The 70,827-nt window shown below is 51.9% G+C and overlaps 2 protein-coding genes, 2 long non-coding RNA genes and 1 pseudogene across 7 annotated transcripts; 1 reads left to right on the plus strand and 4 right to left on the minus strand.

The window, feature by feature from the left end:
* Positions 1 to 19,730: 19,730 nt before the first annotated feature.
* Positions 19,731 to 21,703, minus strand: LOC106866169 (replication protein A 32 kDa subunit B-like). 4 transcript variants are annotated; one of them, XM_024459802.1, is made up of 8 exons: positions 21,521 to 21,703; positions 21,105 to 21,395; positions 20,942 to 21,007; positions 20,687 to 20,764; positions 20,525 to 20,597; positions 20,321 to 20,391; positions 20,142 to 20,204; positions 19,731 to 20,031 (listed from the first exon to the last, which is right to left on the minus strand). In XM_024459802.1, exons 2-8 carry the CDS (start codon positions 21,170 to 21,172, stop codon positions 19,950 to 19,952), a joined length of 501 nt encoding a protein of 166 aa, XP_024315570.1. In that variant the 5' UTR covers positions 21,173 to 21,395; positions 21,521 to 21,703; the 3' UTR covers positions 19,731 to 19,949. The 4 variants fall into 4 exon arrangements, with proteins under 4 accessions (XP_024315570.1, XP_024315567.1, XP_024315568.1 ...); XM_024459799.1 differs by having other exon boundaries at positions 20,942 to 20,983; positions 21,055 to 21,395; XM_024459800.1 differs by lacking the exon at positions 21,521 to 21,703 and having other exon boundaries at positions 20,942 to 20,983; positions 21,055 to 21,505.
* A 1,095-nt stretch (positions 21,704 to 22,798) lies between these two features.
* On the minus strand, positions 22,799 to 23,441 carry LOC106866166. The gene is made up of 2 exons (XR_001406084.2): positions 23,216 to 23,441; positions 22,799 to 23,140 (listed from the first exon to the last, which is right to left on the minus strand). It is a non-coding gene; the product is annotated as an uncharacterized LOC106866166 (long non-coding RNA).
* An 864-nt stretch (positions 23,442 to 24,305) lies between these two features.
* Positions 24,306 to 25,814, plus strand: LOC112271054. The gene is made up of 3 exons (XM_024459962.1): positions 24,306 to 24,387; positions 24,544 to 24,749; positions 24,859 to 25,814. Exons 2-3 carry the CDS (start codon positions 24,717 to 24,719, stop codon positions 25,366 to 25,368), a joined length of 543 nt encoding a protein of 180 aa, XP_024315730.1. The 5' UTR covers positions 24,306 to 24,387; positions 24,544 to 24,716; the 3' UTR covers positions 25,369 to 25,814.
* A 4,654-nt stretch (positions 25,815 to 30,468) lies between these two features.
* Positions 30,469 to 35,351, minus strand: LOC106866125 (annotated as a pseudogene).
* Positions 35,352 to 36,286: 935 nt separating this feature from the next.
* On the minus strand, positions 36,287 to 38,750 carry LOC106866144. Its single transcript, XR_001406072.2, has 3 exons — positions 37,901 to 38,750; positions 37,000 to 37,135; positions 36,287 to 36,909 (listed from the first exon to the last, which is right to left on the minus strand). It is a non-coding gene; the product is annotated as an uncharacterized LOC106866144 (long non-coding RNA).
* Between the last annotated feature and the right edge of the window lie 32,077 nt (positions 38,751 to 70,827).

The following is a 70,827-nucleotide window of genomic DNA, read 5'->3' on the forward strand; positions in this document are numbered from 1 at the left end:
AAATACTGCAGCGGAAAAGGATAGAACATAAGGGCCACACTACTCCAAGGTGAGAGCATGTTGGAATGTAAGCACATGACCCATGACAAAACGACGAACCTCACTCATCGTCGGATCCACCTGCATTGTTAATTGCAGCCACTACGTGGTCAATACATTTGAATGTATTGGCAAGCTCACTAGAGTTATAAAGGACCTACCAAGTACATGCATAGTTTGGCTAAGTGGGGTTTGGCTATTTTGCATAAAAGCATCATTATTCAAATCCTATCATTTTTAGACAAATAGTTTTGAATTCTATTGGACACGGGGTAGAAACACCCATGCTCCTATTAACCTAGGCACATTGAGTAGAAACATCAATGCTTCTTACCCGGTTCAATCCATTCGTTTTATTATGAAATTGGAATGAGTGAGACCTTCCTTACAGCTCCAATATCTAGTTGCTCATAATTGTCCGTAACCGGGGACACGGCTAAGTACTTAGTTTGACACTCTCGAGAGGTGGTACACTTTACCCACAAGAAATCGACGTGTTAATCCCTTGCTGTCCTCAGGGTAGAGTAGCAACGGCATCGATTACAGGAATTTTCAGAACATATTCCCCCAAACCACCTGAGGGACGCGTTCCAACCTACACTGCTACATACCGATGTCACCTCGGATTCAGGTTCATATTTCTTACATCCAACCTGGCAGAGCCCATAATACCATGTGGTTGTACTGGAAGCTACTAAACAGGAAACTAGTCCAGTCTCTGGTTATCCCGGGTGGCATCCCACATTGTGACGCAGGCGCTCCCCGAATCGCACGGGGAGACAACCATGGACGCTCCCGAATCACACGGAGAGACGACTCAGCGGGCCCCATAGGAATGGACCTAACGTCACGACATCCGAAAACTCAAAGCAGCCCACCCAGGACGATTCATTGAATTACTTGTTTTGCCATAAACTAGAAAAATCATATTGTAATTCAATAGTATCACATTATAATAATACTACCCTCGTATATTATCATAGCATAGCGTTTTACTACTACGATGGCAATTGGTGTTAAGGTCATGACAAAGGGTATCCTATACTATTAGGACAGATCATAGCTAGGATAGATACAGTAATAATCCTGACAATGCAACTAATAAAATCTATTGCATAATAAAATAATGGGTAAATTATCAAAGTGAACTTGCCTTGATAATAGTTGGAGTTCAAACACTCGTCACAATCGTAAGGTTCGCTCTCCGAGAAAACTATACAATCAACAAACATACACATACATAAACACACCATACAAGCAAAAGAATATGTATGTCATGATGCAATGCAAAACATGTGACATGAGTTTGGTTTATTTTATTTGGGTGATCTACTGATCCAAGGCATTGATAATTAAGCACATGCAATTAAGGTTTTAAAAAAATTGCAATGGCTAGGGTTTAAACCCTAAAATGAGATTTTATTGGCATCAGCCAAATATATTAATTCAAAATATTTATTTCTCTGTCCCATTGGACAGACAATAAAACAAAATTTTGGGCACTGGTTTCATTCAAAAAGGACTTCTAGATAATTAGTTATGATTTAAATGGCATAAAACCCTAATCTGGAATTTGAATGTGATTCAAATATTCAAATTTGAATTTGGACAGTGCCAAAATATTCTACACTTCCTAAGGTTTCCAAAAAGGTGTGGATCACTAAATTTGGCCAAACAGATTTAAAGTTGTGATCATTTGAATTAACAGGGGCCTATCTGCAAAAAGACCATTTAATTATTCCGGGGAATTAAAAATTAGATTTTCATTTTATAAAATAGGTGCCACGTGGCGGTTCCTGATTGGTGCGTACCGGTTCATTTAATCTACACCGTTGGAGATTGATGGACGGACGAGATCGATCGGGGGAAACTCACCGGCGAGGTTAGGGTTCCGGTGACGGAAACCGGCGGCGGCGCGGCTCGGGCGTGGAGGCGGGCGGCGTTCGGGGGGACCTCGGGCGTCAGGGAGGACATGGGGAGGCGCGGCGCGGCACGGCGAAGACGGGGGCGTGGTCGGCGGCGCTCGGGGACGGCACGGTCGGCGCCTAGGACGAAGACGGGCGGGCGGCGCGGTCGCGGCTCCGGCGAAGCTTCGGGCGGCGATGCGGGCGGCGCTGCAGGGCACAAGGATGGCGAAGGAGCGCGTCAAACGAACCGCGCGGAGGAGAGAAAGAAGATGGGGGAGGTCCGGTCGTCCTGGGCGTACCGTGCAGGTGTCGGCGAGCTCGGGACGGCGGCGGGCGCAGAGCTTCTCCGGCGAGCGATTCCGGCGGCCTGGCGGCGTGCGAGCGGGGGCGAGCAGAGGGGAAAGAAGCGCGGAGGCGAGAGCTTTAAAGGGACGCGAGCGGCTCGGTTCGGGAAGGTCGGGAGGGGCGGATCCCGGTGATGGCGCGCGGCGGTCACGCGCGGGGCGCGCCGCGCGGGATTTTCGGCCGCCTTCCTTGCGGGGAAGAAGACCCCGACAGGTGGGGCCCACCTGTCGGTGGCTCATGCGGCGTGGGCGAGCGGCTGGGCCGGCGGGGCGGCGGCGCGTGCGAGGGAGTTGGGCCGGTTCGGCCCAATTCGGCCGGGCTGGTCCGTTTGCTCCCCTTTTTGTTCTTTTACCTTTTTCTTTTTCTGTTTTTCTTATTCCTTTGATATCTTTTGATTTTGAACTCCAAATTGGTCCAAACAAGTCCCAGAAAATTTGTAAAATCATGTTCTACCATGATACAACTTTTGGAACGCGCTCATGTCTGCTCATTAAATGCGCCGTGTGGATCACTCCTTACCCTGGCGAAACTGCACACTGGGCGCCTGGCACGCACCCACGTGGCGCCGCTGCTCTGCCCGCTCGGCCCCGTCCTCACGGCGGGAACCTGCACCCGAGAACCCCTTCTCCCGGCAAGTGACTTCCTGGGAGGTGCCCAGGCGGGAGAATTCCTCGAAGCCCCGCTAGCCCTTCCGAGCTGGTAGCTTGCCGGGCAGCCTGTAGTTCCCGCCCGGGGTGAGATCCTCCCGGGAACTCGCCGATGCGACCCACGCGTCGTGCAACGGTGGTACCCTGGGTGCCATTGGTGCGACAGTAGCCCCCGGGCATGGGCCGGCACCACCTATTCCCGGACGAACTTTTCCCAGGTCGGTTGCCGGGCTACGCCCCAACCGACGCGTGGGTCCCGACTTTCCTCGGGCCCGTGTCTCTTCGCCGTCTCACATACCCCGCCGTTACGGATGGAGTAGTGGGTGCGTGATTTCCGCCGTAACCTCCCCCTTAAATAGGGAAGTTAAGGCCACTCTTCGCATTATCCCCTTGATTAGCAATTATCCCAGCGCGCCCGGAGGGTGTGGAACCGGCCGTTACCAAACGGCCGGGTGCTATAAAGTTTTTACTGCCGTACCGAGGGGAAAACACTTTGCTCACCAGCCTTCGTCTTCCAACTCCTTCGCATCCTGTGCCCAAGAGTTCTTGCTAACTTCTGCCTCCGTTCCCCATGGCGCCCCCCACCACCAGGAAGGGAAAAGAGAGGAAGGCCCTGAAGAAAGCGGCGGCCAGCAAAAGCAAGGCGGCCGTCAAGGCCGCCGCCGAAAACGATCAGAAGAAGCGAGCGATGAGGGCCACGCTCACCTTCTACCGGCCCGGTTACAACGGCCAGGCGCTGGCCAAGATCCGCCACGCCGTTGCCTCCGGGTTCAACGAGCACGGGGAGACCCTGATCCTCCTAGCGGGCGCCTACCACCAGGAAAACGACTTCCGGGTGTTTGTGCGCTTCCTCCTCTCCGGACTGGTGCCGCCGTTCTCCCTGTTCCTCCACGCGCTGATGGAGTCGTACCAGCTAGGGGTGGCGCAGCTTCACCCCACATCGCTCTTCCTCCTCGCCACCTTCCAATTCCTCTGCGAAGCATTCGTCGGGGTGATGCCGTCGGTGGCATTATTCCGGCATTACTTCTACCCCCGGATCGATAATGCGAATGCGATGTCGTTGGGGGTGGTGTTCCGCGCCCGCGACCGGGTGAAGTCCGAGTTCATCGTCCGGTCAGGGAAGAAGATCGAGAACGAGTGGCGGGGCGACTGGTGCTGGGTCCGGGTAGAAGACCCCGAGGAGTTCATCCTCTCGCCCACCGAGCTGCCGCAACCCCACAGCGGCTAGCGGGACCGGTACCACCGCAATGCCGATCTCCTCCCCATCGTGGAGAAGATCAAGGCTTTGCGGCTGGCGGGGTTCACCGATGTTGACATGGCCCGCACCTTCCTCACCCGGCGCGTGGCGCCGCTCCAACTGCGCTCCCGGTCCGCGTGGATGTACACGGGTTCCGGGGACAGGACACGCCTCCATCGCGAGGGCGTGAACCGAGAGTCTCTCCAGGTGTGGGTGAAAGGGATCACCGGCGAGGACCTCCCGGCTATGGGGTTTCCGCCGGGGGTTACCTCCCTCCACGCCAACATTGCGGGCCTCAACGACATCGTCGCCTCCTTCCCGCCCGGCAACGAGTGGGGATTGATGGATGACACGCCCACCCGGACCCCGTGAGCTCTCCTACCGGCACCTCGCGGGAAGCAGGTGCTTGAGGAGAGCGGGGGCGAGTCGGAGGTCAGCTGGCCCTCCCTGCGGTCATCGGACGACGAGGCGGGCCAGCCCGCCGTGCCCCACGTGGTCGTCCCTGTGGACGATGATGAGGAGGACAGTGACGACGCGCGCCTGATCGCGCGAAGATCAAGGGTGCACGCAGCGGCCGCGGCTACTTCCACGGCGGTCGCGGCGGCATCCGCCCCAGCGGCGGCTACCAGCTCTGTGGCGGCAGCCGCACTAGGGGCGTCCGCCGGCACTTTGGCAGCGACCCCACCCGTGGCAGTTGCCGGAGCCCCGACGGTGACCACCCCGCCCGTGAACGCCAGCGCCCCGGCGGCGGCTCCCTCAGCAGCAGCTGCCGGGGCTGCTGTGGCAGCCCCACCGGGGGCAGCCCGCAACGTCGTGGCGGCCTCGTCGTCGGATCCCGCGGCGCCCCGGGCCGCGGCTACCCCACGGGCACCCACGGCCCCGCCCGCTCGAGGGGTCTTCCGGGGCTTTGCATTCCGGCGCAACCCACAGAGGGCCGACTCGCCGGCGAGCGCCAGCACGAGGGGGAGGGACGACTCCCCGCCCACCGCGCCGAGCAAGAAGGCGCGCGCGGATGCCGGCAGTGCTGCCGATCCTGCCGTCACTGGGGCCAGTGGCACCGCCATCGCACCTGCCGGTGGCGCAACTCCAACAGAGGTGGCACTGGCAACACGTACGGCTCCTTCCTGTCTCCGTTGCTGCATTTTTGATTGTCAGTTAATCACACGACCGTACCTTCTCTTTTCATAGGTGATACTTCGCCTGCGGCAAGCCTCTTGGAGGCCCCTGCTGGAATGGAGGAGGAGGAGGTGGAGGCTCCCCCCGCAAGCCTAACGGCGCTGCAAGGTAACCATTCTAATTCCCCTTGTCCGCCTTTGGGCAACTTTTTAGCTTCCCGCTTCTCACACTTCTCGCTGCTGCAGGCCCGAGCGCACCTGCACCGGGAGCGGGTGCTACTATGGTTGACCTTGACTCCGACGTCGAGGTCACGGGAATGGCGGAGGAGCCGGAAGCGGCTCCCGCGCCAAGTCCTACCGCGCCGGCCACGGCGGCAGCGGTGGTCACCACCGGCCCCGGGACGGCATCCAACGACGCGCCAGCTGCCGAGGATGCTACTGGCCGGATCCTTCTTCCGCCCAACAGGGGGGGGGCCCTGCCGGCGGCGCGGCAACCTCACCAACCCCGCAGTCCCCGGACATGGGTGAGGGGGAGGTTGCCGGGGAGGAGCGACCGGACGCTCCGCCGCAAGCGGACGACCCCCCGCCTAGCCACACGGTAGCGGCAGGTGCTTCGTCGTCGTCCGCTGCCTCCTTCAACACCGACCTCGGCACCCTTGCCGGGGTTGCTTGGAATCCCATCACCTGGGATCCGAGCGTCTTCGAGCGAGGGCACCGGTTCCTGGACGCCGTCAAGGACCAGCAACTATCCTTCGTCACCTCCTTCAACGAGGTGAGGGAGCATCACGCAATCGCCAAGACCCAACTTGGCGAGCTGCGGGAAGCCGTGGAGAAGGAGCGGCAGGAACTCTCCCGGCTATGGGAGGAGACGCGCCTCGCCAGGGAGGAGGCGCGCCTTGCCCAGGAAGCCCTTCAGAACGCCGACACACCGGTCGTGCCCGAGGAGGAGCTTTACCGGCGGTTGGAGGCTCAGCGTGCCGAGCTCCAAGGAGCTCTGGACTCAATGGTGGCGGCTCAAGCGGCAACCAAGAAGGAGCACGCCGAGGTGATCATTGCAGCCCAGGCTCGGATCGACGAGAAGAGCAATCTGATCGCCAACTAGATCCAGCTCGGCACCACCAAGGACAGAGCGGCTCGGCTCGAGACCGAGCGGGCCACTGTCCGGGAGGAGCTCGCCAAGGCCGGCAAGGACAACGCGGCCAAGGCCGCGGAGCTCGCGACGCTGGAGAGCCACCTCCGCAAGGCAAAGAAGGCTGTGCACGACGCCCGGCTCCACCACGGCACGCTGATCGGGCAGCGGCATCTGGAGACGGAGAAGCTGCTCAAGATCGCTCAGGCGCTGCGCGACGTGCTGCCCAGGTTCGAGCTGCAGGGCGCGGCGGTGGACGGCACAGACGTCTCGATGCTAATCCCATTCTTCTCCGACCTAGTGGGGAAGCTCGAGGCGCTCAACGTCTGGATCGCCCAGTTCGGCGCCAACGAGGTTGTCAACTGCGCTCGGGAGGTTGCCGGGACGATCCTTCCGAGGATACACCTCCGGGACCCAGAATTTCCCTTTGAGACGTTGTGGGACGCCTGGTCGGACAGCGAGGAAGAGCCCACCCACACTCAGGCGGTGCGTGGGTTCGTCGACGAGGTGGTCGAGCGAATGCAGCGGAAGCCGGACCCTGAACCGTCCCCGGAGCCCCCTGCGGAAGACGCCGGCAACTAGTTGCCGCGGCCTCCAGTCGGTCCCTGCTGCTTTCCTGTTTATCTTCTTTTGTTTTCGTCCTGCAAGTGTGGCACTTGGCGCCGTTTGAACAATTACATTTTCATTAGTTCTGCTTAATGCTTGCTCCTTGTTCCCGGGGCCGCCTCGTGGGGTGGATCCCTTAGCCTTTGTGTGTTGTGTTTTGTGTTGCCGGGGACTCGCGCGCCTCACTCTTGACCAGACCAGGGACCTGGGACGGACCCGCACTGCCGACCTGGGGTCAAGCAGTAGCGGCGAGCCACTCCACTTGCGGGGTAACTACTCCAAGCCATGCCCTCCCGGGACAGACCCGGAAGCTGCACGGGGAGCACACTCCCGCCGCAAGCGTCCTTCTAACACCCCGGCCACACGCAGGTTCCGGGAGCACCCTTGGCGAGGCAGTGTTCAGTTACGTTCAGTTCTTAAATATTTTCTCGTTCAGGTTCAAGCACTTAGCGTCCTCGCGACGGCCCTCGCCTCTAGAGGCGCCCTCTAGAGGGGTGTGGCGGGGACACTATGGCCGTGCACCCGTCGGGGCTGGGCGCGGATGGCATGCACCGCCATAGTGTCTCCGCGGCAACCCTCGCTCCTTGTGGAGATACCCTCTGGAGCGATGCGGCAAGGGCAGTGCAGTAGTGCACCCGTCGGTGTCGGGCGCCAATGGAATGCACCACCACAGTGCCTCCGCGGTAGCCCTCGCCCCGTAGCCGCTCGCTAGAGGAGACGTGGCAAGGATACGGCGGCAGTGCACCCGCCGGCGCGAGGCGCTGGTGGAATGCACCACCACCGTGTCTCTGCGACGCCCCTCGAAGTGGGCTCGGTGGGGTGATGCAGCAAGGGCGCGATGGCAGTGCACCCGTCGGCGCTGGGCGCCGATGGCATGCACTCCCATCGCGCCTCCGCGGAACCGCCCGCCTTAACAGCCTCTTCCTTGGCTTCGCTCTGACTTTTTATAGGCGCGGGGAAAGGGCTTGCCACCGCGCGCGACGGATCAGCGCAACACTCGTGGCACCCCGCCCCTTGAAGTGCAGTACAGTTTTCGCCACTCCGCATGCCAAGCTGCTGTGGCACACGTGGCGGCTCCCTCCTGGGTCAAGAGCCTCGGAGTGCGTCGAGTTCCTCGTGGTGCGGTCGCTCCGCACCACCAAGCACTGCTACAAGCCGCGACCCGTGGGCGGTCCACGGGCACCTTTATCCTGCAGATTAGATTCTTACCAAGGCCGAGATGCTGCAAAAAAATTCGAAATTCATGAAAACGAAAACACATAGCAGCATGGACAATCTCCTGCCTCCCAGCCCCCGGGCACGGAAGGGTCGATGCCAAACTTGGATGTGAGCAGTTTATTTCCCAGACGCAGCGACTGCGTGGTGCACGTTGCGGGGAGCCCGGCAACTGCATGTCTCGTGCTCACGTTGCGGGAAGCTCAGCAACTGCATGCCCCGTGCCGGAGTGATCCGGCAACGGGTTTGTGTTTTCGAGGCTCCAGCAGCCCCCTGCTCACAACCAAGTATGGAAAGACACTTCTGTGCACTCAAAGCAGGAGACAGAAGGAGGAGGAACACGCAAATAAACGAGGCAATCTTAAAAGTCAGGGAAAAAACACTTATCTTTATTCACAATAACCAGTGGTTTACGCACGGGGCTTGCCCAGCCACACTAGTTCGAGAGGTATCCATCGGCGGCATCAGCTAAGGGTCGGGCTCCGCCGCTTCACGGGTAGAACTTGCGCAAGTGCTCAATATTCTAGCTATTTTGCACCGGCAAGCCATCTTCGGTTTCCGGCCGGACAGCCCCCGGTCTGGTCACCTGTACTACCCGGAAGGGGCCTCCCATTTCGGAGTCAACTTGTTCCCGGCCTTCGTTCCTTGTATCCGGCGCAGGACAAGGTCTCCGTTCTCGAGCCCGCGGGGACGGACTCGTCTGTCGTGATAACGATGGAGTCTCTGCTGGTAGCGCGCGGCTCGCACAGCAGCCCGGCATCGAAGCTCTTCGATGAAGTTCAGATCATCGACCCTTTGCTCGTGTTGGCTAGAGTTGCCGTACGCGCGTACTCAGGGAGATCCGTGCTTGAGCTCGAGGGGCAGCACCGCTTCTGCCCTGTAGACAAGGACGAAAGGTGTTTCGCCCGTTGCCCGACTAGGTGTGGTCCTGATTGACCACATCACGGGCTGGAGTTCTTCGACCCAGTTTTTCCCGTGGCCTTTGAGCTTGTCAAAGGTTCTCGTCTTGAACCCCCACAACACTTCTGCGTTGGCTCGCTCCGCCTGCCCGTTACTCCTTGGATGAGCAATGGACGCGAAGTGCAGCTTGGTGCCCATGCCCACACAGTAGGCCTGGAACACCGCGCTCGTGAATTGCGTGCCGTTGTCGGTGATGATGCCGTTAGGCACACCAAACCAGCACACAATGTTCTTGAAGAACTTGATGGCCGCCTGGGCGGTCACCTTCCGCACTGGTTCTACTTCCACCCACTTGGAGAACTTGTCGATGGCCACGAACAAATACTTGTAACCGCCGACTGCTCTCGGTAACTTGCCGATGATGTCCAGCCCCCAGACCGCGAACGGCCACGAGGAAGGGATGACATGCAGGGCCTGCGCCGGCTCGTTGCTCTTCTTCGAGTGGAACTGGCACGCTTCGCATGTCTTCACCAGCTGCTCCGCGTCGGCCAGGGCCATGGGCCGATAAAAACCGTGCCAGAACGCCTTGCCGGCCAGCGCCCGGGAGGCCACATGGTGGGAGCATGTGTCTCGATGTATCTCTTCCAGCAGTGCGTGCCCTTCGTCTTGTGGCACGCAGAGGAGCATGACTCCGCTTGCACGCCTACGGTAGAGGTTCCCGTTCACCACGGCGTACATTTTGGCTTGCCGGGCCACTCGCTCTGCGGCGACGTCGTCTTCCGGGAGGGCCTCCCCCTTCAGGTAGCGGGCGATTTCCACCGCCCAGGGAGGGGTCTCCCTGCCAACGCATGCCGCTATGTCAGTGGCATGGACCCCTGCTGTTGCGGGGTTTCCTTCGGTTGCCGGAGGGGCTTCGCGAGCAACCGGCTTGGAGGCGACTGAAGGAGCCGCTTGCTTGTGGCAGCACACCCCCGTCGGAGGCTTCCGGTGCTCTGCTGCCATCTGTAACATCCCAAATTTTCAAACCTTTACATGTGCATTGCATCCATGAGCATCATGCCACAATTGCATGTTTGAATTCAAATTTGAATCACAAAAGGCTTTAAAAGATTTTGTTTACGCCTAATTGAGCCTTGGATTTTCAAACCATTAAAGTTATATATATAAGGGGTTTATTGCACATATGAGCTATCCCATAATTTTGGGATAATTATTTGGAGTTGAAAAAGTATTTTATTTAAATGGATATATAGCCCTAAGGGCATTTATAGGGCAAATGTATTTTTATATATTTTATTTTGAAGAGAAACTACTTCCAAAAGTTGTATCATGGTAGAACAAGATTTTACAAATTTTCTAGAATTCATTTGGACCAATTTGGAGTTCAAACTCAAAAGATATCAAAGAAATGGGAAAACCAGAAAAAGAAAAGGTCTAAAAGAAAAAAAAGAAAGAGGTAAACGGACCGGCCCGGCCGAATTGGGCCGAACCGGCCCAACTCCCCCGCGCGCGCCACAGCCCAGCCGGCCCAGCCGCCCGCTCGCGCGCGCCCGAGCCACCGACAGGTGGGGCCCACCTGTCGGGGTCGTCCCCTACCTCGGGCAGGCGCCCGAAATCGCGCCGCCGTCCCCGCACGTGACCGCCGCGCGCCATCACCGGGATCCGCCCCTCCCGACCTTCCCGAACCGAGCCGCTCGCGTCCCTTTAAAGCCCCGGCTTCCCCCTTCTTTTCCCCTCTGTTTGCCCGCACCCGCACGCGCCCACGCCGCCGGTTTTCGTCGCCGGAGTTTGCCCGCGCCGCCGCCGTTCTCGCGCCGCGCCGACCACGCCGGTGAGCCCTCGCGCGCGAGTCTTCAAATTTCCGGAGCCCCTCGCGCTTGCGCACGTTTTGACACGCTCGATTTGTTGTTTGATGCACCGTAGCGCCACCCCCATCACCGCCCGAAGCTTCGCCGGAGCCCGCGCTCGCCGCCCGCTCGTCTCCGACCTCGGCGAGGCCCCCGACCTCCCGACGCCGCACCGACCCCGTCCCCGTCTCCGCCGTGCCGCGCCGTGCCGACCCCGGCCATCCCCGCGTCGCCGGAGCACCCCGCGCCGCCACCGCCCGTGCCGCGCCGTCGCCAGAGAAGGTCGCCGGAACCCTAGGTAAGCCCGAGAGTCCCCGTCCGTCCGATCGTGATCAACGGTCCAGATTAGATCCTGATTTTTTTTCATTTAACCGAACCGGTACCAACGAATAGGAATGCGCCATGTGGCACCCGAGTTATAAAATAAAAATGTAATTTTATTTCCCCGGATTAATAAAAGGCATTTTTGCAGATAGGCCCCTGTAACTTCAAATGATCACAACTTTAAATCTGTTTGGCCAAATTTAGTGATCTACACCTTTTTGGAATCCTTAGGAAATGTAGAATCTTTTGGCACTGTCCAAATTCAAATTTGAATATTTGAATCACATTCAAATTACAGATTAGGGTTTTATGCCATTTAAATCATAGCTAATTATTTAGAAGTCCTTTTTGAATGAAACCAGTGCCCAAAATTTTATTTTAATGTCCTCTGTCCAATGGGGCAGAGAAATAAATATTATGAATTAAATTGTTTTGCAGATGCAAATAAAAGCTCATTTTAGGTTTTAAACCCTAGCTTTTGCTATTTCTTAAAAACCCTAATTACATGAGTTTAATTCTCAAGGCATTGGATCAGCAGATCACCCAAATAAAATAAACCAAACTCATGTCACATGTTTTGCATCGCATCATGGCATACATATTCTTTTGTCATGTTTGTATTGTGTGTATATGTTTGTTGATGGTATAGTATTCTCGGAGAACGAACCTTGCGATTGTGACGAGTGTTTGAACTCCAACTACTATCAAGGCAAGTTCACTTTGATCATTTACCCATTATTTTATTATGCACTAGATTTTATTAGTTGCATTGTCAGGATTATTATTGTATCTATGCTAGCTATGATCTGTCCTATTAGTATAAGATACCTTTGCCATGACTTCACCACCAATTGCCATCGTAGTAGTAAGAGGCTATGCTATGATATTATACGAGGGTGGTATTGTTACAATGTGATATTGTTGAAATTACAATATGATTTTTCTTAGTGTATGGCAAAACAAGTTATTCAATTAACCGTCCTGGGTGGGCTGCTTTGAGTTTTCGGATGTCGTGACGCTAGGTCCATTTCTATGGGGCCCGCTGAGTCGTCTCTCCGTGTGATTCGGGGGCGTCCATGGTCGTCTCCCCGTGCGATTCGGGGAGCGCCTGCGTCACAATGTGGGATGCCACCCGGGATAACCAGAGACTGGACTAGTTTTCCTGTTTAGTAGCTTCCAGTACAACCACATGGTATTATGGGCTCTGCCAGGATGGATGTAAGAAATATGAACCTGGATCCGAGGTGACATCGGTATGTAGCAGTGTAGGTTGGAACGCGTCCCTCAGGTGGTTTGGGGTAATATGTTCTGAAAATTCCTGTAATCGATGCCGTTGCTACTCCACCTGGAGGACAGCAAGTGATTAACACGTCGATTTCTTGTGGGTAAAGTGTACCACCTCTCGAGAGTGTCAAACTAAGTACTTAGCCGTGTCCCCGGTTACGGACAATTATGAGCAACTAGATATTGGAACTTTAAGGAAGGTCTCACTCATTCCAATTTCATAATAAAACGAATGGGTTGAACCGGGTAAGAAGCATTGATGTTTCTACTCAATGTGCCTAGGTTAATAGGAGCATGGGTGTTTCTACCCCGTGTCCAATAGAATTCAAAACTGTTTGTCTAAAAATGATAGGATTTGAATAATGATGCCTTTATGCAAAATAGCCAAACCCCACTTAGCCAAACTATGCATGTACTTGGTAGGTCCTTTATAACTCTAGTGAGTTTGCCAATACATTCAAATGTATTGACCACGTAATGGCTGCAATTAACAATGCAGGTGGATCCGACGATGAATGAGGTTCGTCGTTTTGTCATGGGACATGTGCTTACATTCCAACATGCTCTCACCTTGCAGTAGTGTGGCCCTTATGTTCTACTCTTTTCCGCTGCAGTATTTTGAAACATTGTTTTATGATGTTGAAACAGTACTGTTTTTATGCTGGCCCCAGAGGTCATGCGAGGTTGTAAGTACTATTTAAATTCTGGATGATGCGATGTAATAAAGTACTTTTGACCTTTGTTTCTGTATACTTCATCATGAAACTGTGTGTGCTAGTGAGTCGATCCAGGGACTAGCACAGTAAGCACAGAGATCAAACCCTTGGTGAAGGGGGATCGCTTCAAGCTGGCTCTGAAATGGGAGGGGCCCTTCCGGGTAGTGCAGGTAACCAGGCCGGGGGCTGTCCAACTGGAAACCGAAGAAGGCTTGCCGGTGCAAAACAGTTGGAACATTGAGCCCTTGCGTAAGTTCTACCCGTGAAGCGGCGAAGCCCGACCCACAGGTGATGCTCCATCACCATGCCTCTCGAACTAGTGTAGCCGGGCAACCCCCGATTGTAAACCGCTAGTTTCTATGAATAAAGATAGGTGCTTTCCTCTGAGTTTCAAGTTGTCTCGATTATTTGCATGCTTTTTCTTCTGTCTCCTGCTTTAGGTGCACAGAAGTCTCGTTCCATCCTTGGTTGTGAGCAGGGGGCTATCGGAGCCTCGAAAACAAAAACCCGTTGCCGGATCGCTCCGGCACGGGCCCATGCCGTTGCCGGGCTCCCCGCAACGCGCATCATGCAGAAGCTGCGTCCTGGAATGGAAGAGTGCTCACACCCATGTTTGGCATCGACCCTTCTGTGCCCGGGGGCTCGGAGGCAGGAGGGTTACCTGTGCTCTATCTGTGTTGCGTCTTTTTTCGTGCATTTCAAAAAAAAATTGCAGCATCTTGGGCTCGGTAAGGATCTGACATGCAGGACAAGGATGGAATTGCGCGCACGGTGATGCTCATGGAGCGCTCACGGACTGTGTCATTTAGCGATAACCAATGGTGCATGGTGACCGCTTCGAGGTTCTTACCGCACTTCAAGGTTCTTGCTGCAGGAGGGTGTCGCCACATGTGCCGCGGTGACTCGGCGCGCATGGTGGTGAGATTCTTCACCGCGCCTATCAAAGGGCGTGGTGGCCATGGAGCAACTCAGAGCGAAGGTATGAAGATAGCTGCGAAGGCGAGGGAGGCCGCGGAGGCATGGTGGTGGTGCATGCCATCAGCGCTGGTGCACTACCACCGTGCCCTTGTCACATCCCTCCAGCGGGTGTTCCTAAGGTGGTTCCGAGGCGAGGACTGCCGCGGAGACGCTGTGGTGGAGCCGCCATCCGTGCTTGGCGCCAACGGCGGCCCCGCCACAGCGTTCCTGCCGCATCCCTCCAGCAAGCGTTCCAAGTGCGAGAACAGACAGCTAAGTGCATGATCCTAGCACCTAGCTTTCTGACACTTAACATTGGCTCGTTGGTGTGGCTCGAGTCCTGCGTGTGGCTGGGGTGTTAGAATGACACTTGTGGGGGGAGTGCGCTCCTCATGCGGCTTGCGGGTCCGTCCCGTGGGCGCGTGCTTGGGAGTAGCTATCCCGCAAGCGGAGTGGCTCGTCGCTGCTACTTGACCCTAGGTCGGCACTGCGGGTCCGTCCCGGGTCCCTGGTCCGGTTAAGTGTGTGGCGCGCGAGTCCCCGGCAACACAAGGCATAACACACGAAGGTCTGAAGATCCACCCCGCGAGTCAATTGCTGGAACAAGAAGCAAGTACCAAGTAGAACCAGAAAGTGAAATTCATAGAAACAGTGAACGATTACATAGACTAATAAAACATCAATTGTTCAACGGCGCCAAGCACGATACTTGCAGGAATCAAGAACAAAGACACAAAGATAAAACGAGGACCGGCAGGGGGCGGCGGCGACTAGTTGCCGGGGTCTTCAGCTGGGGCCTCCGCCTCTGGCTCCGGCTTCCTTTGCATCCGGTCCACCACCTCCTCGACGAACCTGCTCACCGCCTTGCAGTGAGTAAGGCCGTCCTCACTGTCTGACCAGGCGTCCAGCAACGTCTCGAAGGGGAAGTCCGGGTGGTGGAGGTGCACCCGAGGGAGGATCGTCTCAGCAATCTCCCTAGCGCACGAGGCTATCTCCCCGTCGCACCACTTGGAGATCCACACGTCAAGTGCCCCGAGCTTCCCCACCATGTCGGAGAAGAACGGGATCAGCTTCACGGTCTCCCTCCGGTGCTGCTCCACCAGCGTGGCGTGGTTGCCGCGTGCTAGCGCCACAGCGTGCTTGGCCTGGCGGAGGAGTTCCGCTTGCCGCAAGATCTCCGTGGCCTTGGCCACGTTGTCCTTGCCCATCTTGACGAGCTTGCCCCGGGCAGTGGCCAATTCGGACTCGAGTTGGACGCTCTTTTCCTTGGCAGAATTGAGCTCCTTCTCTCGCCGTGCCAACGCTGCTGCCGCGTCCTCCGCGGTCTTGGTCTGGTCCTCCAGCTTGGTGCGCCGCCCCTGGAGCTGGGAGAGGTAGCTGCTGACCAGCTCGCTCTTCTCGTTGAGGCGAGCTTGGGCCGTAGCGAGCACCTCCTCGTGCTCCTTGTTGGCCTTCTCCTGCGCCGCGGCCAGCGGGTCCAGAGCTTGCTGGTGCTCGGCGCACTGGGCCTCCAGCTGTCGATGGAGCTCCTCCTCGGGGACGACCGGCGCTGCAGCTTCATCCCTGGCCTGCCGGGCCATGCGCGTCTCCTCCCGTAGCCAGGAGAGCTCTTGCCGTTCCCTCTCGATGGCTTGCCGCACTACGCCGAGCTAGCCCTTCGTGAGTTCTTGGCACTCCTTCACCTGGTTGAATGAGGTGATGAACGCCAGCTGCTGCTCCTTGATGGCGTTAAGGAACTAGTGCCTCCGATCGTAGATGCTTGGGTCCCAGGTGATTGGGTCCCAAGTCGCTTCGGCAAGGATGCCGAAGTCTGGGCCGGAGGTAGCGGCAGATGACGACGAGGCCCCCGCCGCCACTGTTTGGCCGGGCGGAGCGTCGTCCACTTGCAGTGGAGCCGCCTGTTGCTCCCCTGCCGCAGCCTCCTACACACCCACGCCCATAGGTTGCGGGGCTGGTGGAGTTGCCGCGCCCCCGACAGGAGATACCTCTTGCTGGGTGGCCGCGGGATCCGTGCGACGCGCCGCCGAGCCCCGCCTCGGTAGCGACGGTGGGCGCCGCCACAGTTGTGTCCGGCACGGTGGAGCTTGGCGCGGGAGCCGCCTCCGGCTCCTCCCTCATCTCCGCATCCTCGACGTCGTAGCCGAGATCGACCACCGCATCGCCCGTTCTCGCTGCGAGTGCGGTGGGGGCTGTGACAAAGAAAAAATTAGAACCTAAAGCTAAATTGAGGTACCCGGCAACGGACGCGAGGAAGCTATGAGAGAGTACCTTGCGGGGCCGCCGTGCTTGCGGGAGGAGCCTCCTCCCCCTCTATCCCGGCTTCTGCTGCCGGGACGCCCGCCGCGGGCAGGATTTCGCCTACGGGTCAGGGAGGTGGTACGGTTGCGGGTCAGTGGGCAGAGGAAACATAAACAATGGAACCAGAAAAGGGATCAGTACCTGTTGCCGGCTCCTCCTCCACTAGGATTGGGTCGGCGACAGGCGCGTTGGCGGCGCTGGCACGGGCCCGGGTGCGCGGCTTCTTGCTCGGCGCGACGGGCGGCGAGTCGGTCCTCCCCGTCTTGCCGGCTCCCGTCGGGGTGCCGTCCTTCGGGGGGTTGAGCCTGAACTCATAGCCCCGGAAGAGCCCCCGCTTGGGCGGGGCCGTGGACACCCGTGGGGTTGCCGCAACCCCGGTCGCCGCGGAAGCCGCCACGGCGCTTGCGGTCACTGCGGAGGTGGCCGCTGCTGTGGGTGCTCTTGATCTTCGTAGGATCAGGGGTGCGTCGTCCTCGTCCTCCTCCTCCTCCTCCACGGAGAGGACCGCTCAGGTCCCGCCAACTTGACCCGCCTCGTCGCCGGAAGACTCGAGGTCGGGCCAGCTGAGCTCCGACTCTCCCTCACTCTCCTTGACCACCCGCTTCCCACGGGCTGCGGGTGGAAGGGGTCGCGGGGTCCGAGCGGGGGATTCCGACATCAACCCCCACTCATTGCAGGGCGGGTAGCTGCAGATGATGTGGTGCAGGCCTGGACGCCGGCGTGGAGGGAGGGAGCCCCCAGCGGCAGCTCCGTGAAGGGGGCATCTTCGCCGGTGATCCCCTTCACCCACGCCCGGATCGCATCCGGGGCCACGCCCCCATTCTGGAGGCGGGTGGTGTCCCCAGGCCCTGTGTACATCCACGTGAACCCAGCACCAGTCCACGCGCCATTCCTTCTTGATCTTCTTCTCCGACCGAACGATGAACTCTGACTTCATCCGGTCGCGGGCGCGGAACACCACCTCGACGACATCGCCTTTGCCTGCTCGACGCGCGGGTAGAAGTAGTGCTGGAATAATGCCACCGACAACATCACTCCGACGAACCCCTCGCAGAGGAACTGGAAGACGGCGACAAGGAAGAGGGAGGTGGGGTGGAGCTGCGCCACCCGAAGCTGGTACGCCTCCATGAGCGCGTGGAGGAACAAGGAGTATGGAGGCACCAACCCGGCGAGTATGAAGCGCGCGAACACCCGGAAGTCGTTCTCCTGGTGCTCGACGCTGGCAGGGAATATGAGAGTCTCCTCGTACTCGTTGAACCGAAAGGCAACAGCGTGCCAGACCTTGTCCAGCCCCTCGCCATTGTAGCTGGGCCGGAAGAAGGCGTGCGTGGCCCTCAGCGCCCGTTTCTTCTGGTCCTTCTCCGAGATGGGCTTCTTGGGAGCCTTCTTGCTCTTGCTGGCCGCGGAACTCTTGGAGCCTTTCCCTTTCCTGGGAGCAGTGGGCGCCCTGGGGGACGTGGGCGGAAGTGTTTAGGCGCAAGGAAGCTTAGGGATGAGGAGGAAAGGCTGGGGGGCTAAGTGTTTACTCCTCACCGCAGCGGTGGGGTCTTATAACGACCCGGTGCTAAGCAACGGTCACATCCGCACTCTACGGGTGCGCTGGGGATAACTACGCTTCAAGAGGGTAGTGCAGGGCGTGGCCTTAACCACCCGTGTTTAAGGGGGAGGTTAGGGCGGAAATCTCGCGCCCACTACTCTGCCCATAACAGTAGAGTCCCTAGAGCAGCGCATAGATAGGGACCTGAAACGGCTCGGGACCCGCGCGTCGGTTAAGGGCGTAGCCCGGCAACCGACCAGGGAAGATTTCACCCGGGGGCTACTGTCGCACCAGTGGCACCCGGGGTACCACTGCCGCATGACGCGTGGGCCACCTCGCTTGCTCCCTGAAAGGATCGCACCCCGGGCAGCACTGCACAAGCTGTCCGGCAAGTCACCAGCCCGGCAGGGCTAGCCGGGCTGCGTGGGTTGCCCTGGAGGGCAGCGGTAAAATTCCCGCCTGGGCGCTTCCCGGGGAGGTCACTTGCCGGAAAGGGCGTTCCTGGGCGCAGGCACCCGTTACAGGAGCGGGACCAAGCGGGCAGGACAACAACGCCACGTGGCCGCTCGGCGGGCTCCCTGTGCGCAGGGCTCGTCAGGGCGAGGAATGAAGCACAAGCGAACATTAAATGCTTCGATAGAAAGGGGATTTCCCGGCCAGTCAGCCTACGGTGACTGGCCCGGTGTGAATTCTAGGCACGTAGCACCCTAGCTGCAGGGCTACTCGTCATGCATGCAAGCCAGCACACTGAGGGCAAGCTGCCCTAGTTCTTTGCTCGCCACTTGTCACCCATGCACCAAGGCACCTGTGGTATCCCCTTGAGTATAAAAAGAGGACCATTGCCAACGGTCAGGGGGGATTCGGTTTTTTTTACTAGTTTTGGCTAGAAATAGCAAGTAGCTGTTAGCAGAAAAGGAGAGAACGCCCGGGAACTTCCCCGGCAACCTATAAACCCTTGTTCGTTGGCTAATAAGAGTGCTAAAGTAGTATGTAGGGTTTTACACCTCAGGGTGGCCCGAACCTGAGTAAAAACGATTGTGTGCATCCTCACGCTTGACATTAGCTTCGTCGGCGCTCGCCGGAGCGATCCCCGACTCCCTCTACCGAACCTAAAAGGGGGTGCCGCTCACGCCCGGTGTCTACGCCCCGGGCTACGACAGGTCGTCCTAACGGACCCCATATGAGTGGATTTGAACGACCAATGCAAATAGATCCACGGATCTAAGACGGAGTCCAGATGAAAAAATATCACTTGGAACCGATTGGATCTACAGAACTAACTTACTGCCCACGCATGAACAGCCGTGTCAGCCAACATACATTGTATATGTACGTACAATACGAAAGTCATGGGAACTTATGTACTCGGCGGAAGGGATTGCTGCTTTTCACGTCGTCCTGAGGCCCCTAACCCAACGCAAAATCGTTAGGGTTTCTAGTAGATTTTTGCGCACAAACCTTGTCGATGACCATGCAAGAACGTTGCACCTATCGGTTCACGTACATGAGTAGATGTAGAATGGCATAGCTTTGGACGTACCGTTACCCAAACATTTTGCATGTTTGCTCATGTACAGAGTTACTGGTAAATTGACATTGTTTTCTATGCAACATTACGCAGCATAAGTTAACATCAGAACAATTCAAGGTGCGCACTTATTATACAGTAGATACTAATAAAGTTGCCACATTATGGCATTCAGCGGGGACGGGACGCAACACCGTGACACTAGATAAAACGGAAATGCAAATCACCTAACCACCAGTTGTCCCTCGCGAGCAATTAACCTTCAAGAGGCAACGTGCGGTATTGCCAAGGAACAACTATCTGTAGGAAAAAGCCTCGCTATCGGTGTGCTAATATGTATCTGTCATCTCCGATCACTCGAAGGATCCTGCGCTGCTCAATGAGTTTGTTGATGGCCGCCCTGGTCAATAATGATAATTAGGATAGAAATTCTCAACCATCTCCAAATATTCCATATATAGTTAGGGGTGTCGTATTAAATTATTATTTTCGCGCAAAAGTTAGTCGTACCTTAGCACAGGTTCAGTGGCATTAACACTATTTGCGATGAACCTAAATGTGAGTCCAGGATCCCTGTTTCACGAAATGACGGAAAACCTAAGATTGCAATAAAGAAGATGAAAGACATGGATGTTGCATGGGGTCGCGGGAGAGTGATTCCTTGTATGGTAGCAAATGAAAGGACATACCCCTCATCAGTATAGTCTCTGACGATTTCATACACGTCTTCGATGAGCTTCGCGCTACTTGGTGATGGAGGCTGTTCAGTGAAATATAGTTATCGGATGCCTTCATAATACCTTACGATTTAGCGTTAACTTTCGGAGTTCTTATCAGGACTGTGCAATGCACTCTACGTATTCTATTTGAAAATGTATTGAATGTTTTCTTACCCTCCGCAGGTCGAGATGCGTGTATATGCAATACAAGTAGTGCTGCGTTACGTCATTGAAGTTTGTGATTTCCCTGGAAATATGTTGCATGGACTGAGGAAATTATTGTCTATCCGTAAAAAAATAGATATGCATCAACATTCACGGGGGTGTTTCACGTACCTGAAATTCGATACTATGACGCTTGGTCTACAGTCTTTTACCTCCGGGCACCCCACGACCTCTATGAAATTCGATTCTCTGTATTCGCAAGAGATTAATTCATGGATGCAGATTGTAGGTCTCAAATATATGCAATGAGCTATGATACTACTTCCAGCGAATAGTCAGGATTCAACACATGTCGTGCAGGCTTCAATAATATATAACAAACATTTATTCTTTCTAGACGAGGTCATGGTACGACGTGGTTCGTACCCGGTGGTCGCAACGTCCATATCCGATGGCAGCCCGGTTAACCTGGGAAGGCCTAATATTAGGCCACTGTCAATGGTATGTGCGATTACTAACTTCGGGCAAGAAATACTAACCAGTACGTGCAAGTCACGTGCCTGGTACAGTCGTCGAGCTGGAAGCATACCTTTTCACTAAACGTTCGTACAGCCCATCGTTGGCCAACGAGGCGCACCTGCACGCGTGTTCGTACATTCATTAATTACACGTACGAGTACCCGCTGTGAAGTACTCTTCAGTAATTCACAATGACAGCCTCTGGTCTCAAGTTTCAAAAAAACGTAGCTCGGTTTAACATGCGCTTAGTGTGGTTGGCCTCACACCGGAAATTTCCGGGGGGAACCCATCCCGTTCGTTGGCAGCTGCGTCGTTTAGCTGCTTAGCCGTGACGGGAAGCATCCTTTCGTCCCCCCGGCAACTGTGAAAAATAATCATTAGTACACATTCACATCTAGCGCACACGAGCCACTTGTACAAAATGATCGCTATCTTCATGCAGTTCTATGTAACCCTCGGCGTATATTTAGTATAAAAGGATATTACATGGGCACGTGCAGGTGGCATCCCCACAGGATGGCTCCGCGTTTGTGCCCTATTACCACCGGACGATCCTCCGTGCTCGTATTGGTAGCGACGGAACTGTGACGGCCAGAACGTGGAGGAGTGTTGTTGTTGCCGTCCATGCAGGCTATAGTGGAAAAGCTGGTGCTAGCTAGCAATTGAAGATGAGGTGCGACGGGTGAGCCATGTTTTATAACACAACCTGCTATATATAGCGAGAACCGCTGGCCTCAATAGAACTGTACATCTCGTGCGTCCTCTTTGATTATGGATACTTGGATACTGCGAAAGGGTGGCCCGTGTTTCCTAAAAAAGCATGCCGCCATTGAACCTCCAATACGCTACGTGTGGGCACGTGGTGTACCAGGCGAATCCACCACTTTTGGTTTTTTTTTTCCTCAGGACGGGACCGCACGAGGATCTTCAAGCCAAAGTGTTGGTCCCGAAATGCCAACGTGAGATTCCCATCGCGTGCTCCCAAAATGTACGCGCGGTCACTCTCGTGTGTACACCTGTCAATGATGTGTGCGCAAAGCTTTGCTCGGACCATCCACCGGTGAATTATTGTTTCTGTTTCCGGTTCAATTATGAATGATGAAGCGACCGAACCACATTAGCAGTGTAACATCAACAAGCTAGAGATAAGTATATACGTGAGGGAAACGTTCTAATAGCAGCCAGTTGTGGCGATTCCATTGTAGTCTTCTATACATTGTCTGAGTATTCACCTCCACGTTCATGACAAAAATATCACTGTGTCATATATTAATCTATTAGTTCACGTGTCTTTGGTATCGTTCTTTCGCTTCTCAAAGCAGACGGACTGGATGGGGCGGTGCTTCGATTTTTACGCTGGGCGCAGATGGCTCTGCGAGACAGCTATGCACAGTCATGAAATCAACCACACGTCTCCGCGCTCGGTTGTCGGAATGGGTTATGAGGGCGACGATGTTTTTTTTCAAAAAAAATTGAACAAATGTAGATTTGTGTGTTGGCTGGGGAAAGAGAGTTGTTCCAACGGACGGATGCACAGGCATGGGACCCCCCCGGATGGTCCATTTAAAAACTCATAGCCCTGGAACTCGCGAACGTTCCTTCCCCACATCCAATCAGTTATTGGATCTATCTGTAGCTTAGCATTAATACTACGTTGTATACGAGACCAGCTATTTCGTGAGAGCGGGTATGCCTCGTTCCTGGTTTACGTTTCATCAAACATTCATAGTACCTTGTATCGTTTGAGAAGTGGGACCATACGGGTGGGTGAACTGGGCTTTATTTATTTGTTATCGAAAGCAGGCACGCGCTTAGGCATCAGAATCAAGCTACAGTACACGTGTAGAACATTGAGATGGCAGTAAGTAAGACAATCAAACTACACATAATTATAAGCGTTTCTATCTTCTGCTCTAGAGAACGAAGACGTCCCTCCATGTAAGAACGAGCATCGTTGGTGGCATTGTTTGCCCCGTGGTAGTACGGATCGTGGTTCAATCCAGGAACTGCGGCCAGAACATTGTGCCGCTCCATTCTTCCTTCACGCGGCAAGAACTTCGCGTACGTTTCTTCTGGCTTCAGGAAATTGCATCCGTTTCTCGTGCCCTACAATAGCCAGCAAGAATGAGTCCATACTATATTTACAAAAGCACTATAGGATGAATGGTTGTTGATTCTTACCGTGTGAAATGGGCACTTGTAGAAACGTTGTCCGCGTGTCGCTGGCTGTGAAGATGTGAATACTTCGACCTCGGCTCTACCGCAGAAAGGGCAGGTCACGAGAGGGAGAGGCTCTGCTCAGTTCATCATAGCGCTAGAGCTGGACGACATTGCTCACCTATATTAGCACTGGATCAACTATGGATGTGGAGTTATAGAAGGCCTAGATAGCTTGGTTGCGTACTACTTGAGCTTGATTTGGGCGGGTATACATAGGCACATAACGAAGCAACGATCCACCTCTCCTGACCATATTCCACGAGAGCGTTTTGGGGAAAATGGGGCCCACCACGTGCGAACCTTCTGTTCGTAAAGATCACGTGAGTGTGGTTAGGCTGCCGGAATTGGTACGTGTGATGCGTTCGGGACCTTAAAATAAAAGCGCGCGTCGTTAAGAATGGTAATTACATCTGTATCATACGGATTGTGAAAATGTTCGACCGTGTTCCTGTAAGGCATACTCTAAAATATACAGGACATAACCATGCCAGGCCGAATTGTATTTTGCCATCATGTAAGTACCGTTTGCACCATTCGCTGTTGGCAGTGAATATATATAGTACCACACACGTGTTCTTATTTATGATACGATGAATACTGACTACATTGTAACGATGTAGGGGGGGGGGGGGGGGGGTTGTTTCTTTTTCATCTTGTTTTTTTTTTCTCGGATGTCCAGAATATACATACCAACGTGTGCGCTCGTAAGTGAGAGGAGCATGCTACCCACGCGATTAAGCGAGTTATCGTCGAAGATTAAGCACCTTCGAGCGTGGTAATCGGGATCACCGGTTCGATCAGGTTTGGACAGCAGCTGTGGGTCTGCAGGGCCAAACTTAGATCTAATGTATGGTGCCTTGGTATACGCGCGTACCATCAGACGGCCGTTAACGACGGAAGGAAGACAGAAATTCCCTCAGAGGGGCATTTCAGGGAAAGTCTGTCGGTCCCGCGTCGTCCAAAGTATTTACCATTGCTGCCTGCCCGCATGGGTGCTTGCCCCCCTTTTCGTCCCATTCCCCCCCCCCCCCACCCCCCCCCCCCCACCATGTACTCGTCGCCAGGCTTCATCTTTCTCCAGCTTTTGTACTGCTCGGCTGCCTCGATTCGTCCTCACCTGCATCCGGGACAAGGTAAAAAACAAGATCGGCTCTGGTCTTTGTTCCCCGTTTGTAAAGATCTGTTATGATTGCCACAAATTATTCATGAACCTCCATTAAATATTAGTTCCGTACGTTAGTTCCACTCTTACGCCTGCGTTTATCCCGATTGTTTATTGTGGATCAAAGAAGCCCAGGAATTTGAGGACGATTTCGGCACCGACGGGTTTCCAGAACGGGACGAACTCTCTTGGCCAGTAACGAAGGCACCAACTATCAGCGATTTCTTCGGTTCGCCGGGTGTTGATCTGTGGTATGGGGTGCTGGATGACCCAATCGTCAGCAACATCGACACATCTCCAATGATTCCACCGGTTGCTGGGGCAGACATAGAGGTTCAATGCCAACCCTCAATCACATTGTGTTTATTCTTGTCAGTTATGCTCGTTGCTTCCCAACTTATGTTCTAAGTCCTAAACATGTAACTCGTCGTGTACTGGGCAGGGACAAACCCTAACTCGTGTTCACCCACCGACTGGCGTGGTTCGTGGAGAGCATGAAGTGCCCGGCTCCGGTACACTGCCAGCACTTGCATCAACAGTCGCCGAAGTTGGTCTAGCACCAACTGTTGAGCTTAGTGTTACACGTACTGATGACCCTGCTGAAAGATCCGCTGTCTGCGTGCTTTCGACGGAGTTTTGGAGTCCTTCCTCTGCGCATCGTGGCAACCGGGCAAGCATGGACTCCTGGAACGTAGATGTTGGTACGTTTCGTGGTGAGATGCAGTCCTCGCCAGTTGCATGCCTGGTTACTGATCCAGCCATTCAGCTCCCTGTTACTGCCCCCACGCATAACAATCCATCGTCTCGCAAATACAAGCTGATTGATGGCGCTAAGCGTGGTAAGAGGATAGCTGAGACCGGTTCAAGCAGCGTCGGGGGGCTCGCGGACGCTCAAAGGATGATCGCATGTGCCAACATTGTTTCACAAGGAAGACGAGGCAATGGCGCTTAGGCACGCGGGAGAAGAGCCCCCTGTGCAACGCTTGTGGGATCCGACTGATCAAGAACGGAGAGCTACATCCAGAGTATCACCTAGCAGCAAGCGAGACATTCGTCGGTGCGATCCACTCAAACATCCATCGTCGAGTGCTCGAGCTACACAGTGAGAACCAAGGCACGGACGGGAGTAGCAGCTCCACCGGCGAGACGGCAGCTTGACAGGTGTGTAAAGGTAAGCAGTCCGCCATGCAACGAACGTAAACTAGCAGTAAGCATATATGCCTATGTTGGAAGACCCAGAGCCCATTCGTTTTTGTCATTTTGGGGCTGAAGAACAATATATCATGCTGGGTACTTTACGTCTGGGAAGCATCTTTCCCATAACATTTGCTTGTCGTGTCGATGTGTTGTTTTATTAGGAAGTGATGACTTTCGTGTTACCTTTGTGAACTGATCGTACGTGTTTTGCTGCGATATATTCTTATATGGCAGCGTGTGAAATGTAAATTAAGCAATGGAAAGCCTTTTGCTGATTTCGCGTCTTGCTATAATAACCTGTGTTGCTTAGTTCGTGGTGGCTATGTTTCTCTGTTGATTGGCTGTTGTTGTTACTATCAAGAGTCAGCATTTCAGATATGATCGCGACTTTAAAATTACCAGCCACATCAAAACTGTTCAAAATTTAGAGATAAGAATGGTGATGCTCAAGGTGCACTTGTCGTACCAACCTTTATTTCTATATCCAGAGCACTACACAGTTCATTGAACACCTAATATGGAAAAGTATGTACTCTGTTCAGGGCACACTGTTCAATGAAAACTCCTGCAAAGATTCTCCAGAAGTCTGTCTAAGAGAAGCAGAACATGCTTTGTTACCCGCGCACCAAAGTATGTTCCCAAGTTTAATATACGTAACCGTTATCCGACATTGGTGCACACTTCCCTGATGATCCATGGTACAGCTTGAGGCGTTAACTTTGACAGACATTTCCGAACCTAATATTTCTTACGCCTGACTTCATGTCCGCGAAAAAGTAATAAGAGCGTTAGCTCATGAGCTCGGAGAAGTAATAAGAATCCATCTTCCCACGGACGTGTTTGTGAGAGACATATCGGAACAGAACTAAATGGGCTGCCCAAGGGAATAAACGCACATGAAATGGCAATTTCCACGGCATACGAATTTTGGAATGATTAACGTTGACCTTGTCATGTCTGCTCCAGGTATCAACTATGTGATCGTCCAGATATCTGGGCCCAGCGACTCAACTAGTACTATTATTCACGTCGGCTAAGAAAACCCATGAACAAATTAAAAGACACAAACGAGAAATGATACAGACGAGTGCGTCAAACATTACACACACAAGCGACTGTGATCCACACCCAAGTCTTATGTGGTGGTTCGCGGGACTGGATGCAGCTGCAACTCTCCTACAGAGGCGAACGGCTCACGCGGGAGGCATCATAAAAAATAATGAAAGAAACAACAAGTTCCTGTAACATCCCAAAAATTTCAAACTTTTACATATGCATTGCATCCATAAGCATCATGCCACAATTGCACGTTTGAATTCAAATTTGAATCTCAAAAAGGTTTTAAAAAGTTTTAATTTCAACTTGAACCTTAGGGTTTCCACCCATTTGAACTTTGGATTTTCAAACCAATAGGGTTTGAGTATAAAAGGGGTTTAATGCATATATAAGCTATCCCATAATTTTTGGATAATTATTTGGAGTTGAAAAAGTATTTTATTTAAATAGATATATAGCCTAGAGGCATTTATAGGGCAAATGTATTTTTATATATTTTATTTTGAGGGGAAATGAAACGATCCCCCTTCACCAAGGGTTCGATCTCTGTGCTTACTTGTGCTAGTCTTTGGATCGACTCACTAGCACACACAGTTCAAGATGTAATACCAAGATACAAAGGTCAAAAGTACTTTATTACATCGTATCATTCAGAACTTAAATTGTACTTACAAACTTGCATGACCTCCTAGGCCAGCATAAACAAATAACGTTCAAAATCATGATAACAATGTATCATGAAGCTGGAGCGGAAAAGTAGACTAAAAGGGCATCATCTACTCCCAGAGGAGAGAGCATGTTGGAATGTAAGCACATGACCCAAAGAAATGTCGACGAACCTCACTCTTCGTCAGTTTTACCTGTATTATTAAATGCAGCCACTACGTGGTCAATACATTTGAATGTATTGGCAAGCTCACTGGAGTTATAAAGGATCTACCAAGTACATGCATAGTTTGGCTAAGTGGGGTTTGGCTATTTTGCATGAAAAGTATCAGTATTCAAATCCTATCATTTTTAGACAAATAGTTTTGAATTCTATTGCACACGGGGTAGAAACACCCATGCTCCTATTAACATAGGCACATTGAGTAGAAACATCAATGCTCCTACCCAGTTCAATCCATTCGTTTTATTATGAAATTGGGATGAGTGAGACTTTCCTTACAGCCCCAATATCCAGTTGCTCATAATTGTCCGTAACCGGGGACACGGCTAAGTACTTAGTTTGACACTCTCGAGAGGTGGTACACTTTACCCACAAGAATTCGACGTGTTAATCCCTTGCTGTCCTCCGGGTGGAGTAGGACGGCATCGACTTCAAGAATTTTCAGAACATGTTCACCCAAACCACCTGAGGGACCCGCGCTCCCACCTACAGAACTACCTCAGTACAATCCCTCGGATCTGGGTAAACATTTCTTACTCCATCCAGGCAGAGCCCATATTACCATGTGGTTGTACTGGAAGCTACTAAACAGGAAACTAGTCCAGTCTCTGGTTATCCCGGGTGGCATCCCACATTGTGACGAAGGCGCTCCCCGAATCCACGGGAGAGACGTCCATGGACGATCCGTTTCTGAATCCACAGAAACTCGACTCAGAGGGACCCATAGAAATGGACCTAACGTCACGACATCCGAATACTCAAAGCAGCCCACCCAGAACGGTTCATTGAATTACTTGTTTTGCCATACACTAGAAAAACTATGTTTATAACTCAATAGTATCACATTGTAATAATACCATCCTCGTATAATATCATAGCATAGCATTTTACTACTACGATGGCAATTGGTGGTGAAGGTCATGACAAAGATATCATATACTACTAGGACAGATAATAGCTAGCATAGATACAATAATAATCCTAACAATGCAACTACTAAAATCTAGTGCATAATAAAATAATGGGTACATGATCAAATTGAACTTGCCTTGATAGTAGTTGGAGTTCAAACACTCGTCACAATCGCAAGGGACAGAGAAATAAACATTTTGAATTAATCTATTTGGCTGATGCCAATAAAACCTCATTTTAGGGTTTAAACCCTAGCCATTGCAATTTATTTAAAAACCCTAATTGCATGTGCTTAATTATCAATGCCTTGGATCAGTAGATCACCCAAATAAAATAAACCAAACTCATGTCACATGTTTTGCATTGCATCATGACATGCATATTCTTTTACTTGTATGGTGTGTTTATGTATGTGTATGTTTGTTGATTGTATAGTATTCTCGGAGAGCGAACCTTGCGATTGTGACGAGTGTTTGAACTCCAACTATTATCAAGGCAAGTTCACTTTGATCATTCACCTATTACTTTGTTATGCAGTAGATTTTATTAGTTGCATTGTTAGGATTATTATTGTATCTATGCTAGCTATGATCTGTCCTACTAGTATAGGATACCTTTGTCATGACCTTCACCACCAACTGCCATCGTAGTAGTAAAATGTTATGCTATGATAATATACGAGGGTGGTGTTATTACAATGTGATACTATTGAATTACAAATATAGTTTTCCTAGTGTATGGCTAAACAAGTAATTTAATGAACCCTCCTGGGTAGGCTGCTTTGAGTATTCGGATGTCGTGATGTTAGGTCCATTTCTATGGGTCCCTCTGAGTGGAGTTCCTGTGGATTTAGGAATGGATCGTCCATGGACGTCTCTTCCGTATATTCGGGGAGCGCCTTCATCACAATGTGGGATGCCACCCGGGATAACCAGAGACTGGACTAGTTTCCTGTTTAGTAGCTTCCAGTACAACCACATGATAATATGGGCTCTGCCTGGATGCAGTAAGAAATGTTTACTCAGACCCGAGGGATTGTACTGAGGTAGTTGTGTAGGTGGGAGCACGGGTCCCTCAGGTGGTTTGGGTGAACATGTTCTGAAAATTCTTGAAGTCGATGCCGTTGCTACTCCACCCGGGAACAGTAAGGGATTAACACGTCGAATTCTTGTGGGTAAAGTGTACCACCTCTCTAGAGTGTCAAACTAAGTACTTAGCCGTGTCCCCGGTTACGGACAATTATGAGCAACTAGATATTGGAACTGTAAGGAAGGTCTCACTCATTCCAATTTCCTAATAAAAGGAATGGTTTGAACTGGGTAGGAGCATTGATGTTTCTACTCAATGTGCTTAGGCTAATAGGAGCATGTGTGTTTCTACCCCGTGTCCAATAGAACTCAAAACTATTTGTTTAAAAAGGTTAGGATTGAAAATGATACTTTTATGCAAATAGCCAAACCTCTTCTAACCAAATTATGCATGTACTTGGTAGGTCCTTTATAACTCTAGTGAGCTTGCCAATACATTCAAGTGTATTGACCACGTGGTGGCTGCAATTAACAATGCAGGTGGATCCGACGATGAGTGAGATTCGTCGTTTTGTCATGGGTCATGTGCTTACATTCTAACATGCTCTCACCTTGGAGTAGTGTGGCCCTTATGTTTTACCCTTTTCCGCTGCAGTTTTGAAACATTGTTTTATGATGATGAAACAGTATTTGTTTTATGCTGGCCCAAGAGGTCATGCAAGGTTGTAAATACTATTTAAATTCTGAATGATGCGATATAATAAAGTATTTTTGATCTTTGTTTCTGTATACTTCATCATGAAACTGTGTGTGCTAGTGAGTCGATCCAGGGACTAGCACAGTAAGCACAGAGATCGAACCCTAGTAAGGGGGAGGATCGCTTCAGTTCCAACGACAAATTGTACGTGTTCTGCTATCATAATTTCATTGATTGTATGTTGTTGAATTCAGGCATCCACGTACTGAATGAACTTCTGCGGCCTTCATGTTTTGTTGCCTTCTAGGTGGAACAGGTCGTAGAGGAGATACGATGCAAACATCATCTCGTCTTCATGAAAAAAAATTATGTGAACAATCTGAAAAATACAATGGGACGACCTGATGCATCTAATGCTTCTGATGTGCGTCGTATGTGAGCGTCAGGACAAAGGAGGCCCGCGATGTTTGAAAGAGCATATTTATTAGCTACATGTGTGTGCACCTGCGTGGGTAACCGCTGGTGTATCGATGATTTCCTCTTTCAACTTTGCGAACAGTGTATCCATCGAAGAATTTGCAAAAGTTCAGAGTGTGGAGACCAGATCTATGGCTGTTATTCAACATTGTGAAACTTATTAGTTGTCAGCAACCTTATGCACATCGATGATTTAATGTAGTCATGAAGGCATACCTCTCGCATGTTTTGTTTCCTGTAGAGTAGTTTTATTTCAAGGGCAGCCCGATCGTATTGCCATCCGTCGAAGAACATCCCGGCACAGTCAGCCAATGCTTTCTTGATTTTATCACATACCTGAACGTGCAAGCTTACAACCTCCTTGTCGGCATCGTCCGGTAGGGTGGGGTCGTACACGGTCAGCCTATTTTCTTTCAAATCCACGGCATAGCACGCCCATGCAAAGTAGGTGTATGCTGGGAGCATAATCTGCCATGTATCATATAACCCAATGAAGCTAAATGTGTTGCAAATCATGTGTCCGACGAATGTGATTTGTAAAGGTAAGTGTTCGTACCAATCTGCAGTTGGGTAGGTCATACTTTACGTGTTCTCCGATAAACTGGTCACGTATCGTCACAAAGAACTGTGGATCTTCGCCTGCCATTACCCTGGTCTGGAATTTGATTTATTAAAATGTACGAAGAATATTAATACTGAGGTAACGTGCATCTAGAAAATTAATAAACAACTAGTACCGCGATTGTACTTCTCCAAAAGTAAATACTCACCACCAGATCGGTCTCCATGTAATGTTTTCGGCTGACCAAAAGAGGATGCTCATAGCTGCATCGTCTGCCTGCTTGAAACACCTCATCATCAGGCTGATCATGTCATGGTCGAGATCAACTTCTCCCGCGAAATTCTTGCGCAAATGCTTTGCCTTCAGCTCCAGGAAACTAGGGACATGGTGCATTATCCAGATGCTACATCCGAAGAACATAAATAAGACACATGTTACATGTAAGCGTAAAATTATTTGTTGGACCAGTAAAGGAAACATTGCAGCATCTGAACTTACATATCCCCAATGTCATCATCATTAATAGCTGTGACCCACTGGTGGAATGATTCACACTGATCCGCGGGGTACTTCTTATCTTCCACAAAACAGCACTCTTTTGAGTCGTTGCCTAAGATCCTTGCTCTTCGTTTCTTGAATGGTGATGTGCTGACGTCAAAATCAAGTGTTTCTGCGTTCAGGTTGATGGTATCCTCGTATCTTGTGTCCTTTTCATACAATATCTGATGCTGGAGGAACTTGTTCATGGAACCCGGCGAGTACTTAGAAACGACCTCACCGAATTGCCAGTACGATGGAAATCGTCTACCGTACCGACTAGTTGGAGTCTTGAATTTGTTGTTTTCTGACCCCATATGAACGACGTCGGAAACTGAATGTCTGATGTCTGTTTCTCCAGCATCAGACTGAGGGCTTTCTATACCCAGGCTAAATGATGGAACATATGTAATAAGTGGGTTAAATTTGTCAAACCTTGATACAGGTGTGTTGTCGCATGAAACAACAGCAGTTGATTGTTCCTGATGGTCTGTTCCTGATGAGGCATGTAGGTTATGTCACCTTGCTGTGTCTCTTTTTTGCTGCATGTTGCAATGTTGATATCTTTATCTGTGTTAGCCTCTTCTCCATCCAGAACTGAAGCTTGAGTGCTCTTGCCATCGACTAGTCGCAGTGACAGCTCGCATTGCACGTCGTCCGGTATGTACACTTCGCTTGGGCTATTCAGGTCTGTGAATAACAGGTCCATGAAGCTAAAATCCAACATAGGAGCGTCTGTCTGAAGTGAAGTGCACAGTCTTTTAGATTTGGTGATATTATCATTGCATAAGGTTGATGCATTTCCTGCGCAGCTACTACCAGCCCCTGCCAATGGATCAAGTGTTACGTACGGGGTTCATGTGTGCGTAGGGGGGGGGGGGGGGGGGGCTCAGGGGATTGACCTGAATCGTTGCACATGTGTTCAACTGTAGGGACATCCTGAAACATGACATCCTTGTTCTTTGCATGAATACGTGCTATGTTACCCAATTCAGCCTAGAAATTCCGCTCCGCTTCCTGATGCGCCGAGGCTATGTACTCCCTGTTTCTCATCAGCAGTCCATGAACTGCCTCCGTGCCCTGCATTTTATTGTAGATGAAAGATATGACAAAAGCGAGAACAGCTACTAGGATTTGCTCTGCTGGTGTCTGGGTTTGTGTGTCAGTATATTCAGTTATCATGGATACCTGGTTCGAGAGCCTCATCAGCATGCCAATCTGCTTCGCGGTGGTCCAGTCAGCACCGGCTAAATTTCGAGCATCGGCGGATGATTGCTTCCCAAGCGAATGGTCCTCAATTTTCTTGGGCTGCAACAATTCATGATGGATATCATGAGACGTTGCTAATAAAAATCCTGCAAAACCATGTATGGCAATCATACGTCTCCACATGTGGTACTGACGAGAGAGGCTCCATATTCGACATCATTCTTTTCGGTCTTGTGTCAGCATTAATCATTGATCTCAACCTGTCCATAGTTATTGCTTTAATCAGTGGGGTTGTCCCGTCTGGTATGTTTAGTGCGCCAAGGTTAACGTTGTCCAGGTAGAATATCTGTACACACATGAATGCATGAGAAGCTAAAATCACAAAAAGATACGGCAAAACAGAGTGTACATGAGACATCAATGAACAAACTGAGCATAGTGTACGTGTCAAAATGTCATTACCCACCACCTTAACTCTATATTCAACGGCCTGAAACAGATGTACCCACTAACAAGACGTGTGTCCGTACATCTAGGAATGACTGACATCGAAATGAATAACATCGGCAGTAAACCTAGTGTCCAAATAAAAAGAGAAAGAATGATGAGGTGATCATTTCTTAGGTCGAACCTGAAGGAAGAGTGAGCACCCATTTATGTGGGAAACTGCCAAGTTCATGCACATTTCAGTTTTTTCGCAGCATCGCAAATCTCCTCTACAATATACTTCCCCCAGTTGAATTTGGTGATGAGGCTTGGGTCTGTCAGCGCTGGCCAATAATCTAAACTGCAGTAGTTGTACTTCGATGTCGGAGCAAAGAAATTGCCCATCATAAACACAATAAAGGCCGTCTTGAATGCATCAATCTCATCTTGATTCATATTATTCCCATAATATTTCAGCAGGATTGCTTGGGCGGCTTTCAGTGATCTGGATTCTTTCCCTTGAATCCCAAGACGGCCTCTTATTTTCTCTATGGCACTCTCACTTCGATCTAAGCTTTGGTCTCTTACATCTCTTCCTGTCGCAGGCAGACCAAACACTATGTTGATGTCAGACGCCTTGAACTTGTACACACGGCGCTCATCTATGATTATAGAGCTGCTCGTGTCATCCACTCTAGATAGTAACCACCGAGAAAACTTGAGGTTCAGCTGCTTGAGCTGTGGAAAATACAGCATCCCACCATAGCCAATGCCACGTACAATTTGCTTCTTCAGGCCGTTGAAGCTGGCAATCACACTGTGTACCAACTTCACAGATCCCCTTGACGTAGCCCCATGGAAAGTGTTCATCAAGTCGATGTCATCGGTCTCCTGATCCCACCTGTTACGCAACTGCTCACTTTGTTCAATGGCGTTTCCTTCCATGCGTATTGTCTACACCTTGCGACACAGCACAAGGAGCATTCGTTAATTTGGAAATTCAATGTTACAGTAAATACAGTGTGCCCGACGTGGGATGTACAGTATGGCTACGTTTTCACCTGTAAAACCAGTCAGCTATGCGGAAATTAACTGGGGTGAATAGGCTTTATGCGGGAATTAACAAATGTGGTTGCTTACACATATCCACATACCCCAGCAGACCGATGTTTGCGATATTGTTCCCCACAGTGAATGGGAAGCGACGTAAGCTCAAACCATTAAGAAGACTCTAGGAACCATGCGCGAGGGTATAACTTAGTCTGGAATCTAAATGTAGCTCATTCCAACATCGAAATCAGTTTTGAATTCAAGATTGAACTGGTCACCAATTGATTCATGCGTTACTAATGGAGAATGATTATGGTACGTCACAGCAACAGCGCAGGAAAAAAGCTATAACACGAGAACCATATATGTAAGAGAAATCCAAACATGAGACTCATCCAGCAACCGTTGTGAGTACACGTTATGATTCGTCTGTTCAGCACGTCCTTATTACGCACCAGTACAGCATGTTTCACATACTTTGGTTAAACATGGATCGATTTGAGACAAGGATAGAGATCGAACACACAACAGGTATATGAGAGCGCATACCAGCTCCGGCTTTAATCCAACACTATATGTTCTTCGGGCAGGGATGGGGACGAACGGGGTAGCAAAAACCTGTGATGGTCGTGGTATCAATACTTCAGATTAGTGATTTCGGAAAAGAGGGTCCAATTCGGAGCAGACATAAACTAAAAAGTTTGTTCACCTCGATCTGGCTGGTTGTAACAGATCTGATTGATGCGGCTGAATTCGTATGAGGCCTTCTGCTGCGATGGCGAGAAATGGGGTGGTATGGAAACTGGGTTGATTGCAAGTGCTCTCTGCGTAAATCTAGGATCTACGATGAAACATTGGGCCCCTGTGATGTGTAGAGGCACACATCATGCGGCCTGCGGGTCTCTACCAGCAGTTTCAAAAAAAGACCTAGCATCTTTCGACGGCGGGATCTAACTCCGAAATAGTTCCAACCTATACAGTAATGACTCGTCCCTTTCGAGTTTCTGCGGTACAGCTGTTGAATGGTGATGGGCGCTACCTCCTTTGCTTTCTGTTTGGGATGTCTAACACGTGTCCGATCGTCAGACAATAAATGTTATGAATTACATATTGCTTTATGCAAATTAGACGAGGCGTGCAGAAGCAACACTGGTAACTAGTCATGACTGGACCTTACGTACCAGACACGGTATTGGTGCGTTTGGACAGTCGTTCTACGCCTCCTGTCAGTTTATTTTACTGTAACCAGGACGTACTGTACCTATTCATGTCGGGCACATTGTATCTACGTACCAGACGCAGTATTGGTCCGTGTGGACGCTCGTTGTACGCCTCCTGTCATGCATTAGCCTTTGCGTGGGTCGTTCAGTGTTCCCCAAGATCAAAAATATAACCATGTCCTTGGTTGATTCCAGTTTGTTTTTTGCTTTTACCTACTTTACAATAAATGGCCCAATGCAAATCATGACAACATGAGAAAGGATAGTTACGCTTGGCCCATCTGGCAACTTCGAAATCAACCAAGCTCGAAGTCGCTTGTTGAAGTGAACAATCAGCTCTTTCTGAGTGTCGAACATAAAACATGCTGAGTCAAGACTCAATCAGAATATCGCAGAACCGACGTTATTTCCCATTTGATGTGGACTCAAACTTTGTGACCTTCTGATCATTGGTGGGAACGAGAGTCTGCCATAATTACCGCGTTATGCAATAACTAGGATACGATTCAAACGAATAATCTATGTCATCAAACGGCCGGTACGAAAGCATACAAAGAAGTCGTTTTTGAAAACTTCGACCTCTGTTTCCAGAGGGAACTGCGTTGCAACGTTACACATAATGATACATGCGTTTCACGAAAAAAGCAGGATGATTGATGTCTACTACATGGGCTAGATGTTATAACCAGTTCAAATGGTCTGCGACGAAAACCATGGATCACTGGATACAGATGCAATATCAGTGTTGCTGTCATGTTTGGGGCAACATCACGGGACTATGTTTGTGCTTCGAACCTGGCACTTGATGCATGGCCCATGTGATTTGGGGATTTTCTCCACATGGATCTTGCGTTCGGGGTTGGTGTGGATGGTAAACAAGACCAGAGATCCAGGGAGGATGTCTCTGTTGTTCATGAGGAAAGTGCGCCATGCTCAGCTGATGTCGATCCTGTTGTCATCCGTATTTTTCTTGTACCGCATTTCCACTGCAAATACATGTGACGAGCCCTCGAGGTCGGCCCTTTCTAGCGTTATCCTGCCTGACTTGGGTAGATTCCGTATACCTACTTTGGCCGAAATGCGCTACAGATCAGCCCAACCTGGCCCATGCATATATGTCTGGAAATTGTCGTCGGCAATGCGCACATGAAAGATCAATCCTTCGCGTGTGATCAGTTGAGCATCCTCGCCATCGTGGCACTCAAAAGGATCACGCTTCTCGCATGGAACGTACTGCACATGCCATCACACAATATTGTTAGCATGACAAACTATATTCAAGGCTAACGAGGTGGCAAAACAACGACTCCTTGAGACGCTTACCACTCAGGTTCCTGAATTTTTGTTGAGGACGACTTTGAACATGCCAAGGGCCGTCACCGTGTCGCCGCAAGCTACTCCAAGCAGGTTGTTGCAATCCGGGCAAGCCATCATCGTCGAGCCAGACAAACTGAGCACCCTGAAACAAGCAAGATGCATGTACTAAAGGTTAATGCAGGGTCATCGTCGTCCAGAATAAAGCATAACGTCCACCGCACACCTCCACATAATGAAAAATGACTCTATACCGAGATTTTGTTAAGGTGCAAGTCATTGGTTTGATCCCAACATTGGGAGTTACAGCCATTTGTTTGAGGGACGCTACAAACGCGGACACTCTAATCCAGGTAAAATTCAATCCGATGACGACGATGACCCTCCTTTGGCAAGTTAGTCTTCGACCATGACATCGAACCAAGAAAGAAAATCAAAACCTTCCAATAAAAGCGACCAGCTAGCTCGCTTAGAATTGGAGTCGGTGATGTCGCAAGTCATAGAAACGTAATGACTCCAGTTATAAATTCATTTCCCTGCTGTTTTCATGGTCGCACTTGAAAGAAGGTACTAGTGCATCTCCGAGACGGTGGTCAACACGGAGGTGCATCGCCGGGTTTAGGCCAAAGGAAGAATACAGGAAAAAACAACACAGAAAGGAAGCGACGACGAACAAGGTTCCACCCCAGCTATGGCAAACGGAACGAAAAGGAAGCGACGTTCCACCCAAGCGATGGCAAACGGAACGAAATGTTATAGATCCAGGAACAGAAATAGGAGTACCACAGAACAGATTATATGCATCGAAGATCTATTGAATTTCAAGTGACCGCCTCGGAAATGAATGAATCGAGAAAGTAATAGCAGGGGCAGGTGCAAAAATCAAATTGGAGGCATTGGGAAAACGTACCGGCAGCACCTTTTCCAACCCAAGCTAAGGCCTGACTCCCATCACCGATCTTCTCTCTGGCGAAGAAATGCGGTGTCAGCCGCAACGGCGGGTGGGCTCAGATCCCCCAAGGATTGCTCGAACGTACAGGTCTATAACATTTCGTTCCAGTTATGAACGAGTACAGCTTCTACGCCATTCCAGCCACAGCGGATATTTCTATTCAGTCAAAGTCAGTCAAGTTAGATCTAACTTGGTGGAGCCTAGCACTTGAAGCTGTAGGGACCTCACACAGTAGCCTAGGGGATTCGCAGGGTGTTCACAGTGCGCGGATGGTGTAAGCATGCGGTTCATAATCTGGAAAGACTATAAGATTAACAAAACTCATTGGGATCCACGCTTGGACGTTCGCCCAGGATAGATCGGGCACAGACCCACCGTACCAATAAGAAATTTCTGGAAAAGAGGATGGCCGGCGCAGTGGGGGCGGCACGATGGACAACGATGGGGGCGGTAGAGAAGAGGCAGCGCGACAGAGATTGAGGAGGCGAAAAAAAGCCGAGCTTGACCAGACGCATAAAGGAGATGGCGGCAGCGCGGTGTGGTGGACGACGATGGGGATGGCAGCGAAGGCAGCGCGACGGAGAGGCGACAAGATTGATGACTATGTCAAGCTTGCGGTGGAGGCGGCTGTGGTCGAGTGCACATGGGACCTGCGACGGAGATTGGAGGCGGTGGCCGAGCTTGGTCGGGGCCAGCGGCGGAGATGGGGTGGCGTAGGATGCAAATGGGATCCCGCGAAAGTCCCGCTTCTAGTTCATTTTTCATCTTCTATTCAAAATTTGAGCAAAATTTGAATAAGAGATTTGGCAATTGAACTAGAAGCAGGACTTTTGCGGGATCCCATTTGCACCCTTAGGGTGGCGTGATGTGGCTGCTGCCGAGATCCGTCAGGGCCAGCAGCGAAGGTTGGGCCGCCGATGAGATGGGAGACGGCGGCGGAGCTTGGCCTGGAGCCTGGAGCAGGGAAGCGAGATGGGCGATTGGGGAAGGAGAAAAGAACGCCCGGAAGAAGCCGTAAGAGCAGGGGGAAAAAACGATTCCTTCGTTTCCCCTCGGCTTAAGCCATTAAAAATCATATACGACACACCATGGAACGACCTAGGGCATGGACCAACGTTGAAGCCGTTAGATTTATGCGAGCGAGCAGATCGAGGAGGACGCACCTGAAATCGGGATTAGTTAGCGTGAGATGGAGCAAATCAGACGATGGGAAGATGGGTCCAGCCCAAGGTGATACTGGGCTGGGTCACGTAGGATTTTTTTCCGGCTTAAGCTGGGAGCCTTTCCTCAAAAAAAAAAAAAGCTGGGAGCCTGGGAGGGTCTTTTTGCATCAGTTGGGCTGGGTTGAGCCCGTGGTGCAGACCACCAAACAAGGCCGAATTTGCATCGATCATGCGAGCCCGTGGTGAACTATGTCTAATGTAAATTTTAATTAAAAATAATATGATTAATTATGAGCAGCCCAAAAATCGTTAAATATGTTAATCTTGCGATTTTTACACACAATGCAAAGATTCATGTTTTTTCCCAAATAAACAACAAATTTTTAGTCTTTGCTACATTTATGATTATGTTTAAAGTAACATAAATCCAGACTAACACTTTCCTTGTAAAAAGCATGCAACCGTAAGAATAAAATGGAGAAACTAGTATTGTAATTTTTTTTCAAGAATGCAACCCAGCGGGTGCATCTTCAATTAAAAAAGAAGAACCAGAACTCCAGAAGCCTAGTAAAATGCCGCAATGGCAAACAACGCCAACTAGCGGCAAGAAGAAACGAAAAAACTATGTTACGGCCATCGACCCACTCGCCGTGAAGGCCGGGAGAGACACTCTACCCCTAAGAAGTCCAGCGTGCTCCCATCTAGCGAACTCCTCCCAAGTCCGCAAGAATCCTCTGAAGCGAAGCGCCAGCGGCGTTGAAGACAACGTCATTCCGGTGGCACCAAATGGTCCAGAAGACCAAGTTGATCGCCATATGGAAGTCCTTCCGATCAAGGTGCGGGATCACCATGTTGTAATATGTTGATTGCTGAATATCTTGAGCAAAATAACATGTACTTCGTACATGTTATTTTTTGACGAGAACTACGATTGAGTTTACAAAAAAAAAGGGTTTTTTAATTTCTATGCCCTTCATCCCTTAGATGTACTCAGGAATACCCAGGCCTCAAAACTGTGCTTACCTCTAGACTTGTTCGTTTCTGCTTTCTCGCAAATGCCCTCACGGAGCACATGCTAACGGTCAAGCCCCTTTGACCGTTTGCTTCCGACGGGTGGGCCAGGAGGAGTGCTGACAGGTGGGGCCGGAGCCGCGTTTCCGGCGTGTGGGGCTGCGAGGAGACAGTGCAAGCGGGCAGGTCTTAACGTGTTTGGTTACCTTACATGCGGGCCACGTCCGTGCGTCCTGACAGGTGGGGCGGTAATCGTTAAAGATAGGTGGGCCGAGGAAAGGCCGACCGCTGGGGCCGAGCCCAAGGATGACAGGTGGGGCGAGGCTTCAGATGACAGGCGGGGCCAGTGTCATCTTTCCTTACATGTGGAGCCTACTTGCTCTCCTTTACTCTTGCTCTCCTTTACTATCACCCAAATCCAGACCAGAACCATAAATCGGTGGAGGACGGTGGCGGCGCTGCGGCTAGTAGGTTTGTAGAAACGAACGGGAGGTGGCGATGGCGAGCAGTAACCCACCTCCGTACCACAACGCCGGTAGCTGCCGCCGATTCGAGGAGGAGATATTTTGCCGTGGGGAGCCTGATATCCGGCCCGATGTGGCCGAGATAGTGATTTCCCGCACCTCTGGAATGGAAGAGAAGGCGGCGAGGCTGCGAGGTAAAGCCATCGTTGTTACCATCCATACAGGATCAACGCTCAATCCGCCGGCCACTTCGGCTGAAGAGGTCATGGCAGCTCCTAAGCAGCGCTGCAACTTCAAAAGGGGAGTGCGCATCACGGTATGTCCTGCGCCGTCATTTTTCTGATTCGCTTTGATTCGAGTGATGATTGCATGGCAGCGGTGATGCAATCGATGCGCATCAGGTGCCCTGCCGGTGACATCTCGTTTCGCCCCTGGAGCTCTATCTTCCGTGGAGAGGAATCAAAACTGCCTTTTAGCTATGTTCTTACCTTGGATGGACTGATGGAGGATCCGCAAGAGCTTGAATTTGTGAAGAATTTGATTAATCAGTTAGGAGGGGAGTTCGTGGCAATTCTGCGTAGGACTGATCCGCGCTGCGTGAAGCTCAGGGCTTGGATGCGTGATCCTTGTGCCATCCCGAAGCGGTTGCTGATGAGAGTGCCTTCTTCGGCCACACAACCAGCTCCTGAATATGCTGATGAGATCATTGATGATTCAATTGCAGCGGGGGCAGAACCAGAAACCAGACGTGTTGTGTCGTTCGGGGTCATCGTCCATGTTCATGAAGTGGTCGATAGGTTTCATCTTCTTACTGATGGTTCTGACCACAACAACAGGGACTACTCTGATTCTTCTTCAGATGATGAAGCTTATCTGAACTATGGTGGTTATGGAATACCGTGAGGAGATGTCACTCGCCTCCATGAGTTCCTCTGTTTTGCTGGCGCTGTAGATGGCTCAAGTCCTCCAAAAGGAGGGGTTAATCCATGTTGATGTTGTGTTCTGTTTAATGCATGTTGATTTTGATGTATGTTGTTCGAAGACTACCTATTTGTACTGATCAAGAGCAGGTTGTTGCTCTTTATCTGAACCTGGGCATGTACTGTTATCGGAACTTATCATTTCCTATGAATTTCTTTCGCAATTTTACTTCCTCCAAATTTATTTCTGACTGCACAAATGTATAGCGAATGGAAAGTTATGCAAGATTACCAAATTTCAATATGTTTTGAGAAGGTTGACTTTTCTTGACCAGGAAATTTATAGCGACATTTGGCTGTCCCAGCTTACCCAAATGGACAATTTTGGAGGAATCTTAGAAAATGAACTTGCTCCAAATTGATTTCAGATTGCACAACTGGAATCCGAATGGAAATTTATGCAAGATGACCAAATTTCAACTTGTTTTGTGAAGGTTGACTTTCGTTGACCAGGAAAAAATGGCCACGTTTGGCTGTCCCACCACACCAAAATGGCTGCAGTTGGAAGAACCCCCAAGATTCGATCTTCTCCAAATTATTTTCTGATTGCACCAATAGAAAGTACATCAAAAGTTAAGAACACGAGTGAAATTTGAAACCCATTTGAGAAAGTTGACTTAGCGTTGACCAGGATTTAAATCCACTCAAACAAATTCAAATCTGCAAAAGTAAAGAGTTTTTTTGAACTTTTCTTCGAGGAGTCAAGTACTAACAATGTTTGCATACTTCCAATAGCTGTTCCACAACTTCAAATCATGTATGTCGTATCATTTTGGCCCAAACACAACAAATTTAACTGAATTTGAAATTCAAAAAAATATGAAAACACATCCAAATTGAAAATGCTCTACATACATGCAATACATACCAAATGTGCTTAGTGTGCCAAATTTTACAAGATTTGGGCAAAGTTTTAAATTCAAATGTCAAAATGAGTTCATTTCTCCAACATCTCCCTATGTGGTGCAATGTACATGAAGTATATTGTGAAATTTAGATAATGCTCTGATATTTTTTATGTGATGAAGTATCACTAAAAATTGACACTTGCATAAAATCATTACTTTCGGACAACTATTTCATATTATTAACATTGTTATACTTTTGAGTTAAGTGTAAATCACAGTAATGAAGTAATGAAGGTATATAACATTTAATTTTCATTTCTGAAATGGTTTGCTAATTTTTGAATATCAAATTCACTAAAATTTGCTTTTTTTCACATTTTTGATGTCAAACGTGTGCAATACTAATCCCAGAAGATTTAGACAGCTTTGTGAGTGCATCACAAGTGTTTCCACCAAATATGAGATTTGCTGGACTTGGGATACTATATCTTCGTATATTCTTTGAATTTCTGAGTTTATTTATGAAAAATAGATAAATCCATGGAACTAAATAGAATGATGAGAAAATCGATGAAGAAAAGTTGTGTCTGGACCATACAAGTGGAGCAAAATTGGATTCCATCCGGTTCAGTCCAATTTGAAACCTATTTGTGCATGAAAACAGGGATTTCAACACACCAAAATGGCTGAAGTTGGAAGAACCCCCAAGATTCGACATTCTCCAAATTATTTTCTGATTGCACCAATAGAAGGTACATGAAAAGTTAAGAACACAGTTGAAATTTCAAACCCATTTGAGGAAGTTGACTTCGCGTTGACCAGGATTTAAGTCCACTCAAATCCATTCAAATCTGCAAAAGTAAAAAGTTTTTTTGAACTTTTCTTCGAGGAGTCAAGTACTAACAATGTTTGCATACTTCCAGTAACTGTTCCACAACTTCAAATCATGTATGTCGTATCATTTTGGTCCAAACACAACAAATTTAACTGAATTTGAAATTCAAAAAATATGAAAACATGTCCAAATTGAAAATGCTTGTGCATACATACAATACATACCAAATGTGCTTAGTGTGCCAAATTTTACAAGATTTGGACAAAGTTTTAAATCCAAATGTTAAAATGAGTTCATTTCTCCAACATCTCCCTGAGGTGTTTCAGAAACACTATGAAACACCATAGGGAGATGTGGTGCAATGTACATGAAGTACATTGTGAAATTTAGATAATGCTCTGATTTTTTTTTACGTGATCAATGTATCAACAAATTATTGACACTTGCAGAAAATCATAATTTTCGGACAAATATTTCATATTATTAACATTATTATACTATTGGTGTAAATCACAGTAATTAAGGTATAAAACATTTAATTTTCATTGAAACCTATGTGTTTGCGTTCTAATAGGTTATAATGGGTCCAATGGACCTTTCTTAAATTAATTTCTTGTCGTAAATGTATTGAAAAAAGTGATTTTTCTTTTAATGCCGAAATGTGCTGAAAATCCAAAATATGTACGAAATATAGTAAAATTGCTCTAGAAATTCTGAAATTCTTTGAGAAAAACATGTAACATGTAAGGTTACCAAAGAAAAATTCTTATATGTTCTAAACCTTTATTTACAAACGTTTTGGACCCAACACTTGAAAATTGGATGAAACTCTATCAGTGGCGGGTCAAGAAAAGCCCGCCATTGATGTAAGCCAGCCACCCGACACTGATAGTTATGGTCGGTTCGGACATGGATCCCCTGACGTACGTTACCCTGCAGTTTGGTCACTGGCAGGTGGGCCTCATGCTTGACAACCCCACATGTCAGTGAGTCTATGTCTGTGGAGGCTACGTCAGAGGATCTCCTTCCGGTTCTTGTAATCAAACTCACTTTTTTTCAGTGTTTGTTGCATTATTATTTTTAGTGTTTTCGCATTATTATTTTCAGTGTTTGTTGCATTATTAATTTCAGTGTTTTTGCATTATTATGTTCAGTGTTTTTTGCATTATTATTTTCAGCGTTTTTGCATTATCAATGATTCTTACGGGTCATATAGAAATTCGAATGGATCTTGAAAACACGCACACACACACACACATATATATGTATATATATATACGTATATAAGACATTGTTAGCATGTCTTAATTATATAAGACCCATCATCAGCGTGCAAGATCACAATTGCATGGGATCCTATGATTTATGGTGTGCAGACGAAGAATAACCAAGGAAGCAGACAAGAAGGGTGCAATGTGTCATGGACATTATCATTGAAGCACAAGAATACTCTCAGGATGAAGGAGGCCACGTTCGCATGCATCCAAAGAAGTGGCAGCCAAAAAACCTCATCTTTTCATGCATGCATGCACTCAAAATGCTATAAAGAAGGCCTAAGACCTATAAAGAAGGTGCATCATGACCAATAAGAAAGGAGAAGTAAATAATGCATGGGAGCACTATTGAAGCCAGCCATATCTTGCCTATAAAAGGAGCCTCTGCAATGGAGGACACACAACATTCCTGAGAACACAAGCTTTCAGTAGCACGAAGTTAGAGCAGCTAGCGAGCAAACCATATGCTCTCTAGTAGTAGTAGTAGTAGTAGTAGTAGTAGTAGTAGTAGTAGTAGTAGTAGTACCTCTTCCCACTGTAATAAAGCCAATATAATCAAGGTAGTGTAACATAAGTTCGGGAAGGTAGTAAGATAATTCCCTTATCTTTGTGTAAACCCTTCGGGGGTTCCCGAAAGGGAAAACCGTATGTAAGCTATATTGTGAAATGAAGTAGTTTAGTATTTCCCTTGGTCTTGTTAAATGTGTTTATACGGGTGGGTTGCTTATGCTAGGGATCCTATAGGAGAAATCTCTGCGTGTAGTTCTCTGTTAAGCCTCTCGTGTGGCGTTTGAACGAGAACCCTGTAACCGTAGAGAAGTGTTCCCTTCGGGTGGAACTGCCTGGGAAGACGATAAGAAATCACCCATATAAACTTGTTTAAGAACACCTAGGGAAATAAACTTAGCTACTCCTGAAGCAATATAGTGAAAAATACGGTGAGTACTGAGTAGTATTTTTATACCACTGCACGACCGTCGGTAGCTCCGTTGGCCTCACCAGCCTTAAAAGATCCTGTAAAAGATAATCATAATAATTAAATATCAATCAATCATATAATTAAATATTTAGTATCTAATATTTATATTAAGTTTGTGTGGTATTAGAGCTAGGTTTAATCATTGAAAGATTAAAGTATCTAGACTTAGAAGTTAGCGCAGGTAAACTTATCAATACTAAAGAAAATATTGACATCAGGTGCAGAATAAATCCCTCTGAAGAACATATTTGGCATACTGCTCATAGTCAGCTAAATACAATTGTTGATTTGATATATAACTTTTTTATATCTTGGGGAAAAAGGCAAGACAACTTAGATAATTTTTTTTTGAATTTATACTTAAAGAATACCAAAAACTCGCAGAAAAATACTCAGGGTTGAATAATAATATTGATATAGTTTTGCATAAGCTAGAAGAAGCCAAAGCAAAACAGAACATAGTCTGCAAGAATAAGGATTACGTTAAAGAAGAACTCTTATCCATTGGAAAAAATATTGGACATTGTCTAAATAAAAATAGAGACCCTTTACCTAGCACTGAAACAAAAGGAGATATTCCTGCAATTAAAGGATTTGTAAAAGAAGTAAAAACTTTGATCCTCTCATAATTTGCATGTCCGATTATAGCCAAGCATTACAAGAAGTATCTAAATATTTAACACCGCTAGTCGGATTCTCTGATCACGATTCGCCAAAGGAAGTGTAACATCCCAATTTTCAAAACACTTCATATACATTGCATATCATAAGCATCATGTCACCCTTGCATTTAATCACTTTGAAAACCCTGAAATTTACCGAGAAAACCTCTATTCAAAAATGCTTTTATTTGACTTTGGGCTTTGATTCTTACTTTTGAGTATTTGCATTTTAACCCATGAGGATATTGGTACAAAAAGGATTTAATGCATATATAAAGCTATCCCATAAGTTGACTTTTGAAACTATTTTAAAAAATAATTTATTTTGATAGCCTAAGGACCCTAAAAGACATTTTATAGGAAAATGTATTTTTAAATATTTTATTTTGAGGAAATTCTTGTTCCAAAATTTAGATCATATGAAAATATGATTTTACAATTTTTGTTGCAATTTATTTGGAGTGATTTGGAGCTCCGAATCAATTTTGAGGTTCAAAAACAGAAAATAGAAAAAAAGAAAAGGAAAAACCGAAGAAAACCGGACCGAACCGGACCGGACCGACCGGCTCCGTCCCGCCCGAGCAGCCCGCGGCCACTGACTGGTGGACCCCGCCATCGTCTTCCCCACGAACTGCCTCCGGATTCCACGCGCACGACTCTGAGTCCACGCCCACGCCTCCACTCCGATTTCTCCGCGCACGGGCCGTCTCCTCCCAATCCCTGCGCGTCACCCCGAAGCCCTCGCTTTTCTCCTCCACTTTCCCCAAACCTCATGTCCAATTTCGCTGCGGTTAGAAAGTAATTGCTCGCTGGAGTTCGTCTCTGCCGTCGCCGTTCTTCGCGTTTTCGCCGCCATTCCGGTGAGCCTCTCCCCGCGCCGACCCCCTAACCTCTCTCCTATCCTCGTTCCGCACACTGTCACGCGCGTGCTTTAGGTTTTGGAGCGCCGCTCACGTGCTGTTTGCCGTCCGCCGCCCATGCCGCCTTCGGCCGCGCACCGCGCCGCCTCCGCCGTCCGTGCCGGCGGCTGGCGGCGCCGCCCGCGAGCCGCCTCTGCCGCGCCGCCCCTTGCGCCGCCTGCGCCCCGCTCTAGCGGCCGCCCTGCGCCGCGCCCCGAGCCGCCCCTCGCCCCGCGCCGTCCGCCGCCGCCCCACACCCGCGCCGCCGCCCGGGTAAAACCCTAGGCCCCAGCCAACCGTGTCGCGCCACGTGGCATCTCCTTTTTGTTTTATTTTAATTCCGGCCGAAATAGAAATAGTAAATTTTGCAGAAAAGCCCCTGTAACTTCGAAGCATCATATCTTCTAAACCGTTTGTCCAAACATTATGATCCGCACCTTTCTGGAATCGTCACAACTTGTAGAATATTTTGCATTGTCTAATTTCAGTTTTGAACAACTTTACCAGAAGGAAATTGCAGAATGCTTGATTATGGTTTAAATTTCAAATGAATTGTTTCAAAATAGTTTTGAGCTTGTTAGCCTACTGTAAAATTATTTAAGCTTGTTCTCTGTCCATTAGGACCAGAAGAGAAATTATTTTGTGAATAATTGGCATACAAGTTTAAATCTTGTTCTATGTTGCAAAAACCACACGATCTTTTAATTTAAACCGTATCCTTGTTTCATGCATATTAATTACCTCTATGTTAACGTGTATTTTGCCCAAACCTTTTGAAAAACTTTTCAAAACAGAAACAAAACTTGTTACATTAAAATTAACCAAGTGTGCATTAACATAGCATATGCATCATGGCATGATTTTTGCATTGAATGTTGTGTTTATTGTGTGCATGTTTTTTTATTTTAGATTGTGTGGAGTGTATTCCTTGTTGTTGCGAAGAGTGCGAGAACTATCACAACCTTGGACAAGGCAAGTTCACTCATATCATATCCCATTATTATTGTTGTTTTAAAATACTTATGCATTAGTGTTGTTGGTAGAGATGCATTGATAGGACCATTACTCGTACCTCTATGCTAGCTATAAATCCCAGGTAGTATAGTTTACCCTCGCCATTACCTTGCCACCAAATTGACATCGATTGTAGTTGAATGCTAAGCTATGGTAGTATCGTGGGGGGAAATAACTACATTATGATATTGTTACGCCGTTGGCTATATGAAATGTTTTTGTTAGATGTAAAGCAAAACAATTAATTCAATGAACCATCCTGGGTGGGCTGCTTTGAGGATTAGCGGCGTCAGGTCCATTTCTATGGGTCCCTCTGAGTCGAGTTCTTGTGGATTCAGGAATGGATCGTCCATGGACGTCTCTCCCGTGGATTCGGGAGCACCTACGTTACAAATGTGGAATGCCACCTGAGGTAACCAAAACTGGACTAGTTTTCTATTTAGTAGCTTCCAGTACAACCACAATGCTATATGGGCTCTGGCAAGACAAGAGTAAGTTGTATGAACCTAGACCCGAGAAATTGTACTGAGGTAGAATGTGTAGGGGGAGTGTGATTCTCTCGTGGTTTAGGGAATTACCTCTGAAAATCTCGTAATCGATGCCGTTGCTACTCTACCCTGAGGACAGCAAGGGATTAACACGTCGATTTCTTGTGGGGAATGTGTACAAACTCTCGAGAGCGTCAAAACTAAGTACTTAGCCGTGTCTCCGGCAATGGACAATATGAGCAACTAGATGTGGAGCTGTAAGGAAAGTCTCACTCATTCCAATTTCTTAAATAAAATGAATGGTTTGAACAGGGTAGGAGCACTTGATGAATCCACTCAATGTGCTCTAGGTTAATAGGAGTATCGGTGTTTCTACCCGGTGTCCATTAGTTAACATTATTATAACATTCCTTTGTAGTAGGGTAAATTATGTTCTGCTTCCACGCAAACAGCCTGAACTCCACCTTGCCAAATACTGCATATACTTGTTAGGTCTGTTATAACCCTTTGGTGAACTTGCCAATACATTCAATGTATTGGCGCTAGTGGCTGCATCGTTTAATGATGCAGGAAGCTCCGACGACGAGTAAGATGTACGTTCTGCTTGTTTGGGTTACGTGCCTACATTCCGACACGCTCTCACCGTGGTGTTGATGTGCCCTTGTATCTTTCGCTTTCCGCTGTTAAACAGTTATTTTGTTTCCAGCTAACCCATGAGGTTATGCGAGTTGTAAGTACCTTTTAAATTCTAGATGATTTGTTGTAATATTGAGACTTTTGTTCTATGATATTACATCTTGAAACTGTGTGTGCTAGTGAGTCGATCCAGGGACTGGTACTAAATCATAGAGATCGAACCCGTGTACGGGGGCGGTCGCTTCAGATGGTATCAGAGCAATGTGTTGCCTGTAGGAACGTGACCCTAGCTTGGATTAGGATAAGACTAAACCATGAGACCAAACCTTAGGATAAATTCTTATCACTATCTGATCTTTATAAATATTTTACTACTTATCCCTATTCTTCTAAATCATTGCATTTGTATCTTACATATGCATGACATGTTTGTTGATTTATTTTACATATACACCAAATACTATGCCTTATACCACATATGCATGTTTATTTTATTATACCACAGATGCATATTTATTTTATTATACCAACTACCACTAATCATGTTGTCTTGTTATGCACATATCATCATGCATCCAATTTTGTCTTTGCAATTCCACTTTTAATTATAATTCTTGTCATTTTATCCACCCTTCTACCTTTATCCTTTTATTCTACTTACACCCGACCTTTTGATCATGTCACTGATACTTCCCTACCTTTCCTTCTTTTATTCTATAGAAAGCCCACCACCACCCTTTGGCAACGTACTGCCGTTTACCCACGTCTACTACCCCTCCACCGACGACGAGCAGTTGTTCAGTGCCCCTTTGGCGGCACTGTATGCGTTCCTAGACCTGCCACCTCCTAGGTTCAGAGGCCGAGTCGAGCCCGCCGTGCCAGAAGGATGGCAGCCACGGTGGGAGATTGAGGCGAAAATCCGCGGGCGTGAGATCGCGCCAGAGACTCCGGATATCACCTTCATCGCCCGCTACCCCACCTTCAAGCAGGGCCTTCAGTTCGCCATGCAGTGCGCCTTCGCGCAGGTGTGTCAGGACTATCGGCATGAGTTTCCCGAGGACTCCCCCTTCCGTCTCTTTGGAATGCGGAACCACACGTGTCAGGCCGTGCCAGCAGCCGACGACCAGGAGGTGTCCGAGGTGACCGCCCAGTTTGAGAGCATGGAGAAGAACACCGAGAATCTGGAGACCTGCCTCGATGAGGAGATGACCAGGCTGACCTAGCCAAGGAGCAGGCCAGTAATCTACGGGGGGAGAATGCCCAGCTACAGGAGGACAAGATCGTGTTGGAGAACGCTGTTTCAACATGGGAGGAGCCATAGAGCAGCTGTTGTATGAGAGAGAACAAGCCCGCTACTACTGCGAACAGTTTAAGGCTTTCATCGAAGTCGCACCTGCAGCTGCACCAGCTGCCGCACCGGCACCTGTTCAGACCCCACCTCCACCGCAGGATCAGGAGGTGGAACCTCAGGAGGGAGTGCCAACTGAGGAGGAGGAGCCCCAGGAGGTCCACGAGATGGACACACCTGCCACCCGCACCCGTTCTAAGGCGAGGAACTCCGGGAATGCCAACTTCCTTTCACTTCCTTAGTTTCAGCTTAGAGCCCGCCAGACTATTTATTAAACTATATTCGTTATCGTGTTAGTCATTGACCATGCTGTCGTTGTGGTATGGGAATGTAGATTCGTGTGTTTACTTGCAACTCTTTACTTGTGTTTTAGGCTGGTATGCCTTGAGAACTATTTGTTTTGGATGTTAAAATCTTAGTGAATGCTTTTGCTTGCTTTATAGTTGACTTGTTCATGATTGAATTGTCATGCTTGTGTTATAATTGTGTTTGAACTGTTGTTTTGCCTGTATTGTGGGGCTTAGTTTTCCCTTAGACCCTGTCTATCTATTTCTCATATATGCTATCCTAAAAAGATGCCTCCAAGACTTGTCCCCAACAACAATAGCCATATCACCAACCACAGTGACAACCATGAGGGAGAGAACGACAATGCAGTGACCATGCAGACTCTGTTGGCAGCTCAGACTCAATTTTTTTTCCAAATGGTAACCTGGCAGATAACCAACAACCAGAACATCAATCAGAATAACCAGTACCAGCATCAGCACCAGCTTCAAAGGATCAACAACAACAAGGGCAGTGGCCAGAACAATGGAGGCAACCCAGGGCAGAACCGCACCACTGGCAGGGATCTGAGCCAAGCGCAATGCTTTAAGTGTCACAACATGGGACACTACTCCAATGATTGTCCTGAGAAGTTCAATGAGGCAGGAGCAAAGCCCAACCCATTCTAGAAGGGCAATGTGAACCACGTCAACGTGGAGGAAATCACGGAGGAGCAAGATATCATAATCGGCACTTTTCGCCTAAATTCTTTTGAAGCACTCGTACTGTTTGATACTGGTGCATCGCATTCTTTCATCTCAAGGAGTTTTCTACATAAGAATGGATTAACCTCTAGTACCTTAGTGAACCCTATGAAGGTGAAGTCACCTGGGGGAGAGATGATAACGGCTCATGAGTGCCGAATGCTGACACTAGAAATTGGAAAACACAACTTCCCCACAGACCTGATAGTGTTAGGATTAAAAGGCTTGGATGTGATCCTAGGAATGGAATGACTAGCTAAGTATGAAGGACTTATAGATTGTGTCAAGAGGACTATTACACTCATAACTCCAGAGAAGAAGCGAATCCGCTTCAAGTCAACCTATGAGCTTGAGTTACCTAAGGTAAATTCTCTTAAGGGGGTTAGCCTAGAGGATGTACCGATAGTGAAAAAATATCCGAATGTATTTCCAGAGGAATTACCAGGCATGCCACCGGACCGAGATGTGGAATTTCTTATCGAGTTATTGCCCGGAAGTGGACCTATAGCCAAGAGACCGTATAAGATGGCTGTAGATGAATTGAAGGAACTGAAGAAGCAACTTGCAGAACAGTTGGCCAAAGGATTTATTCACCCTAGCTCATCACCATGGGGAACACCTGTCCTATTTGTGGAAAAGAAAGACAAGAGGCAAAGGACGTGCATAGACTATCGTTCACTAAATGAGGTGACGATAAAGAACAAGTACCCACAACCCATAATCAATGATCTATTCGATCAATTGAAAGGAGCTTGTGCTTTCTCAAAGATCGATCTTCGATCAGGTTATTTTCAGTTAAAGATCCGAGAAATGGACATACCCAAGACAACATTTACCACTAGGTATGGCCTGTATGAGTACACAGTGATGCCTTTTGGATTAACCAATGCCCCGGCATACTTCATGAATATGATGAACAAGGTGTTCATGAAATATTTGGATAAGTTTGTCGTAGTATTCATCGACGACATTTTGATCTACTCGAAGAGCAAAAAAGAACATGAAGAACATTTGCGTCTGATCATGGAAAAGCTTAGAGAGCACAAGCTTTATGCAAAATTCAGCAAGTGTCAATTTTGGTTGTCTGAAGTTGTCGTCGCACGGTGCTCCGACACCGGGGCCGTGCGGCCACGGCCCCCTTTTAGGTTCGGTAGGGGCGTCAGGGCAGAGCCCCGGCGATCGCCGGCACGGTCGATGAGGCCCTGCGGGGTCGGCGATATGAAGCGCTAGGAGTGCGCGCTAACCCAAGAATAGAGGCACGCTCGTTTTTACCCAGGTTCGGGCCACCCGGAGGTGTAAAACTCTACGTCCTGCTTGTCCGAGCTGATATTGATTGCGGATCAAATGTTTACAAGTTGCCGGGCAAGCTCCCGGGCTTTCTCTCAGTGGCTAAGTACTCCTTACTGCTCTCTGCTGGCTGTCTACTGGAGCCAACTAATCCTCGATCTAACGAGCCAGCGAATGGAACTTGTGGAACCGAACAACTGTCCAACCCCCTGACCATTGGCATGGGTCCTCCTTTTATACTCAAGGGGATGCCAGAGGTGCCACGGTGCTTGGGCTACAAGTGTCCAGCGGGGAGGCATACAACTCCCCCCGGTGAGCTGGTGGCGTGCATGGCTGCCACCTCCGCTGCTAGGGGCCTAAAACCCTAGGGTAGGATTGGACAACCACTATTCCTTTGATCGGACGGGTAACTACTCGTCGGTCGGCTCGTTTACTAAGCCGTGCGCTTCACTCCTTGCCCTGGTGGGACCGCGCATCCCACGCCCGCCACGCGCCCTTGTGGCGCTGTTGATCTGACCACTGGGCCCCGCGCCTGAGGCGGGGGCATGCGCCCGGGAACCTCCAGTCCCGGCAAGTCGACCCCGGGAAGCACCCGGGCCCAGCGCACCCGGGAACCTCCCCCGGGAAGCAGCTTCCCGGGAGGTGCCCAGGCAGGGAATGTTCCCAGAAGCCCCGCTAGCCCCTTCCGGGCTAGTAGCTTGTCGGGCTGCTCGTAGCCCCGGCCCGGGATGAAAGCTTCCCTGGAACCCGGAAATGGGGCCCACGCGTCGCGCAGCGGTGGTACCTCGGGTGCCACTGGTGCGACAGTAGCTCCCGGGCGTGGGCCGGCATCACCTGTTCCCGGAAGAGTCTCTCCCCTGGTCGGTTGCCGGGCTACGCCCCCAACCGACACGTGGGCCCCGATCAGTCGCGGGCCCGCGTCCCTTCGCCTCCTCCTGTACGGAGCCATTACAAACGGAGCGATGGACGCGTGATTTCAGCCCTAATTGCCCTCCTAAATAGGGAAGTTAAGGCCACTCCGCGCATTACTCCCAGTGATTAGGAGTTATCCCCGCGCACCCGTAGGGTACGGAACCGGCCGTTACCAACGGCCAGGCGTCATAAAGCCACCACTGTTGCCAAAAGGGGAAACAATACTCTGCCCCCTCGTCTCCATCCTCTTCCGCATCTCGCATCCCTGCGCTCCTGCTAGCTTCCCCACTCGCTTTCCATGGCGCCTCCTACCACCAGAAAGGGGAAGGAGGTCCAAACCTCGAAGAAGGCCGCGACGAGCAAGACTGAGGCGGCGATCAAAGCGGCCGCCGCCAAGGACCAGAAGAGGCGGGAGATGCGTGCCACAGTCGCCTTCTTCCGCCCCGGCTATAACGGCGAGGCGCTGGGGAAGCTCCGGCACGCCGTCGCCTCCAGCTTCAACGAGCACGGGGAGACGCAGATCTCCCGGCGGGCGTCGAGCACCAAGACAACGATTTCCGGGTGTTCGCACGCTTCCTCCTCTGCGGCATGGTGCCGCCCTTCTCTCTGTTCCTCCATGCACTGATGGAGTCTTATCAGTTGCGGGTGGTGCAGCTCCACCCCACCTCGCTGTTCCTCCTCGCCACCTTGCAGTTCCTTTGTGAGGCGTTCGGAGGGGTGATGCCGTCGGTGGAGCTCTTCCGCCACTACTTCTACCCGCGCATCGACAACGCGAAGGAGATGTTGTCAGGGGTGGTCTTCCACGCCCGTGACCAGATGAAGTCCGAGTTCATCGTCCGGTCGGGGAAGAAGATTGAAAAAGAGTGGCGGGGCGACTGGTGCTGGGTCTGAGTGGAGGAACAGAGAGAAGGGCGCAGGAGTTCATCCAGTCGCCGACGGAGTTGCTGGTACCCCAAAATGACTGGTAGGACAGGTACCACCGTGACGCGGACCTTTCCCCCATCGTGGAGAAGATCAATGCGCTGCGGCTGGCGGGGCTCACTGATGTGGACATGGCACGCACCTTCGTCCATCGGCGCATTGCCCTGCTGCAGCTACGTTCCCGGCCCGTGTGGATGTACACAGGCTCTGGGGATAGGACACGCCTCCAGGCGGACGGCATGGACTTGGAGACCCTCAGGACATGGATGAGGGGGATCTCCGGCGAGATTTTCCAATCGACGGAGTTCCTGTCGGGGGTTTCCTCTCTTCACACCGGGGTCAAGGCGCTCAGCGACATCGTTGGCGCCTTCCCGCCCTGCAACGAGTGGGGGTTGATGGACGACACCCCCACCCGGGTCCCGCACGCTCCCCCGCAAGCACCCCGCGAGAAGCAGGTGCTCGAGGAGAGCGGGGGCGGATCCGATCCCAGCTGGCCCTCCTTCCAGTCGCTGGACGACAAGGTGGACTAGGCGGCTGCGTCCCCGGAGGTCGTCGTCGTGGAGGACGACGACGAGGAAAGCAACGATAGCGCGCCCTTGATCGTGAGAAGATCGAGGGCGTTTGCAGCGGCCGCGGCTCCCTCCTCGACGGCAACGTCCGCCCCGGCAGCGGCCACCAACCTCGCGGCGGCGGCGGCTTCAGGGGCGCCCGTCAGCACCTCGACGGCATCCGCAGCAACAGGGGCCGCGGGTGCCTCGGCGGCGGCCTCTGCCTTGGTGGCAGCCATCGGCACCGCGGCGGGAGCCGGTCCCGGGGTGCTTCCCGGTACCCCGGCAGCGTCAGCGCCTGCCGGTGTCACCGGCGCCCCGGCAACAGCCTTCGCCCTGGAAGCGGGGGCCTCCGCGAGTTTGGCTCCCGGCGCCGCCGCGGCCTCGCCGACGACATCCGGAGCCCTCCGAGTCACGACGACTCCGCGGGCGCCCACGGCGCCACCTGCTCGGGGGGTCTTCCGGGGTTTCGCGCTCCGGCGTAACCCCCCGAAGTCCTCCTCGCCGGCGGGTGCCAGCAAGAGGGCGAGGAGCGATTCCCCGCCCGGTACACCCCGCAGAGAACGCGCGCCGACACCAGCGGCGCCGCCGACCCCACCGCCGTAGGGGCCGGCAGCGACACGGGCATGTCCCTTGGCGACCCAGCCCCAACGGAGGCAGGGCCGGTAGCCGGTATGTCCTCGTTATTCCTCTACAATCGCAATTTTCGTTAGCCAAACTCATGAACATACCTTCTTTCTGTAGTGAGCGGCAGCTCGCCCGCGGCAATCCTCGTGGATGCTCTCGCCGGCGCAGGCGACGCAGAGGAGGCTGCCCCGGCATGCCCGACAGCCGCACAAGGTAACCGCGTTGACCGCTCTTGGCCGCCTTTGAAGGCACCATCTTTTGCCGATCCTCACGCTTCTCATTGTTGCAGGCACAAGTGTGCCCACGCCTGGAACGGGCACGGCCAGGGTCGATCTTGAGCCGGTCGTCGAGGCCGTGGGGGTGGAGGTGGCGCCGGAACCGGCTCGCACATCCAATCCCGCTGCGGCGGACTCAGCGGCAGCAGGGGGCACCGCCGCCGCCGTGACGGCTGCGTCCAGCGACGCGCCCATAGGCGCGGGCGCGACCGGCGCAGGCTCACCTGCCGCCCAGTAGGGGGCAACCCCCGCCAGGAGCCGGGAAGCTTCTCCAGCCCCGGGGTCCCCTAGCGCAGGCGCAGGGGAGGCTGCCGGGGGAGGACAGCAATGCCCCCGAGAGCGGGCTGGCGACCCGGCGCACAGCCCCACATCTGCAGCAGGGGCCTCATCGTCCTCGGTGGCGCTTCCCGGCACCGACCTCGGCACCCTCGCCGAGGTCGCTTGGAACCCCCTTACCTGGGATCCGAGCGTCTTCGAGCGGGGGCACCGGTTCCTGGATGCCGTCAGGGACCAGCAATTGGCTTTCGTCACCTCCTTCAATGAGGTGAGGGAGCACCACACTGCCGCTATGAATCAACTCGACGAAATGCGGGACGCCGTGGAGAGAGAACGGCGTGAACTGTCCCGGCTGCGCGAGGAGACGCGCCTCACGGAAGAGGAGTCGCGGCTGGCCAGGCAAGCCCTGGAGGACGCCTGGGAGCCGGTGGTCCCGGAGGCCGAGCTCCACCGACAACTGGAGGCCCAGCGCGTGGAGCTCCAAGGGAAGCTCGACTTGATGTCGGCCACCCTCGAGGCGACCAGGTAGGAACACGCCGAGGTGGTCGCGGCGGCCCAGGCCCGGCTGGACGAGAAGAGCGTCCTGATCGCCAATTACCACGGCGAAATCCAAGGCCTCCGCGTCATGCTGGAGGTGCAGTTCAAGGCCGCCGAGGATGGGGCGAGAGCGGCGGCTCGGCATGAGGCCGAGCTCAACTCCGCCAAAGACAGAGCGGCCAGGATCGAGGCCGGGCTGGCCGCCATCCGGGAGGAGCTCGTCAAGGCCGGTGAAGACAACGCGGCCAAGGCCGCAGAGCTTGCGAGGCTGGAGGGCCGCGTCAGCAAGGCCAAGAAGGCTGCGCAAGATGCTCGACTCCATCACGGCACGCTGATCGGGCAGCGGCAGGTCGAGACGGAGAAGCTGACGAAGATCGCCTAGTCGCTGCGCGACCTGTTGCCCAAGTTTGAGCTGCAGGCGGCGGAGGTGGACAGCACGGATGTCACGACACTGATCCCCTTCTTCTCCGATTTGGTGGGGAAGCTCGGGGCGCTCGACGTCTGGATCGCCAAGTACGGCGCCAACGAAGTCGCCAACTGCGCTCGGGAGGTTGCCGGGACAATCCTCCCGCGGATTCACCTCTGGGACCCGGAGTTTCCCTTCGAGTCCCTGCTGGACGCTTGGTCCGAAAGCGAGGGCGAGCCCACGCACACCCAAGCAGTGCGTGAGTTCGTCGACGAGGTCGTTGAGCGAATGAAGATGAAGCCGGAGCCTGATCTCCCCGCCGACCCCCCGGCCGAAGACGGTGACAACTAGGTGCCGCAGCCCCCAGCCGTGCTCGTTGTTCCCTCTATATCTTGCTTTGTTTGCTTTTCCTGCAAGTATGGCGCTTAGCGCCGTTTGAACAATCACCTTTTGATTAGTCCATGTAATCATTCGGCACTTAGTCAATCAAGCATGTTAATTTGCTCAATTTTTGTCCCTTGTGCCCGAGGCTGCCTCGTGGGGTGGTTCCCTTAGCCTTTGCGTGTTCTGCCTTGTGTTGCCGGGGGCTCGCACGCTCCACCCTTGACCAGACCAGGGACCCAGGACGGACCCGCAGTGCCGACCTGGCGTCAAGCGGTAGGCGGCGAGCCACTCCACTTGCGGGGTAACTACTCCAAGCCATGCCCCCCCGGACGGACCCGGAAGCCACAGGGGAGCGCACTCCCCCTGCTAGCGTCCTCCTCACACCCCGGCCACGCGCGGGTTCCGGGGCCACACTCGACGAAGCAGCGTCCAATTCTTAGTTAGGTAAACTTTTTCAATCATGTTCGTCGTTCCCGGGGCTGTCCAGCGGGGTGGCCCCTTTAGCCTTTGCGTACTTCGCCTTGTGTTGTGGGGGACTCACGCGCGCCTCACCCTTGACCAGACCAAGGACCCGGGACGGACCCGCGGTGCCGACCAGGGGCCAAGCAATAGCGGGGAGCCACTCCACTTGCGGGGTAAATACTCCAAGCCGTGCCCCTCCGGGACGGACCCGAGAAGCCACACGGGGAGCGCACTCCCCCCGCAAGTGTCCCTTTTAACACTTCGGCTACACGCGGGATCTGGGCTCACGCCCAACGAGACAGTGCTCAATTTCATTCTGTTCATAGCGAATTCAGCGTTCATGTTCAGACACTTAGCTTTTCCGTTCGGTCCAATGCCTCGTGACGCTCGGCGGTAAAGTGCAGCTGGGGCACTGCCTTGGGAGGAGCCCACCTTGGGTACCTGCTCAAGGGAAACGTTTTCTGAGGGGTGCGGCAGGAGCGCGGGGGCAGGATCGCCGCCCGCGGCAACCGCCGCCGACGATGCTACCGCCACGCTCACGCGGCAACCCTCGCCTTCAGGGACGGAGCCTGGCTTTCAGGGAGGAACCCTGGCCTTCAGGGAGGAACCCTGGCTTAGGAGGACTCCGCCCCGGGAGCGGCCGCAAGACGGCTATAACGTCCTCGCCGCCAGCTGTGCCCCACCCCGAACGGTGGGCACGGGTGGCGAGGAAGTTACAGCCTCCCGGCGACAGCCCCCGCAACCGGGGGAGACCTGGTTTTTTCTGGGGAGCTCGTCCCAAGGGATGTGACAACCCTCGTTGCTCGGGAGCAAGACTACTCGAGGGCCGTGGCAGGGATGCGGTGATGGGCCGGAATGGGCGGCGGTCGCCGGCACCGGTGCCATCACAGCGTCCTCGCAACGACCCACGCCCGAAAAAAGGCTCTCTCAAAGGGAATGCGGCCGGGTCTCTATGATAGTGCACCCGTCGACACAAGGCACGGATGGCATGCTCTACCATAGGGTCTCCGCGGTAGCCCCTGCTCCTTGCGGAGGTGTCCTATGGAGGGGGGCGACAAGGGCACTGCGGCAATGCACCCCGTCAGCGCCGGACGCTGATGGGATGCACCACCACAGTGCCTCTGCGGCGCCCCTCGCCCAGGAGCCGCCCACTTGAGGAAGCGCGGCAGGGGCACAACGGCAGTGCATCCATCGGTGCAGGGCGCCGATGGCATGCACTTCCATCATGCTTCTGTGGCGTCCCTCGGGACGGGCTCGATAGGGTGATGCACCGGGGGCGCGATGGCAACGCCCCCGCCGGCACTAAGCGCTGACGGGAAGCACCACCTCCGCGCCTCCGTGGCATCACTCGCCTTAACGGCTCCGGACCCGGCTTCGCTCTAAGCCGCTCCATGGTTGGGGCGCGCCTTTTATAGGCGCGGGAGGGGGGTTTGCCACCGCGCGTGACGGACCTGCGCAGCACCCGTGGCGCCCTTCCCTCGAACACAGCGCAGTTTCCGCCGCCATGTTTACCAGGCAACCGTGGCACACGTGGCGACAACCTGCCGAGTCAGAAGCCTCAGAATGCGGTGAGCCCCTTGCCTTGCAGTCCTCCCGGACCACAAGGCACCGGTATATGGTGCAACCCGTGGGGAGCCCACGGGCACCACAGTGTACAAGATTCCACCCTTTTCTGCAGGTTAGACTCTTACCGGGCCCGAAGTGCTGCAAAAAAAATTCGGAATTTACAAAAATAAGCAACACAAACAAACCCCTCCTGCCTCTCAGCCCCCGGGCACAAAGGGGTCGATGCCAAAGTTGGATGTGAGCATTTCCTTTCCCAGGCGCAGCGACGGCGCGGTGCAAGCTGCGGGGTGCCCGGCAACTACGCGTCCAGTGATGCACGCTGCGGGAAGCCCGGCAACGGCATGTCCTGTGATACGCGTTGCGGGAAGCCCGGCAACGGCATGTCCAGTGATGGACGTTGCGGGGAGCCCGGCAACGGCATGTCCAGTGATGCACGTTGCGGGGAGCCCGCCAACGGCATGTCCCGTGCCGGAACGATCCGGCAACGGGTTTACGTTTCGAGGCCACAACAACCCCCTGCTCACAACCAAGTATGGAAAGACACCTTTGTGAACTTAAAGCAGGAGACAGAAGAGGGAAAAACACGCGAATAAACAAGGCAAATCCAAAGCTCAGGGATGAAACACTTATCTTTATTCATGATTAACTAGCGGTTTACACGCGGGGGCTGCCCGGTTACACTAGTTCGAGAGGTATGCATCGGAGGCATCACCTGAGGGTCGGGCTCCGCCGCTTCACGGGTAGAACTTGCGCAAGTGCTCAATATTCCAGCTATTGGGCACCGGCAAGCCGTCTTCGGTTTCCAGGCGGACAGCCCCCGGCTTGGTCACCTGCACTACTCGGAAGGGGCCCTCCCATTTCGGAGTCAGCTTGTTCCCGGCCTTCGTTCCTTGTATCCGGCGCAGGACAAGGTCTCTGTTCTCGAGCCCCCAGGGACGGACTCGCCTGTCGTGACAACGACGGAGTCCCTGCTGGTAGCGTGCGGCTCGCACAGCAGCCCGGCATCGAAGCTCTTCGATGAAGTATAGATCATCGACCCTTTGCTCGTGTTGGCTGGTGTCGCCGTACGCGCGTACTCGGGGAGATCCGTACTTGAGCTCGAGGGGCAGCACCGCTTCTGCCCCGTAGACAAGGGCGAAAGGAGTTTCGCCCGTTGCCCGCAGCACGAGCTGGAGTTCTTCGATCCAGTGCTTCCTGTGGCCTTTGAGCTTGTCAAAGGTACTCGTCTTGAGCCCCCGCAGCACCTCTACGTTGGCTCGCTCCGCCTGTCCGTTACTCCTTGGGTGAGCAACGGACGTGAAGCGTAGCTTAGTGCCCATGTCTTCGCAGTAGGCTTGGAACGCTGCGCTCGTGAATTGCGTGCCGTTGTCGGTGATAATGCTGTTAGGCACACCAAACCGGCACACAATGCTTCTGAAGAACTTGATGGCCGCCTGGGCGGTCACCTTCCGTACTGGCTCCACGTCCACCCACTTGGAGAACTTGTCGATGGCCACGAATAAATATTCGTAATCGCCGACTGCCCTCGGTAGCCTGCCAACGATGTCGAGCCCCAGACCGCGAACGGCCATAAGGACGGAATGACATGCAGGGCCTGCGCCGGTTGGTTGCTCTTCTTTGAGTGGAACTGGCACGCCTCGCACGTCTTCACAAGTCGCTCCGCGTCAGCCAGGGCCGTGGGCTAGTAGAAGCCATGCCGAAACGCCTTGCCAGCTAGAGCCCGGGAGGCCACATGGTGTGAACATGTGCCTCGATGTATGTCTTCCAACAGTGCGCACCCTTCTTCCTGCGGCACGCAGATGAGTTTGACACCATTCGCACGCCTGCGGTAGAGGTTACCATCTACCACAGTGTACATCTTGGCTTGCTGCGCCACACGCTCCGCGGCGATGTCATCTTTCGGGAGATCCCTTTCAAGTAGCGGGCGATTTCTTCCGCCCAGGGGGGAATCTCCCTGCCAACGCATGCCGCTATATCAGCGGCATGGAGCCCCGCTGCTGCAGGGGTTCCTTCGGTTGCCAGAGGGGCGTCCTCGGATGCCGGCTGGGGGGCGACTGAAGGAGCCACTTGCTTCTGACAGAACACCCCCACCAGAGGCTTCCGGCGCTCTGCTGCCATCTTGGCCAGCTCGTCAGCAGTGAAGTTATCATTCCGCTTGACGTGCTCGAAGCGCAACCTTTGAACTTTCGTTCTAGCTTGCGGACCTCCCCACGTACGACGCCATTTGAGGGCAGTCGTAGTCCTTGTTCACCTGGTTGATTACGAGCTGGGAATCGCCGCGAACAACCAGGCGCTTAATGTCGAGGGCGAGCGCTGCCCGCAACCCGGCAAGCAGGCCCTCGTACTCCGCCGTGTTGTTAGTGGAGTTAGCGAAGTCGAGTTGAAAAACGAACCTCAATTGGTCCCCTGTTGGTGACTCGATGACGACCCCGGCGCCCGCTCCCTGTAGACTGAACGCACCGTCGAAGTAGAGGACCCAGTGGTCCTCGTCCAGCTTGCCGGGCCGGCTGGTCTCCGGCTCACTTTCTTCTACGGCCGTGGACGTCCATTCCACGACGAAGTCCGCCAGGGCCGTGCTCTTAATGCTTTTGGAGTTGGCGAAGTGGAGGTCGAATTCCGACAACTCCATCCTCCATTCGGCCACCCTCCCGGTAGCTTCACGGTTGGTGAGGGCTCGCTCAAGGCAGAACCCGGACACCACCGTGACGCGGTGCACCTGGAAGTAGTGGCGCAGCTTGCGGGACGCAAGGAGAATCCCCAGAAGGAGCTTCTATACTTGCGGGTACCTTGTCCGCGCGTCGCGCAGCACCGTACTAATGAAGTACACCGGGTGCTGCACCAACCGCTTCCGCGGTGCCGAGGTCGTCGATTCGGGGGCGGTCCCCGGGTCTGAGGTGGTTCGCGGAGGCAGCTCAGCCCCCTGCCCTGCAGCCCCAATCCCCGGGACGTCTTCCTCCCTCTCGGCAACCAGCACCGAGCTGACCACCTGGTCAGTCGCCGCTAGGTAGAGTAGCAGCGGCTCGCCCAGCTTGGGGGCGACGAGGATGGGCGGCGACCTCAGGTACTGCTTGAGTTCCTGGAATGCCGCCTCGTCCTCGGGAGTCCAGTCGACTGGACCCTTCTTCTTCATTGCCCGGAAGAAAAGCAGGGCACGCTCGCCCAGCCTGGAGATGAAACGCCCATCTTTCACCTTGCGGGGGGCCTCCATCTTCTCGATGGCTTCTATTTTGGTCGGGTTGGCCTGTATCCCCTGTATGAAACCAAGAAACTCAAAAGCTGCCCGGAGTTGACACCGAATGTGCACTTATCAGGGTTCAGCTTGAGCTTGATCCTGCGGAGGTTGTCGAACGTCTCCCGCAGGTCATCAATCAGCGAGTCCCCACGCTTCGATTTGATGACGATGTCGTCCATGTAGGCCTCCGCGTTGCGGCCTAGCTGGGGCCCCAAACATTCGCGCAGGGCGCGCTGGAATGTGGAGCCCGCGTTCTTCAACCCGAAAGGCATGCATGTATAACAATAACAGCCAACCGGGGTGATAAACGCTGTCTTTTCCTCATCTTCGACCGCCATCTTGATTTGATGGTAGCCGGAAAATGCATCCGGAAAACTCAGCAAGTCACAACCAGCGGTAGAATCAACTATCTGGTCGATACGGGGTACAAGGAAGGGATCCTTGGGGCATGCGCGATTAAGATCGGTAAAATTTACGCACATGCGAAGCTTATTCCCTGCTTTAGGCACTACTACAGGGTTAGCCAGCCAAGTGAGGTACAAAACTTCCCTGATTGCCCCGGCAGCCTTGAGCTCGCCCAACTCTTCCTTGATGAAATCTTTCCGCTCTTGTGCTTGCCGCCGGATCTTCTGCTTGACGAGGTGCACATCCGGGCGCACCGCGAGCCGATGCTCAATCACCTCCCTGGGGACTCCGGGAAGGTCCGACGGTTGCCAGGCGAACACGTCGGCGTTATCCCGGAGGAAGGTGATGAGGGCGCTTTCCTATTCGGCGGCAAGGTTCGCACCGATGGTAACGGTGCGCTCCCTGTCGCCGGCTTGGAGGGGCAGCTTCTTCACTTTGGCAGCCTCCTCCCAGAGCCCCTGCCCCTTGCCGGGGCGCGAGCTCGAGCCTGCGCCTCCCCCGGCAAGCCCTTGCGGGGTAGCGCGGGCCTTCTTCGTTGCCGGGGCATCGCCCGGCAAGCCGTCGTCCTCGACAGCATCCTCATCGCCGGCGTCAGCTGCAGCAGTGGCCCGGACGACCTCGCCAACGCAACAAGCCGCGTCTTTGAGGTCGCACCTGATGGAGAGGACTCCATAGACGGATGACATTTTCATCACGCCATAGGCGCAATGTGTGGCCGCCATAAACTTGATCAGCGCTGGCCGACCAAGGATCCCGTTGTAGGGCAACGGGGTATGCACCACGTCGAACACTATGTGCTCGGTCCTGAACGCTTCCCGGGACCCGAAGGTGACCGGCAGCGTGATGCGTCCTAGCGGACGCACGATCTCGGGGTTCACCCCCGGGAATGGTTCGGTGGGCTTCAGCTGCTCCATCGGCAGCTGGAGCTTTTCCACCAGCCTGGCGGACAGGAGGTTAAGCCCCGCTCCATTGTCCATCAGCACCTTGGTCACCGTCATATTGCTAATGATCGGCGAGACGACGAAGGGTTTTACCCCTGAACCCAACTGTCGTGCTGGGTGATCGTCGACGCTGAAGGTGATCGGCACGTGCGACCACCTCAGCGGCTGTTGCGGCTCCGCATCCGGCAACAGCGCGCACACGTCGCGGGTGAGATGTTTCACCGCGGCGTGGGATGAGAGAGCGTAGGCTCCCCCATGGATGCAGGCGACGCCACGAGGCTCCTGGAAGTCCGGTTCGTCGCCGCCGGTATAGTCGGACTCGTGCTGCTCCTCCGCGCGCGCCCTGTCGCGTCCCTGAGGAGGGCGTTCCCGCCCAGCGCGGGGCTGACCGCGCCCCCCTTGGGGTTCACCCCTGCTAGCACCACCGCCGGCCGGCCTCGGCCCCGTTCTAGGGCTGTTCGGGCAATCTCGGGAGAGATGCCCGATGTCGCCACAATTGAAGTAGGCGCCGGAGGCGCGGCGCTCCTCGTGGCACTGCTCCCGCTGCTGCCTGATCCCCTGCAGAACGTGGCAATTCTGCGCGTCGTGGGTGGAGTTGCTGTGGATGGGGCAGCGGGGCGCGTCGCCCTGCTTCCCGCCAGACTCTCCACCCGGCGAGGCCTTCTTCGTGGGCCTTGCGGCAGGAGCCCCCGAGTCCGCAATGAGGACTTGTTTCCCGCTGCGCTTGCGGGAACCCTTCTTCTGCGAGCCCTCGCCAGGGCTCACGGCAGCCTGGGCGGCGAGCTCGGGCGCTAGGCGCCCTTCCTCGGCCATGGCGCATTTGTGCGCCAGGGCGTACAAGTCCTGCGTCGTCCGGATCCGATGCGTGCTCAGTTCTCGCGCATCTTGGGATCGCGGACGTTGATGGCGAAGGTGTTGATAATGGCGGCCGCCTCCGCCTCCGGGATGGAATAGGAGAGGTTGGAGAAGCGGTTGACGAAGTCCCGCAACGTCTCTCCCGGTTTTTGCATGATAGTGTGCAGCTCAACCATGGTTCCCGGGCGCTTATAGCCGCCCTGGAACGCGCTCACGAACTGCTCGCGCAGGTCCGCCCAAGTGGCGACGAACCTGGCGGGCAGGTTGAGCAACCAGGTTCGCGTTGATCCTTTCAGGACCATCGGGAACCAGTTCACCCTGACCTTGTCGTCGGCGCCGATGGCATGCATGCCCAACGTGTAGGTCAGGAGGAAATCCTTGGGGTTTGCGGTCCCGTCGTACGTACCAAGCACGGGCGCTCGGCACTTACGGGGCCATGTCACCCGCCGCAGCTCGCGTGTGAACGCGGTGCAGCCGTCCTCGGGGCCCAGGGGAGCGTCTTCCTGCTCCTGTGGGCGGTGGCGCTCTACCTCGCGCCTGCGCCGGCGCAAATCCTCCTGCTGGTGGGCATTCAAGATGCCACGCGCATCACCCCCTGGAACGGTGGGCGACGAGTTTGAGGACCCCTCCGGGCCCCCGTCTCCTTGGCCTCCCTGAGGAGGGGGAGGGTTCCCCCCCCCCCGTCGTGAGGCGGGCAGCACGTCTTCGTGCTCTGGGTTCTGCCCGTGGCCGGAGCCTACCGGGGCGCCCTCGCCTTGCGGCTGCTGGGCGGCCAGGGCGAGAAGCGCTTCCAACTCCTCGCCCCACGTCTCGTGCACCGGCGTGCCCTGCTGCGGCTCATACCGCACCATGACGCGCGCGGTGATGATGGCTTCCGCCGGGGTTCGTGCGGGAGGCGGTCGGTTTCCCGAGCGGCGGCTTCCCGCTCTGGCCCCGGACGCCTCCGGGTGCGCAGGGTGCGAACTCCCAGGGGTTGCTCGTGACGCGGTGGGGCCTTGGTGCCGCTGCCGCGGAGCATCCTCGGCCCGCGACTCAACTCGCTAACCGGCGCGGGCGGCACCATGCCCGCTCGCGTGACTGGCCCCGACACTGGGGGTAGCCAGTCCCCTCGGCCGATTGTCAGCAGACGGCCGAGGAGGCGGTGGAGGCAGCTGCGTTTGCTGCACCCTCGAGGGCTCGGGGTTCTCCTGAGCCCCCGACTCAGGTCACACGTCGTGCGACCGCGTGTGTGCCGCTGGGGCTTCACGCGAGTCTATCCGTGGATCGCCAGCCCGCTTGGGGGGCATGGCGGCTGGTTCCCTCGGTGAATAAAGTGAGGCCGACGCCGATGCCGGCAGTTACCGAGAAGCTCTACTCCCGCGCCCCCTACCTGGCGCGCCAGATGTCGTCGCACGGTGCTTCGACACCGGGGGCGTGCGGCCACGGCCCCCTTTTAGGTTCGGTAGGGGCGTCAGGGCAGAGCCCCGGCGATCGCCGACACGGCTGATGACGCCCTACGGGGTCGGCGATATGAAGCGCTAGGAGTGCGCGCTAACCCAAGAACAGAGGCACGCTCGTTTTTACCCAGGTTCAGGCTACCCGGAGGTGTAAAACCCTACGTCCTGCTTGTCTGAGCTGATATTGATTGCGGATCAAATGTTTACAAGTTGCCGGGCAAGCTCCCGGGCTTTCTCTCAGTGGCTAAGTACTCCTTACTGCTCTCTGCTGGCTGTCTACTGGAGCCAACTAATCCTCGATCTAACGAGCCAGCGAATGGAACTTGTGGAACCGAACAACTGTCCAACCCCCTGACCGTTGGCATGGGTCCTCCTTTTATACTCAAGGGGATGCCACAGGTGCCACGGTGCATGGGCTACAAGTGTCCAGCGGGGAGGCATACAACTCCCCCCGGTGAGCTGGTGGCGTGCATGGGTGCCACCTCCGCTGCTAGGGGCCTAAAACCCTAGGGTAGGATTGGACAACCACTGTTCCTTTGATCGGACGGGTAACTACCAGTCGGTCGGCTCGTTTACTGAGCCGTGCGCTTCACTCCTTGCCCTGGTGGGACCGCGCATCCCACGCCCGCCACACGCCCGCGTGGCGCTGTTGATCTGACCACTGGGCCCCGCGCCTGAGGCGGGGGCATGCGCCCGGGAACCTCCAGTCCCGGCAAGTCAACCCCGGGAAGCACCCGGGCCCAGCGCACCTGGGAACCTCCCACGGGAAGCAGCTTCCCGGGAGGTGCCCAGGCAGGATTCCCAGAAGCCCCACTAGCGCCTTCCGGGCTGGTAGCTTGCCGGGCCGCTCGTAGCCGGGGCCCGGGATGAAAGCTTCCAGGGAACCCTGAAATGGGGCCCACGCGTCGCGAAGCAGTGGTACCCCGGGTGCCACTGGTGCGACAGAAGTTGGTTTCTTGGGACACCTTGTGTTAGGAAATGGAATTGTCGTCGACCCTGCTAAGGTAGCAGCGGTGACCGAATGGGAAGTCGCTAAGAACGTCGAAGATGTTCGCAGTTTCCTAGGACTTACTGGATATTACAGGAGGTTCATTGAGAATTTCTCCAAGATAGCCAAACCTATGACTGAGCTTTTGAAGAAAGAAAAGAAGTTTGAATGGACTGAAAAGTGTGAAGAAAGTTTTCAAGATTTGAAGAAGAGGTTAGTATCAGCACCCATCCTCGTTTTATCCGAGTTACTGGAAGATTTTCAAGTGTACTATGACGCTTCGCGTCTAGAATTGGGATGTGTTTTGATGCAAGGAGGAAGAGTCGTAGCATACGCCTCAAGACAACTTAAGAATCATGAGAAAAATTACCCCACTCATGATTTGGAACTAGCATCTGTAGTGCACGCACTCAAGACTTGGAGGCACTATCTCATGGGAAAGCGTTGTGAATTATTCACCGATCACAAGAGCTTGAAGTATATATTCACGCAGAAGGAATTGAACTTGAGATAAAAAAGATGGTTAGAGTTAATCAAGGATTATAATCTGAATCTTCAATACCGTCCAGGCAAGGCTAATGTAGTAGCTGACGCTTTGAGCCGCAAGGGCTATGTTAACGGACTTACAACTGGAGAGTTACCTGCTGAGTTGTGTGAGCAATTCAAGGATCTCATATTGGAGATAGTTCTAGAAGGTTACTTAGCCAACATGGAAGTACAACACACTCTGCTGGACAGAATTAGAGAAGCCCAAAAAGAAGACTCAGAAATTAGAACGATAAAGGATAATATGGCGATTGAGAAGGCAAAAGGATTCGTTGAGGATGATCAAGGTACAGTATGGTTTGAGAAGCATATTTGTCTACCACAGGACCTCGAGATCAAAAAGCTAATACTACAAGAAGCTCATGATTCACCGTACTCAATCCACCCTGGTAATACAAAGATGTACATGGGTTTGAAAGAAAAGTTTTGGTGGACAGGATTGAAGTTAGACATCGCTGAGTACATCGCTCTGTGTGATGTTTGTAGCAGAGTCAAGGCTGAACATCAGAAACCAGCAGGATTACTACGACCATTGCCAGTACCAGACTGGAAGTGGGATAAGGTAGGCATGGACTTCATCACCGGCTTACCAAGGACAAGATCTGGTTATGATTCAATATGGGTGGTAGTTGATCGTTTGACCAAGGTTGCCCATTTCATACTTGTGAAGACCACCTATACAAGTGCTCAGTTGGCCAAACGATACATGTCTAGAATTGTATGCCTACATGGAGTTCCAAAGGAGATCGTTTCAGACAAAGGTACCCAATTTACCTCAAGATTTTGGGGATAATTGCACGAGTCTCTAGGCACGAGACTAGAGTTTAGCACAACGTTTCATCCACAGATAGATGGACAAACAGAAAGAGTGAACCAAATTCTTGAAGATATGTTAAGAGCTTGCGCTCTGGACTATGGTTCTAGCTGGGATGAGAATCTACCGTATGCAGAGTTCTCATACAACAACAGTTTTCAAGCAAGTATTGGAATGGCACCATTCGAAGCTTTGTATGGCAAGAAATGCAGGACACCTTTGCTATGGGATGTTGTAGGAGACCGTAGTCTATTTGGACCCGACATGATAAACTAAGCCGAAGAGAGGTCAGACTGATTCGAGACAGACTTAAGATAACTCAATCCAGGCAAAAGAGTTATGCAGATTCCAAACAAAGGGAGGTCACTTATGAGGTTGGTGACAGAGCGTATCTCAGAGTTTCCCCGATACGCGGAGTTAAGAGATTTGGGATTAAGGGAAAACAAGCGCCACGCTATATTGGACCCTACAAGGTTTTAGCACACCAAGGAGAGGTAGCTTACAAGTTGGAGTTACCTGAAGAGTTGACAAGTGTCCATAATGTATTCCATGTGTCGCAGTTAAAGAAGTGCCACCCGGAAATGGGCGATACGCCACTAAGGGATATAGTTTCACTTGACGAAGTCGAGATTCAAAGCGATCTCACATATGAAGAGAAACCAACCAGGATCTTGGAAACAGCTGAAAGACATACCCGTTCCAAGACCATCAAGTTCTGCAAAGTTCAATGGAATCACCACACCGAAGAAGAAGCTACGTGGGAACGCGAGGATGATCTTCGAGAAGACCACCCACACCTTTTTGCTAACCAACAGGAATCTCGAGGACGAGATTCATCTTAAGGGGGTTAGGTCTGTAACATCCCAATTTTCAAAACACTTCATATGCATTGCATATCATAAGCATCATGTCACCCTTGCATTTAATCACTTTGAAAACCCCAAAATTTACCCAGAAAATCTCTATTCAAAAATGCTTTCTTTGAATTTGGGCTTTGATTCTTAATTTTGAGTATTTGCATTTTAACCTATGAGGGTATTGGTACAAAAAGGGATTTAAGGCATATATAAAGCTATCCCATAATTGACTTTTGAAACTATTTTGAAAAATAATTTATTTTGATAGCCTAAGGGCCCTAAAAGCCATTTTATAGGAAAATGTATTTTTAAATAATTTATTTTGAGGAAATTCTTGTTCCAAAAGTTAGATCATATGAAAATATGATTTTACAAATTTTTTTGCAATTTATTTGGAGCGATTTGGAGCTCTGAATCAATTTTGAGGTTGAAAAACAGAAAAAAGAAAAAAAAAGAAAGGAAAAAACCGAAGAAAACCGGACCGAACCGGCTGAACCGGACCGTACTGGCCAAACCGGACTGGATCGACCGGCTCCGTCCCGCCCGAGCCGCCCGCAGCCACTGACCGGTGGACCCCGCCATCGTCTTCCCCACGAACTGCCTCCGGATTCCACGCGCACGACTCCGAGTCCACGCCCACGCCTCCACTCCGATTTCTCCGCGCACGGGACGTCTCCTCCCAATCCCTGCGCGTCACCCCGAAGCCCTCGCTTTTCTCCTCCACTTCCCCCAAACCGCACGTCCAATTTCGCTGCGGTTAGAAAGTAATTGCTCACCGGAGTTCATCTCTGTCGTTGCCGTTCTTCGCGTTTTCGCTGCCGTTCCGGTGAGCCTCTCACCACGCCGACCCCCTAACCTCTCTCCTATCCTTGTTCCGCACCCTGTGACGCACGCACTTTAGTTTTTGGAGCGCCGCTCGCGCGCTGTTCGCCGTCCGCCACCGCCTGCGCCCCCCTCTGGCAGCCGCCCTGCGCCCCG

The sequence above is a fragment of the Brachypodium distachyon genome, chromosome 2 (genome assembly GCF_000005505.3).
Source record: "Brachypodium distachyon strain Bd21 chromosome 2, Brachypodium_distachyon_v3.0, whole genome shotgun sequence".
Classification (NCBI taxonomy): Eukaryota; Viridiplantae; Streptophyta; class Magnoliopsida; order Poales; family Poaceae; genus Brachypodium; species Brachypodium distachyon.

Coding starts and splice junctions, on each gene's coding strand:
- LOC112271054 (XM_024459962.1), top strand. CDS start 24,717: ATGATTCCACCGGTTGCTGGGGCAGACATAGAG. Junction 24,750..24,858: donor TTGCTGGGGCAGACATAGAG/GTTCAATGCCAA, acceptor TGTACTGGGCAG/GGACAAACCCTAACTCGTGT.
- LOC106866169 (XM_024459799.1), bottom strand. CDS start 21,176: ATGAATGTACGAACACGCGTGCAGGTGCGCCTCGTTGGCCAACGATGG. Junction 20,765..20,941: donor ATGGACGTTGCGACCACCGG/GTACGAACCACG, acceptor TTGCGAATACAG/AGAATCGAATTTCATAGAGG. Junction 20,598..20,686: donor GTCATAGTATCGAATTTCAG/GTACGTGAAACA, acceptor ACATATTTCCAG/GGAAATCACAAACTTCAATG.